Below are 72,089 nucleotides of genomic sequence, written 5' to 3' on the forward strand. Positions count from 1 at the left end.
TCACACATACATATCTAATAAACAGCCCTAAACTCGAAAAAAATATAATTTAAACAGTTGGCATTTTACCCATACTGAAACATATACACATACATATAACACAGTTTATTTTTTCATTAAATTCATAAAAATTTTGATTTAATATATATTTTTCCCCTTACCTGGTTTCTTGAACTACGCCAACAGGGACTTCGAAAAATACCTGCGGCGTTCACCCGGACCCTGAAATTAAATTCCTACTTCCGATAAATTATTCTTGAATAAAATATTATTTAAATATTTCATAGGGCCATGATTCCTAAAGATATAATAATATCCTTAAATTTAGCCAAATTCCCAATTCTCACTCTCGCTTTAAAGTAGGGCCTAGAAAATCTCAATTGAAAAATTACCTAAGTCAAAATGACGACAATGATGACTAGGACCCCGTGGTGGTGTCCGTTCATCAATTTAACCACATATTACCTGTAAAATTGAGAAAATGGGAAAAAATTACCTTTCCCCAGGAGCAATGCCTAAGCCGTTCTCATGAAAAATCTGCTCCAGTAGAAATGTCGGCAGCGGAACCAGGATTCTAACGGCACCTTCCTTTTCCTGATCCGTCGCAAACTCGCCGAGTAATTTTTGAGAAGAAGAGAGACGGAGATGAAGGTGGCTGCGCGCTCGTAGGAAATATTTTCAGAAGGGGGGGGGGGTGCAACTCTGACTCTTCTCTTCCTTCTTTCTTCTTCTTCCTTCTTCTTTCATCTTCTTTTACTTTTCTTCTGTCAGATACTTTATATATATATATATATATATATATATATATATATATATATATATATATTTCCCTTATTTCAATTAGTTTTTTTTTTAATCCAATATAAAAATGTTTAATTTAACAACTAATTATTTAATTTATCTTAATTTAATTTAATTTCTTTAATTTTAATTTAATTTTTTTTCTTTTCCCACGCCATTTCTTTTATTTATTTATCTATTATTTTATTTATATATATTTCAAATTATTTTAATCTTTTTAAATTTTCGGGTCTTTACATTAACTATAAGCGACAACCTATCAGATGAAAGACTAAAATTCATTTTTTCTACATTGCAAGCTTATCGCATTTCAAATCAATTTTGAAAAGAAATTCTGGGTAAACTAGATAAAGAATTGTTGATGCAGCCACCACCATCCACAGCCTTGTCGTCCTTCTCTGTCATACGAGACCTCATTGTCCTTCATCACCCTACATGACCTCGTCGTCTGCTCCATCACCATCAAGGTCGAGGATTATGAAGTTGGGCCCTAAATTACAGATTGAGCCTTATTGTTCGAGAACTTCGCCCTCGAGGATGACGCTGCAGCAAGCCATAGCTACCCACGCTGCCATGGTCTCTCACTGTCAAAGCTCGCATCACCATCACTACTAATTGTCCAATTTAAATTTGAATTTATATAATACATTTGTATTTGAATTTGAATTTTGAATTTGTATAATGTATTTGTATTTAAATTTGAATTTGTATAATATATTTGTATTTAAATTTGAATTTGTATAATATATTTGTATTTTTATTTGAATTTGTATAATATGTTTGTATTTTTATTTAAATTTGAATTTGAATTTGGAATAATTTATGAATTTTTTAGTAATTATGGTTTAATGTTACGTATACCAAAACGTAATTACAAATTTTTACAGAAATTAATAATTGAAAAAAAATTAATTTAAAATTATTAGTGACAATTTTAAAACCATCACTACTAATTGTCCAATTTAAGTATTAGTGAAGGTTTTAAAACTGTTACTAGTAATTGTCTTTTTTTTTTAAAGAGTTTTAGTGAAGGTTTTCAAACTGTCACTAATAATATAGTATTAATAACGGTTTAGAGTATTAGTGACGGTTTTAGAGTATTAGTAACGGTTTGAAAACCGTCAATAATAGTTGCCTGTAAGCAATAGTGACGGTTTTCAAACCATCCGTAATAATAGAGCATTAGTGACGAATTTAAAACCGTCACTAATACTATGGCTTTAGTGACGATTTTTTATCGAACCGGTGTAGAATTTATAGTGACGGACTTACGTTCTTTAGTGACGGTTTTAATCCGTCACCAATACTCTATTATTAGTGACAATTTCAAAAATTCGTCACCAATAAGTATTAATAACGGCAAATATAGCGACTAGTTCAAAACCGTCACTAATAACCTTATTTTTTGTAGTGTCTATTGATTCACAAATAACATAAGGATTACAAGGGTATATATACATAAGAGAATTGAAAAAAAAAATTAGAAAGTATATATTACTCTAAATGGAAAGTGTATAGTTCTCTAATACTCCCCCTCAAGTTGGAGCATGGAGATCCATAATGCCCAACTTATGTGATAAGTCTTGAAAATGTTCACGACCCGAAACTTTGGGGAAGATATCGGCAAGCTAACTGTGGGTAGGAATATGCTTAGTGAAGAAGAAGTCAACTCGTAACTTTTCACGAACAATATAACAATCGATTTCTATATGTTTGGTGCATTCGTGGAAAATAAGATTATGGGCAATGTGAAGAGCCGCTTGGTTGTCATAATATAAGAGCATAGACTGGGAATGTGGTACGCCAAGATAATTTAAAAGAGTTTTGAGCCATGTAAGTTCACGAGTAGTGGAAGCAAGTGCCCAGTACTCAGCTTCGGCAAAGGAGTGAGAGACTATAGTTTGTTTCTTAGTGCACTAAGAAATTAGACTAGTGCCCAACTGAATGAAAAACCTAGTGGTGGAGCGACGAGTGAGTGGAAAACTAGCCCAATCCGAATTGAAATAAGCTGAGACTTGAAGAGTGTTGGTAGTAGGAAAAAATAAGTCTTGTCTTGGAGATGCCTTAATGTATCGAAAAACACGCACAACAGCATCATAATACGGTTGTCTGGGTTGGTGCATAAATTGACTGAGAATATTAACTAGAAATACAATGTTGGGACGAGTAATGGTGAGTTATATCAAAAGTCCAACAAGTCGTCGAAATGAGCTTGGATCAGAGAGAATATCACCATCAATATTATTGAGTTTCAGATTTTGTTCCATGGAAAAGTGGGCAGGACGAGCACCGACATAACCGCTATTAGTGAGGATGTCAAGAGCATATTTGCGTTGGTTAAGAAAGATGCCAATGGGAGAGCGAGCCACTTCAAGGCCAAGGAAATATTTCAATTTTCCAAGATCCTTAAGTTTGAATTTCTGAGCGAGCATGACTTTGAAAATGCTAATATTGGAAAGATCATTGTCAGCCATGAGAATGTCATCAATATAAATAAGTATGAGAGTAAAAGACCGATCCCAAGAGCTGGTGAAAAGAGAGTGATCGACCTGAGATTGGGTGAAGCCCGCAATAATTAAAATAGAAGATAATTTAGAGAACCAATTGCAAGAAGTTTACTTGAGGCCATAAAGGGATTTTTGAAGACGACAAACACAAGTTTCCCTCTGTTTGCAATAACTCGGTGGAGGGATCATATAAGCTTCCTCATCGAGGTCACCATGAAGAAAAACGTTGTTGACGTCCAATTGAAGGAGATGTCGATTCCGAGCTGTAGCCACTGCAAGAACACACCTGATAGTAATGAGTTTAGCAACGAGAGCAAAAGTAGCATGATAATCCAAACCTTCTACCTGAGTCTAGCCCTTGGCCACCAAGCGAGCTTTGTGTCGCTCTATGGATCCATCAGCCCAAAGTTTTGCTTTGAACACCCATTTACAACCAATTGGTTTTTTTGCAAATGGAATGTGTTGAAGAACCCATGTAATATTGGTTTCTAAAGTTTGTATTTCAGAATCCATGGCATCACGCCAATAGGAGTGTAGCACAGTCTGAGAATATGAGGTGAGTTCGGGATATTGGGACATAATAGAAAGAAAGCCAAATGTTGATTAGAGAAATAATAAAAAGATAAAAAAAATAAGAGAGACAATGAACCGTACCTGAGGGACATCTTGAAACCTATGAAGTCATGGAGGATTGTGGTAAAGTAAGGCGTATATAATCAACAAAGTAAGAAGGATGTGTGACAGCTCGTTTGGGTTGTGAAGAGGTGGGTGGAGGGGATGGTGGAGAAGCGGGTGGGGGTGAGGGTGAGGGAGGTGGTGAGGATACCAAGTGAGAAGGAGGGAGAGGTGGGGGGCTAGGGTTTGGTGTGGCTGGTGAAGTAGGTAAAGTGTAGGAAGGATGTAGATCAGGAATGGGAAGGGAAAGGACTGGAGTAGATGTAAGAGTTGGAGATATGAGATGATAGGGAAAAACATTCTCTTCAAAAGTGACATCACTGGAGATAAAAAGTTTTTTGTTTTCAAGATCGTAGACACGATAAGCCTTATGATGAGCAGGATAACCTAAGAAAACACGTTGAAGAGCTTGGGGAGGTAATTTATCATGGTGTTGGCGAGCAGTTTGGACATAGCACAAGCACCCAAACACCCACAAGTGTGTATATGATGGTGGTTTCTGAAAAAGAAGTTCATAGAGGGACTTATGATTGAGGTTGGGTGAAGGGGTGCGGTTAATTAAATAAGTGGCTGTGAGAATGCATTTGCCCCAAAAAGAAATGGGAAGATTAGCTTAAAAATGTAAGCACTGAGCCACATTAAGAAGATGACAATGTTTATGCTCGGTAACACCATTCTGTTGAGGTGTATCCACACATGTGCGCTCATGAAAAATGCCTTGATCATGGAAAAAATTTTGGAGTGAAGTAGATAGAAATTGTCTACCATTATCAGTGTGCATATGCTTTATAGTGCAATTAAATTGATTTTTAACCATGACACAAAAATTCGTAAGGCAAAAGAAAGTATCAAATTTTATGTGCATAAGATAGACTCATGTAGCACGCGAGTAGTCATCCACGATTGTTAAAAAATAATGTACACCAAAAAGTGAAGCCGTAGGATAACCACCCCATATATCATAATAAATTCGATTAAAACAAAATATGCTCTTATTTGTATTTAAAGAAAAAAGTAAATGAGTGTACTTTACTCTAACACAAACATCACAAGGCAAATGAGAAGAAAAAATATTAAGACTTTCGGAATACATGAGATAGAAGGGTGACCAAAACATTGATGTCAAAGAGTAGTGTCAAAAACATGTTGAGAGTGGAAAATTGAGACGGAGGGAGATTTATAGTGGTAAAGCTTATCTCGTACTTCACACGTTCCAATCAGCCTCCTCGTTGATAGGCCCTGAAAGACACAAAAGGTGAGAAAAAATATAGCAACACAATTGAGATCCTTGGTAAGTTTGCTAATGGATAATAGATTAAATTTAAATAAAGGCACATAAAGAACATTAGAAAGAGAAAAAGTAGGAGAAAACCACATAGTACCGGTATGAGTTACAGAAATAATGTCACCATTTAGAAGCTTAATGAGGCATGGTTGATTGAGAAGTTGAATATTATCAAAAGAAGATAAATTGGAATTCATGTGATTGGAGATACTTGAATCAACAATCCATTCAGTGTTAGAAAGAGAAGTAGAATGACAAGAGGTGAGATTACCAGAAAAATTGGCAGAATTGGTGTTCAAGGGCGATAAAAGATCTAAGAGTTGATGGTATTGTTCGCTGATGAGACTAGGGATAGTAATCTCAAAAGTGGTTGAAGAACCTGTGACATTATTTTCAGCCATTGAAGAATCAGATGCTTCCATAACGTCATATAGTTCAAATAAATAAAATCGTCAAATCAGGTCAAAGTCGATCTTTGCGACAACCAAAAAGAAAAAAACCTTCAATTTAATAATCTCGTCGTAAAAACTTGTAACTAAGGGGTGAGAGAAAGCCAGAGTCCGAAGAGATAGAGTGAACGACGACGAGTGCTAGTGAAAAGGATTGCGATGGAGAACACGTGAGCACTAGAGACGGTGAGAGAACTAAGAGAAACGAGTGTACTGCCGCTGCTGCTTGCACCGACGATGAAGACGATGACTGCTGAACTGAGAAGCGAAGACCTGAGAGACAAGAGATACTACCTAGAACTGAGATTGCAGCTCTAAAAGAAGCACTTCTTGCTCAACAATAGCATCGACATAAACTATACGTCGAACTTGATGAGGAAAGAGAGGCCTCGGCTACTGCAACCAGTTAAGCGTCATCCATGATCTTGCGTCTACAAGAAGAAAAAACTGCAGTGAAGATGGAAGATTTGAGAAACTGAGAGAACGCCGAACACACGCAGGAGAGATGCAAAACTGCGAGACGATCAAAGAAGATGAGAGACCGCCGAAGATGAGCGGTACACTAAGACGAACAACTATGGGAGACTGAGATAATGCCGGAGATGATGACGCCGGAAAATTGAACTGATATGGGATCGTTGGAGAAGACGGCCGGAGAAGCTGGTTGCTGAGGACTGAATGAAATAATTCATTGGAGAAAATCAAAGAGCTGAGAGATACAAGCTAAAATATAGCCGAAGAAAAGGAGAGACGAGATGCCAGAGGAGCATTTGCCGAAGAGGACGCCGGGAATTGAGAGCAGCTGAAAGACTAAGAGACGATGAACCAACGAACACCGGAGATGACGCCGGAGAGAGAAAACAGGGGCTGAGAAAAGAGATATGGCCAGAGAAGATAAGGGAGTGCCGGAAACTGAGAATCTGTGAGGGAAACGGAGCGAACGTTGAGAGATAGTTTGGAAAAAAAAACGGCGAGCGAAACTGCTGCTCCCAGCAATGGAGTTCGGGTGAGCGATGGCCGTCGCTGCAGTTTGCTGTTGCCGGAAGTATATAGACGGATGGCGAGAGTTGCAGCAGAGAGGCGCCGGAAAGAGAGAGAGCCGAGACGATGCCGGAACAAGAATGCTGGAGGACTGAGAGGAAGAAGAAGAACTCCAAACGGAGAGCTGCCGGAGTGTTGCGTGCGTTCAGAATAGTGGGCGGCAGCAAAGCAAGAAAGGTTAGAAAAAAAATTAGGTTTTGAACCTTTCTCTGATACCATGTTAAAATTAGAGAAAAATAATTTTCTCTATTGATTCACACATAACACAAGGATGACAAGGTGTATATATATATATATATATATATATAAGAGAATTGAAAAAAATGAAAAGCACATATTGCTCTAAATGGAAACTGTATATTTCTCTGTTTAACCAGAAATTTTCTAACCACTCGCTTCGCTTTTCTAGTTCCCACCAACACGTAGGGAGATCCATAAATGAGGCTGTATTGTTGCTTTGTCTTCTCTGATAAGATCTTCTCTCACTCACACTCCCTCTGTCTCTGCTGAATTTCCACTGCCCAATGTCGTCTTCTTCCGATCTGCAGTGTACATACAATGTGTCCTTGAGCTTTAGGGGCGAAGATACTCGCAACAGCTTCATTAGCCATCACTACGCGACTTTGCATCGGAAAGGGATTCACACCTACAAGGACGATGAAAAGCTCGAAAGGGGGAGAGAAATTTCTTCGGAGCTCCTGAAAGCCATCGAGGCTTCGAGGCTTTCGATCATCGTTTTCTCAGAAAACTACGCTTCTTCGACTTGGTGCTTGGATGAACTTGCGAAGATCATGGAATGCAAGAACCTGAGGCGGCAAACAATTGTCCCCATTTTCTACGATGTGACTCCCTCGGAAGTACGGAAGCGAACTGGGAAATTCGCAGAAGCTTTTGCCAAACACGAAGAAGAGAGAAAGGAGAAGGTGCAGAACTGGAGGGAAGCTCTGATCGTAGCTGCCAGTGTGTCTGGGTGGGATACATTTTAATAACCTTTCGTGTAAATTTGGATTTAAGTTTATGCAGATTCAAATTCAAATCTTAAAATTCAATAGGAACCATAAATACATTTTTTTTTTTTGTTTTTTTATGTATTTAAATTTATGCAGTTTTTAAAAGAAAAGAAAATCCCCTAAAAAGTTTTTAAAAATTAAGAAATTTTGAGTTTGGAACATAACACAGACTTATTTAGTTGGAAGGAAAAAAATAAATTGCATTTTTAAATTTGAGAGTAAATATGATTCTTTTTGTACTAGAACATAAATAGATTATAACAGTTTGTTCTTAATTTTTAAAAATGTGCCACATCACAATAATATTAGTATATTAATAATAAAAAATTATGTATTTTCTTAATAATAGTGAAAAGAAGATAATATATATATATATATATAAAATAAATTTTAAATATCGCCTTCTAATAATTCCTGATTAGGAAATGTATGAAAACATACTTTTTAGTCATTCATAATAATTAAAATATTTATTTATTTATTTATTTTATGACTATAACTCCTACTTGAGTCTTTCGATCGGTTCAGATGGCACCAAATCAGAGGAATGAATGCATTACACTCCATTCATGCATTAACACATCTCTAATTATTCACATATCAAAACTTCTATAATCACTTGTTACATTCCAAATTTATATATTTTTTAAATTTTTAGTATTATTTTCTTTTAAAAATATATAAAATTAAATACGTAAAAGGAAAAAAATAAATTTATTTCCTAAATAAGAAAAGATAAGGATTTTTTATGAGAAACAATAATATTGAGGATTTGCTTACTTGGCCTATTTAAGAGTTGTCGCATTTTAATTAATCTATAGGTCACGTTGTACTATCAATCTATCTAATAATTTCTCTATGAGAATTCCTTTTTCTTATTTTAATTAATCTATAGCTTGTTGGGAAAACTTGCAAATTTAAAACTAAAATTTTAACTTTTCCTCCCCGATGAGGTTTTACATTTTGATGTCGGCTAAATTTTAAGGGTACAAAATTATAGAACTACTCCTTACACACCCGTTCTACGAAAAGATTGAACCTGAACATACAATTCTTTTAGATTTTTATTTTTAAATAGAAAAAAAATCATCAACCCCATTTTTGGAATCTTTAAATTTGAATTTTGCACACATTTTAATAACATTTCATTTAAAATTGGATTAAGTTTATATGTACGTAGATTCATATTCAAATCTTTTTTTCAATCTTACAAATGCAGTTTAGGAAGTAACCATAAATACATTTCTTTATCTTTTTTATCTATTTAAATTTATGCAATTTTTTTAAAAAAAGAATTACGCTGAAAAGTTGAAAAATTAATAAATTTTGAGTTCGGAATGTAACAAAAACTTATTTACTTGGAAGAAATAAAATAAATTACATTTTTAATTTTGAGAGTAAATATGATTCTTTGATATATATATATATATATATATATATATATATATAAAGTTATTTTAAAACATAAATAGATTATAAGAGTTCTTAATTTTTTAAAATGTGGCACATCATAATAATATTAGTGTATTAATAATTAAGATATGTATTTTCTTAATAATAGTGAAAAGAAGATAATATAAATATATATATATATAGATATATATATATAATAAATAAATTTTAAAAACCACCTTATAATGATTCCTAATTAGAAAATATATGAAAACATACTTTTTATTATTATTATTATTATTATGATTCATAACTCCTATCTGGCTAAGCCTTTCGAACCCGTCCATATGACATCAAACAAGAGGAATGAAAACATTACAGTCCATTCATTGACACATCTCTGATTATTCATCAGGCAAATCGTAAGACATTAAAACTTTTATAATCACTTGTTATATTTTAACTTTAGATATTTTTTAAATTTTTAGTATTAATGTCTTTTGAAAATATATAAATTTAAATACATAAAAGGCAAAAAATACATTTATTTCTTAAATAAGAAAAGATAAGGATTTATTATGGGAAGCAATAATAATAAGGATTCACTTATTTAGCCTATTTAAGAGTTGTCACCATTTAATTAGTCTATAAGGTCATGTTGTACCACAAATTTACCAAATAATTTCTCTATGGGAAATCCTTTTTCTTATTTTAGTTCTCTTGCATTTGTCATTCACAATTCCTATTGTTTGTGCTCAAAATCTAATTTAAAAAATACAGTCTCTAAAATGGTAGGGTTACTTCCTTACACAAAAAGCATTAAGAGTTTTGTAATTGAATGAATTTTAGGTTAACATTGTTGATTTATGGTTAACTAAAGGCAGAAGAAATAAATAGAATAAATATGTTTGCATTTAACTATTGTGGGTTATGTAAGCTTGCTAAGCCTTCTTTTATGTCTTCATTAGGTCTGAATCCATGCTGATTGATGACATTGCCCACTTTATACTGGAGAATTTGCCCACAAGTAATGGTAAGGAACTATTTGGTATTGATTCTCGCATAGGAGAATTGAATCCATTGTTATGCACCAAGGTCAATGATGTTTGCTTTGTAGGAATATGGGGCAGGGGTGGCATAGGTAAAACCACCATGATTTGTTTATGATCAAATCTCTTATCAATTTGAAGCATGTTGCTTTCTTGAAAATGTAAGGGAACATGATTTAGTTTCTTTGCAACAAGAACTTCTTTCCAAAATCTTGAAGGAACAAAATGTAAATATAGATACTCATAGTATGGGAGAAAATTTCATAAGGAGCAGGCTTCATTCTAGAAAGGTTCTTATTGTCCTTGACGATGTGGATAAGTTAGATCAATTAGAAGCCCTTGCTGGGAAATTCAAAAGATTCTTAGAATAAGTTATAATGCACTGGATGATCGGAAGAAGAATTTATTTCTTGATATTGCATGTTTCTTTAGGATATGACAAGGAGTACATAATTAAAATACTAGAGGGTCGTGATTTCTTCATTGTCGATATTAATGTTCTTATTGAAAAGTCACTTATAACAATCAAAGCAAACAAGGTGTTGATGCATGACTTATTACAAGAGATGGGTAGGGATATTGTTCGTTTGGAGTCCCCTGAAGAGCCTGGAAGATGCAGTTTTTCTTTTAAAAGCTACATCAAGTGTCAACATCACGTGATTCATTAGAGGGATCACTGGTCTAAATCCTGGTTGTCCAGACTATCGCTCATCAGATGAACGTGCTCGCTCCACGTTAGTGATCCGTGTAGGATCCCCCCCTCCCCCCCCCCCCCCCACCATCAAATCCATGTACTGCATCAACGACCCAGATCATTCTACATCAGCATGTCAGCATCAAGTGTCCACGTCCCCTCCTCAACCGTCTGATCCCTTCACGCATCAATGGCCAGGATCTCCCCCATGTTAGAGGCGCTAATGAAGGGCAGCTCCACCATTCGCCAGGAAACACGTGCCCGCTTTGTCCCCCATGCGCAAACGGCTCCCTGATAGTCGTTGGATCCTCGCTCTCTATGGACACTTGGGATCAAGCCACGTGTTTGATCCAAGCCACATGCTCCCATTCACTTCGGGCATGACATGTGTATGGCCCTGACCCAACCTTAAACTCGCTCCCCCCCCCCCCCCCCCCCCCAAAAAAAAAAACCGGTCAAAGTTTGACAGGTCTCCCCCTTTGAACTAGTTTCAACCACTTCTTCTCCATTTTATTATTTAAATGCTTTAATAATTCACTTAAAAATCCACAAAGATCATAAAAATTTCAAAAAAACCATAAAAACTTCAAAAAATATAGAAGAAAATTCTAAAAATATTTTTGACTTGATTTTGGTTATTTTTGCTTAATTTCCATTTTTTTATTTTGATTAAAAAATGAAAAATTACAAAAAAAAAATTCACAAAAAATTCTTTTGAGAATCAAAGTGTTTTTATACTTAAAAAAATCATATAAAAGTTCAGAAAAAATCATGGAAATTTTTAAAAATGTTTTGAGGTTAGAAAATTATTTTTGCTCACTTTTTCATCCCTAATAATTCCAAAACCTCCCGAAATAGTATTTTCCTACTTAGAAAAATCTTACAAATTTCAAAAATCTCGAGGGGTGTATTTTTGTAAATTATTTTCTCAATTTTTCAATCCCAATGATTTTAAAAGAGAGGCATGAGCTCTTCGGAGTACGGTATGCCCTGATTATGAGGGAATACTTATATAGTATTTATTTTGTGCGTTTATTTACCATTTTTGGAAAGGGAGTAATTTTTAAAGGTTTATTAAATTTAATTTGTGGAATAATTTTCAATTAATTAGGTACCGTTTGTAAGAACGAGCGTATAGGGGGTACTAACACTTTCCCCTTACATAACCGAACTCCCGAACTTGACTCTGGTAACGCAGACCGATTTTACCCTTAATTAGGTAGTAATCAAGTTTCTAACCACACACCAAAAGGTCAGTGGCAACTCCATTACACTATGTTTTTCACGAAAATATTTTTTAAAATCACCTTTTCCAATTCGTGCACCCCAGGGCAACACTTATGCGTTCGCCCTGCACAGGAGATGTCACGACACTCAGTAAGATATACTATTACTATAATGACCCGACCCTTTACACGGACCCAGGTGGCTACCGAACATATGGAATACTTGTATCTGATAAACATGCACGAACAACCCGCCCTAACCAGGGACATACGGGTATAAATCATACATAATTTCGATGTAAATGTCACCGAAAAACATAAACATCCATTGGGATTTCTATTAGTCTTATACTATAGTTTACTATTACATCCACAATTACATAAAACCATACATAGAATAAATCCTGTTATTACAACCCTCCAAAAAGGACTTTCATCTAGGTTTAATACAAGATTCAAATGCTTACGTAAGCTAACCAAAAATAATCTCCCCAGTCCCTTTAGCTACTAGGACCGACGTACTGATAGACCTGAAAATAAAGGTTGTATAATAGGGTGAGACACCTCTCAGTAAGGGAGAAAGAGTTACAATAGTGTGTGACTGCATATATGCACATTTTCATACGAACTCATACATTTGAAACATTTGTTTATAATACTGTATCGTATAACATTTATCTGCACATCAAATATTTAAATCATGCATATGATTATTAGAACAACTACCAGCTTGTCATACATGTTTTGCCTATTTACCTCGTGGCACGGGTTGTGCACTGATATCTCCGACAATGCCCTGTTCATGCAGGCATATGTCAAGTATCTATATATAGTCCGACTGCCCCCATCTGGTTTATTATTTCACCAGTGGTTTCATTACACCTGCTAGCCAACCATCTATGTACCCACACTGATTTTAAACATGAGTGGTTGCACTGTACTCTTCCAGCTGAGGAATATTCTTTGCCATTGGGGGTTATCTTTCAACCCCATAACTGAAGCTTTTTCAACTTCTAACTAGAGTATCTTTCAATTTCTATTACTGGGGTATCTTTCAACTCCTTTAGTAGCAAGCTGTGGTTCCATTTATCATATATACAATTTATAACAAAATATAGTAACCTGTGCAATTCTAGTATTTTAAAAAATTCAAATAATCACATCGGGTTCAAACCGGCACCTATCCACTCGGTTTACCCCTTTTCACAAATGCAGCTCGGTGTATCACTAGCCTCTGTTTTTCATATACTCAGTATAACAAATTGGAACTCCGTTCCCATAATCTATATCAATAGTATAGAAAATTCATATATTTCCATTTCAACATATATCACACGAGTTTAGTCCAAAAATCTGCTAAATGATATAAATCCAATAAACATCATTTGAAAGGAAAAATAAAGGACTCAAGCATCTCCTATTACAATATAAATGCAAATAAGTGTTTTTCGTAAGATTTGGAGATCATACGCCAAAATCCTTGTTTTTACCAAAAATCAAAAAATCGTAAAACTGACATTTCTATTCGGTAGAATTTAGCAACTAAGTAGTTAAATCATACATATAAGTATAAACTCACTTTTTAGCGGTTTAGTTTTCCAAAAATGATTGTTGTAATCAAATTCTCCTTACCTTAAACTCGAAACGAAACTACGTTCGGAAACGATCCAAACCAACAACCTGGAATCCCGAAAACCTAAAACCATAAAACATAATCTTACTATATTTTCTACTACTATCCAAATATCCAATCAAAACTAAGATCAGATCCCTACCTCGATTTTTGGGAAAGACACGAAAATCTCCGAAACGATGATCCGATCCGCTAAAATTGTAGAGTTTCCTTTTCTGATCCACACAGTACTCTCCGTTTTTGGAAATGGACGATGAACGGCGAAGGATCTTAGAGAGAGAGAGAGAGAGAGAGAGAGAGAGAGAGAGAATTTATAGAATAAAACTTAACTTAGCCTTTAAGTAATCTAAATAAATATCTCCTCCAAGATATTTATATACAAATATCTCAAAATATCTCCTTGCAAAATATCTTCTCCAAAATATCTCCTCCAAAATATCTCTTTATTTATTATTTATTATTTTTTTTATTATTATTTTTTTTTTTTGGGTCGGGTTACTACAATTACAATATTAACGTAGTCCTCCTCTATGTCAATCCTTGAGCACTTAAAGTAGTGTTCCAGATCGAATACGAGGTTGTCTAACTCCTTTGCATCTCGAGCACCCCCAAAACATTTAGGTTCTGGCACCTTAATTTGAGTTCCCGCACAAGTATCAACTATGGGCCTTCGAGACATCTAGGCCACTGCATTTGGCTTAGTACTCACCTTTTGTAAGTCATTTTGAAATTGATCCATTATGTTTCGAAGATTACCCACCTCCTTCAAATCCTCTTTCATGGTGCTAATAGATTCTTTGACATTATCTGCAAGCACATAGAAATCATCTGTTAATTACCGTGGGGAGGCCTCAAGCTCTATTGGCTCTCCCCCTTGGGATGTAAGAAACGGCACAATGTCCTCAGTTTGTTTCAGCCTATTCTCGAAGGCTTCCAATTGCTCAATGTTCCTCTGGAAGACCTCAAGCTCTATTGGTCTTTTCTCCAGGGATTTTATAAATGGAATGAATTTCTCAAGTTCCACAATTCTCATCTCAAGCTCAGATACACTATAGAGGGTTCCCCTAGTGTTCTCTTGGGCAGCCTCAAGCTCTATTGGCACGCCTCTCTCTTTTGACAATTTTGTCACAAATGCTTAGAGTTTAAAGAACTTCATCTCCAACGTTTCAAGGTTTGTCACTCTTGCTTCCAAAGCCTCGATGCACTCTATCTTTATCGACTTCGGAGTTTTTATTCTATCGTTTATGGTGCTCATGCACACCGTGCTCTAATAGAAACTATCACAAACTCCTAGATTAGACTCAACTAAGGGATGGCGCGGCACTTGTCGAGGTTCTCCCCAGTAGAGTCAGCCAATAATCACCTATTCAAACATGAAAACGTGAGCATCACATAAGTCTCAGCCACTGCTCATAATCATGAAATATCAATATAGACACTGATGGATCAAGAAGACAAGACACATTCATGCTCAATGATAAAATATAGACTACTTATTTTGTTCAAGTAAGCGAACATCATACAAACCATAACACAAGTAATTTGATATTCATTTACAAATCCCTGAAGAATACATGTAAAGCCATCTCTCTCCCCTATTAAATCCGCATTACATTGTCACCCCCTAACACTACGCTTCCCTCTTCCATGAATCCGCTCGCCATGGTCTCATCAACCAAGGCCAAGCCCTCCACCGCCACCTGCTTGCCCACAACCCCACCACCCCTCCTCCCCTCTACATTACCAACCATCTCATCAATATGTGCGTTGAATGCGGTTACTTAAAGTATGCCCGCCAGCTGTTCAATCAAATGCCGCACAGAAACATTGTTTCTTGGACTGCTCTCGTTTCGGGTTATGCGCAACATGACCGACAAAATGATTGTTTTTGTGTTTTTTCGGACATGCTGATTTACTGCTGACCGACTAAATTTGCATTCGCAAGTGTTCTTAGTTCGTGCGACAAGCATGATGGCAACCGTGGATGGCAAGCAGCTACCTTTGAAGTTTCACAACAGCTTTGAACTCTCTCAAACATTTCGTCAAACATGTTGCGGGCATAAAAAACACATCTATACTAAAAACAAACAGTTGAAAGATGACATCTTAGACTCACAAATGTTGAAATTAGAGGTGTGGAGTCGTCAACTGCCGCACCAGCCCAGCTGTTAACTTTGACATTGGAGACCGGCGGCCACCAACCTCTACAGACTATGCTGAAAATGCAACCACCGCCCTTTGAATTTTACTCCCCCTTGTATATATATTGTAACGACCCAAATTTTAAATGAAATTTAAATAATAAAGAAAGGGAAATTGGGAAAAAGAATAGAAAGAAGTTGCCAAGCTTCGTCGACGAACACAGGATTTCGTCGACGAAGACTTTAAGAATTTCATCGACGAACACAGGGCTTCGTCGACAATAAAATACTGAGAGAGGGAAATGAACCGATTGAATTTCATCGACGAAGGACTGAATTTCGTCGACGAAATTAACGAGAATTCGTCTACGAAGGTCGGGCTCGTTGACGAATTTCGTTGTTCTATAAATATGGAAATCCGGAAGTTTAAAGCTTCTTTAAGAAGCTAACACTCTCTCTCTCTCTCTCTCTCTCTCTCTCCCCTTTGGTTCTCTCTCTCTCTCTCTCTTCGTTTTTGGGCTATTTTTACGCCGGATCGACGATCCGAAGTCACCACGACACTCCTGACAGAGTTGTCTCTGAATCTACTGGAGCAGATCATCGGTGAAAGCAAGGAGGAAACATCCCAAATCCAAGGTAAGACTTTATACTCAACTTTTGGATTTGTGATAGTTGAGAGAAGTGTTGTACGCGTTAAAATATTAAAGTTTAATACTGAAAGTTTCCGTTTCCACGGGTGTTGATTGGGAACGTTGGGAATCATCCCTAAGTTGAGGTAAGGCTTTTTAAGCCAAATTTGACTTTATGGCTGTTATAGAAAACGTTGTACATACGAAAATATTGAAGTTTAATACTGGGAATTTTTGGTTTCAGGGTATTGGTTAGGAAATCATACGGGGGTTAGACTAGATTGTTTTGATGGCTTTCTCAGTAGTCAGGTAAGGGGATAAACTAAGTTAGTTCTTTTTAAGAAAATGCATGTATAAATGTATATGTAGCATCTGGTTTCAGGAAAAATAAATATATTTATATTTATGATTTATATTTGGAAAATACTGTTTAAATGATGATATGTTGAATACGTGGAAAATTTGTTCAATGTGGCATGAGTATAAAAATGTACTGAAATACTGTTTTTTGGTAATGTGGATGATATGGATTTTTATGATGGAAAACCGGCGTACGGGCCGATAATTTTTATATGATTTGCCGGCGTATGGGCCGTGCTATATGGCTGTGATTTGCCAGTGTACGGGCTGTGCTATGATTTTCCGGCGTACAGGTCGTGCTATGTGGATGTGTTTTGCCAGCGTACAGGCTATGCTATGTTTGTCAGCGTACAGGCCGAGCTATGATAAAATGTGTAATACTAGCATACGGGCCGATGATTTTCATGATACATGTATATATGCAAAATGATATGATTGATGTGAAAATAAATGATATGAGATATCTATGTATCACGATTTTAGTATATGTTATATGATATCAGAACCTGGTTGGCTTAGTCTAGGCTAGCACTTGCACGGTACCGTTGCTATGTGTCCATGGTCTTCGTGATCATGATATCTGTGTTAACGCCGCTGTACGGAGTGGTGTGAGATTGGATGGTTGATGTGGTTATTTTCAAGAAGTGTGCTATTATCGCCCCTGGTGTACAGACCAAGTCTGGCAGACCCATCGGACCTACAGACTACTGTTTGACTTCGCAGTGGTCGGCCAACCATTGTCAGGTCTCGCTTTCGGGCCACACAACCCAATCATGTAGGGGTAATACATGACAACAGTTAGCTAACCTACCAGGGATGTTTTTATGTTATTATTATTATTATATGAAATGAGAAATGTTTATGAAAATGCAGTCTGTTCTGTCATGTTTGATGATATATGTATGTTTTCCTAGATTTGATAAACAGTTACTGAACATGTTTTGTATGATATATGTAGAACACGGAATACTCATGTTGCCACACACTGGTATTAGTTTATTTCCCTTACTAAGAGGTGTCTTACCCCTAAATCTTATTAACTTTTCAGGAACCCAGATAGGAAAGCGGGAAAAGCCTCGCTGATCTAGAGTTGTCAGTTTGCCCTTTTTGAAGGGTAAGTTTTGTAGGGACAGTTAGATTTTGTGGGGAAATGTCCCTAGATGATTTTTGTGATGTGTATATGGAAATACTTTGGATTATAACAACTCTGGTATATTGTAAAATATGGTATTGAGATGTACATTATTGCATGTGTTCTGCTACTAGGGCTTCTGCTGTATGTTTAGATATATCCCTGGTACTCACGGGTCTTGGTGGATTGTGACCTACTGAACTGGAATGTGAGATGTGTGGTATTGATTTTATGATGATATTATTAAAAAAAATTGTGGAAAAATGAACAGGTCGTGACAGCTTGGTATCAGAGCCTAAGTTGTTAGGTTCTATAGACTCTAGAATGCAATGGAAATAATACCAGAGTTTAGGAAATGATTTGAGGTTGTTCTACAGTCTAGAGGCAGGACTTCCGTGATAGTTTCTGTGTTTTTCCTGGGGTGACGATTTTAGGAAAATCATAGTAAGCTGTTGTCGGGTTGTGTTCCTAAAATGTAGGACTGGGGATTAGAAATGAGGTGGAAATGTTGAGATAAGTGGTGAGGATAGGTGGGTAAAATATAAGGATAGGATTTCTGAGTTGCGTCTATTGTTTCAGGATGGATCTAGAAGGAAATAGTGCCCATGCCAGTGGCAGTGATGGAGTAGGACCATTAGGTGCAGCTGGGACCGACTCGGACGCCGTATTACGTAGCATGGCTCAGCAGGTTATGGCTGAGATCGCTAGGAGTTTGAGGGAGCAGAGTGGTCCATCTACAGGCCATGGGTGCACCATAGAGAAGTTCATGAAGATGAATCCTCCAGCATTCTCAGGCGGAGTTGATCTTGTAGCCGCTGAGAACTGAATGTAGGAGATTGAGAAGATCATGGTTGTACTGCAGTGTACTGAAGAACAGAGGGTCCTTTTTTCCACCTATAGATTGACAGGAGAGGCTGAGAGGTGGTGGACTACGGTGAGACTATTGGAGCAGCAGAGGGTGACTCCGATAGCCATGACATGGGACCGGTTTAAAGAGTTGTTCTTCGATAGATATTTTCCAGCTACCGTCAGGGAGGCTAAGGTAGAAGAGTTCCTGAGTTTGAAATAGGGACAACTATTAGTCCAGCGGTATGCAGCACATTTCATTGAGCCCTCTCGTTTCGCTTCGTACATTGTTCCTGAAGAGGTGAAGAAGGCGAGGCAGTTTGAAAGAGGCTAAAGGCGGAATATATTTAAGCAGGTAGTGGTGCTGCAGATCCAGGACTTTGCTGAGTTAGTCGATAGGGCGACCTTGGCCGAGGTTGGTGAGCGTCTTGATGCAGAGGAGCAGGGACAAAAGAAGAGATCTACATCTACCGGCTACTAGCAGGGTCATAGACCGGGTCAGTGGAGGAGAGGAAACCATGGCAGAGGATGGAGACAGAAGATAGGAGGACGCGAGGTGCAGACAGGGCAGGGTCCTCCAATTTGTCAGACTTGTAGTAGGAGGCACTGGGGAGAGTATCGAGCTGGTGGAGTAGTGTGTTATCGCTGCGGTAGATCGGGACATGTGGTGCGAGATTGTCCTACCCCACCAGATACAGTTCCAGTATGCTATCGCTGCGGTAAATCGGGGCATATGGTACGAGACTGCCCTATCCCACCAGAAGCAGTTCCAGCTCGTAGACCATATCGGGGAGGTTATTAGGCGCCACATGGGGGCCAGTAGAGGAATACGACTCCAGCTGGGGTCTTTACTCTAACGCCGACCGAGACTGAGACGTCAGGTGATGTAGTAATAGATATGGTCGTTATGCTTTCTTTTAAAGTTATTGCATTATTTGATTCAGGAGCTACACACTCATTCGTGTCTTCAGGGTGTGTTAAATTATGTGGGGCTGAAACACAATCGTTAGATGTTGAATTGTTGGTATCTACACCGAATGGATCAGTAGTGAGGTGTAGTAGGGTACTCCGTGACTGTCTAGTAGATATTCAGGGGAAAATATTATCTACAGACCTGATAGTGCTAGACATGCACGGGTTTGATGTTATATTTGGCATGGATTAGCTAGCATCTAATTTTGCTAGCATTGATTGTCAAGCACGAGAAGTGATATTCAGACCTTCGGGGGAAGCAGAATTCAAGTTTGTAGGGTCGCATGTACAATCCCTACCTCAGCTAGTTTCAGCTATTCAGGCTAGGAGACTACTGCTAAGTGGTTGTCTAGGGTTTGTGACTGTTATGAAAGAAATGTCAGAGGGTGAATTGAAACTTGCTAGCATGCCAGTGGTAAAAGAGTTTGCAGATGTTTTCCCAGATGAGTTACTAGGCTTGCCACCCGATCATGAGGTAGATTTTCCTATAGATTTACTTCCAGTAGAATTGGTGGAATTGAAGAATCAGTTGCAAGATCTGCTTAATAAGGGCTTCATACGACCTAGTGTATCTTCGTGGGGAGCTCCAGTTTTATTTTTGAAGAAGAAAGACGGGACTATGAGGATGTGTATAGACTACAGGGAAATTAATAAAGTAACAATCAAGAACAAGTATCCTCTACCCCGTATTAACGATTTGTTTGACCAGCTCCAAGGTACACGGGTGTATTCGAAGATTGACCTTAGATCCGGATACCATCAGGTGAAAGTGAAAGTAGAAGACGTCTCGAAGACGGCCTTCAGGACCTGGTGCAGGCATTACAAGTTTCTCGTTATGCCGTTTGGATTGACGAATGCTCCTGCGGTATTTATGGACTTGATGAACAGAGTCTTTCATCGATACCTAGACCAGTTTGTTGTTGTTTTTATTGATGATGTACTGGTCTATTCGAGGAGCTATGAGGAGCATGAGACGCACCTGAGGCAGGTTTTGTAGACACTTCGGGAAAAGAAGTTGTATGCCAAGTTCAGTAAATGTGAATTTTGGCTTGAGAAGGTCGTGTTCTTGGGGCATGTTATATCTGGAGACGGTATTTCTATGGATCCTAGCAAGATTGAGGCAGTAGTGAATTGGGTTAAATGTCTAGGAGATCAGGATTTTCTTGGGGCTAACTGGATATTACCGTCGTTTTGTTGAGAGTTTCTCAACTTTGTTAGGACCCTTGACACGATTGACGAGGAAGAATGTCAGATTTGAGTGGGACGACTGCTGTGGGTAGAGTTTTCAAGAGCTGAAGCAGAGGTTAGTCACAGCACCAGTTTTGGTTATCCCATCTAGGGGTGAGGGGTGTGCCATTTATAGTGTTGCGTCCTTGAAAGGACTTGGCTATGTATTGATGCAGCATGGCAGGGTAGTTGCGTATGTGTCCAGGCAGTTGAAAGAATATGAGAAGAACTACCCTACACATGATCTTGAATTGGCTGCAACAGTACACGCATTGAAAATTTGGAGGCATTACCTGTATGGCGAGCAGTGTGAGATTTTCTCTGACCACAAGAGCTTAAAATATTTCTTCACGCAAAAGGAACTGAATATGAGGCAGAGAAGGTGGTTAGAGTTGATTAAGGATTTTAATTGTACCATCAGTTATCACCTAGGAAAAGCGAACGTGGTAGCTAATACGTTGAGCAGGAAATCCAGGGAGCCAGTGTTGGCGGCTATGGGGATCCAGCATCCGATCATGATGGATCTGGAGAGACTTAGCATAGAGTTAATAGAGAGTGATCTCCTAGTACGTATTTCCAGGCTAGTGGTACAACCTACTCTGCAGGAAAGAATTAAAGCCGCTCAGAAGGAGGATCCAAAATTAGTAGAGGTGATAGACAGAGTACAGAGTGGGCAGGTGGAGGAGTTCAGTATTGCAGATGACAAAGCTTTGTGGTTTCGTTCCAGATTATGCATTCCTGCCGATACTGAGATCAGGAAGACCATTATAGATGAGGCTCACAGATCCTTGTATACAGTTCATCCTGGCAGTACGAAGATGTACAGGGATCTGCGAGAGTTTTACTGGTGGAGTGGAATAAATAGTGAGATTGCCAAGTATATAGCTCAATCTTTGACGTGCCAGCAGGTAAAAGTTGAACACCAGAGGCCAGCAGGCCAATTGCAGCTGTTGTTTATCCTAGAGTGGAAGTGGGATCATATTTCCATGAATTTCGTTTCAGGACTGTCGTCGACATCGTATGGTCAGAATGCGATTTGGGTAATAGTAGATCGATTGACTAAGTCTGCCCATTTTCTACCAATCAAGATCAGCTATTCCCTCAGCCGATTGGCAGAGATTCACGTCTAGGAGATAGTTCGTTCTCATGGGGTGCCTGTATCTATTGTGTCAGATCAAGACCCACGATTCACGTCACAATTTTGGAGGAGCTTGTAGGAGGCTCTAGGGTCTCAGTTATCATTTAGTACGGCATTCCATCCTCAGTCAGACGATCAGACTGAGAGGATGATACAGACATTAGAGGATATGCTCTGTGCGTGCGTATTAGATTTTGGGGGTAGTTGGACTCAGTTTATGCCATTGGTAGAATTCGCATATAATAACAGTTATCAGTCCAGTATTGGCATGGCACCTTTTGAAGCTTTGTACGGTAGGAGATGTTGATCTCCTTTGTTTTGGGATGAAGTGCGTGAGCGGCGAGTTGTGGGGCCAGAGCTTGTGCAGCAAGCGTGTGACAAGGTTTGGCTTATCAGGGACAGGATCAATGCAGTTCAGAGCCGACAGAAGAGTTATGCCGACCATTACCACAGGAAATTAGAATTTGACGTGGGGGACCACGTGTTTCTAAAGATACCTCCAATGAAAGGGGTTACGCGATTTAGGAAGAAGGGTAAACTTAGTCCTTGATTTATCGGTCCTTTTGAGATTCTAGATAAAGTGGGACCGGTAGCCTACAGGCTAGCTTTGCCACCTATGTTATCCAGGATCCATGACGTATTCCATGTTGCGATGTTGAGGAAATACATCCTAGATCCTTCTCATGTCATCAGTTATGATGAATTAGAGTTTAGTGATTCACTGGTGTATGAGGAGGTACTAGTACAGATTCTAGATAGGAAAGTACAGGAGTTACGTAACAAGAAAATTCCTCAGGTAAAGGTTTTGTGGAGGAATCATGTAGTAGAAGAAGCTTCTTGGGAGTTCGAGGAGCAGATGAGATAGAAGTATCCGCATCTTTTCCCAGAAGTTTGATTCGGTAAAATGTAAGTAGTGAAGTAGTATTTTCTTTTGCAGCTACATGTAAAGGTTTAATTAGTGTAGTATTTTAGTTTTAAGAGAAATTTTCTTTTGTATATATGTAATCTCCCAAGACTTGAAATGTAACCACGGTATTCCTCTACCATAAGCGAGGGTAGGTAATAAAATGAGTAGACTTTTTTTTTTCTGGTTAAGGGATGACAAGTTGAAAGAATAGTAAATTTCGAGGACGAAATTTTTATAAGGAGGGGAGGATGTAACGACCCAAATTTTAAATAAAATTTAAATAATAAAGAAAGGGAAATTGGGAAAAAGAACAGAAAGAAGCTTCCAAGCTTCGTCGATGAACACAGGATTTCATCGACGAAGGCTTTAAGAATTTCGTTGACGAACACAGGGCTTCATCGACGAGAAAATACCGAGAGGGGGAAATGAATCGACTGAATTTCGTCGATGAAATTAACAAGAATTCGTCGACGAAGGTCGCGCTCGTCGACGAATTTCGCTGTTCTATAAATATGGAAATCTAAAAGTTTAAAGCTTCTTTAAGAAGCTAACACACTCTCTCTCTCTCTCTCTCTCTCTCTCTCTCTCTCTCTCTCTCTCTCTCTCTCTCTCTCTCTCTCTCTCTCCATTTTTGGGTTATTTTTACGCCAGATCGACTATCCGAAGTCACCATGACACTCCTGGCAGAGTTCTCTCTGAATCTACTGGAGCAGATCATCGGTGAAAGCAAGGAGGAAACCATCCCAAATCCAAGGTAATGCTTTATACTCAACTTTTGGATTTGTGACAGTTGAGAGAAGTGTTGTGTGCGTTAAAATATTAAAGTTTAATACTGGAAGTTTCCGTTTCCAGGGGTGTTGATTGGGAACGTTGGGAATCATCCCTAAGTTGAAATAAGGCTTTTTAAGTCAAATTTGACTTTGTAGCTGTTATAGAAAATGTTGTACGTACGAAAATACTGAAGTTTAATACTGGAAAATTTTTGGTTTTAGGGTATTGGTTAGGAAATCTTACGGGGTTAGACTAGATTGTTTTGGGGGCTTTCTCAGTAGTCAGGTAAGAGGATAAACTAAGCTAGTTCTTTTTGAGAAAATGCATGTATAAATATATATGTAGCATCTGGTTTCAGGAAAAATAAATATATTTATATATATGATTTATATTTGGAAAATACTGTTTAAATGATGATATGTTGAATACGTGGAAAATATGTTCAGTGTGGCATGAGTATAAAAATGTTGTGAAATACTGTTTTTTGGGAATGTGGATGATATGGATTTTTATGATGGAAAACCGACGTACGGTTCATGCTATATGACTGTGATTTGCCAACGTACGGCTGTGCTATGATTTTCCGGTGTACGGGCTGTGCTATGTGGATATGATTTGCCAGCCTATGGGTTGCGCTATGTTTGCCGGTGTACGGGCCGAACTATGATAAAATGTGTATTACCAGCGTACGGGCCGATGATTTTCATGATACATGTATATATGTAAAATGATATGATTGATGTGAAAATAAATGAATAAGATATCTATGTATCACGATTTTAGTATATGTTATATGATATCAGAACCTGGTTGGCTTGGTCTAGGCTAGCACTTGGATGGTACCGTTGCTATGTGTTCATGGTCTTCATGATCATGATATCTGTGTTAACGCCGCTGTACGGAGTGGTGTGAGATTGGACGGTCGATGTGGTTATTTTCAAGAAGTGTGTTGTTATCACCCCTGGTGTGTGGACCAGGTCTGACAGACCCATCGGACCTACAGACTACTGTTTGACTTGGCAGTGGTCGGCCAACCATTGTCAGGTCCTGCCTTCGGGCCACACAACCCAGTCACGTGGGGTAATACATGACAACAGCCAGCTAACCTACCAGGGATGTTTTTATGTTATTATTATTATGATATGAAATGAGAAATGTTTATGAAAATGCAGTATGTTCTGCCATGTTTAATGATATATATATGTTTTCCCATATTTGATAAATAGTTACTGAACATGTTTTGTATGATATATGTAGAATACAAAATACTCATGTTGCCACACACTAGTATTAGTTTATTTCCCTTACTGAGAGGTGTCTCACCCCTAAATCTTATTAATTTTTTAGGAACCCCAGATAGGAGAGCGAGAAAAGCCCCACTGATCTAGAGTTATCAGTTTGCCTTTTTTGAAGGGTAAGTTTTGTAGGGACAGTTAGATTTTGTGGGGAAATGTTTCTAGATGATTTTTGGGATGTATATATGGAAATACTGTGGACTATAGCAACTCTGGTATATTGTAAAATATGGTATTGAGACGTACATTATTGTATGTGTTTTGCTGCTTGGGCTTCTGCTGTATGTTCTGATATATCCCTAGTACCCACAGGTCCAGGTGGATTGTGACCTGCTGAGCTGGAATGTGAGATGTGTGGTATTGATTTTATGATGATATTATTAAAAAAAAATTGTGGAAAAATGAGCAGGTCGTGACATATATATATATATATATATATATTTGTGTGTGTGTGTGTGTGTGTGTGTGTGTGTATGTGTGTGTGTCTGTGGAGATTGTGTAGATGTGCAGTGTATGAGCTGTGCGAAGTGTTGTGTTGTGCGTAGAGAGTGTGTGTGTGTAAAGCAGAGAGTTGCAAGAAAAGAAGAGAGAGACAAAGACAGAGAGAGTTAAGCAATGAGATTCCTTGTATTTTTTCTCCCAGTATAGTGTAGTGGTGTCTGCTCCGTGGACATAGGTCGATTCGACCGAACCACGTAATTTCCAATGTTTCCATTGTGGATGTTTATTTTTCTTCATGTGTGATTATTGCTCTAGGATCCCTCAATCCTAAAAACTGGTATCAGAGCTTGGAGAGGGTGAGGAGCGTGATTAAATTTTGTGCTTACCTTTAAGTTTGGCGACGTCGTGATGAAGCTTGGAAAGTTGTCGCAAAGGCATGAACGGCGACCTCATGCACCGCCATTTCAGCTCTTCGTTGCTTCCCCGCAAAAATTGTTCGCTGTTGATTGCAATCGAATCTCTCAGTCGCGAGTGTTTGTAACGTCTGGTGAAGAGGAAGAATTTTTTTTTTCTACACAAAGGCAGAGATGGAAAAAGGATAAAGAGGAAGTTTGATTCTTCCCTAGCAAGTCACTAAGGAATTTTAAAATAATAAAAAGAAAAAGGTGTTCACTTCACCTTTTCCTTCACAAAAGTAAGGTGGGAGTTGTTTTTTTTTCCTGCACCAATTTATTTGAAGCTGCAAAGTGTGTTTACTAACACACCCTAGAATTTGCAATTTTTTGTCACGTCACCAAGGGGCCCACCTGCCTGCCACGTCATTTGTGGGACCCACACATAAATCGGGTCAGACCTATTCCTAGATATTCTAACCGTTCCGGACACATTGGTGTAGTCAATTTTTGCCAAAATCTGCCTCTAAGTTACTATTTTATAATGGATGACAATTTATCCAAGTTCGGCGTGGAGAAGTTTGACGGTCAAAATAATTTCAGTTTATGGCAGAGTATAGTCAAGGATATCTTGATTTAACGTGACTTGATCAAGCCACTAATCAGGAAGAAGTCAGAAAATATCAATGATAATGATTGGGCAGAGATAGAAATGAAACGATTAGTACTATTCATTTATGCTTGTCAAATAAAGTTAAATATTTTGTTTTAGATGAATCATCACCTGTTGAGCTATGGAATAAATTAGAACAGAGATACATGTCAAAATCTGTAACAAACAAGCTATTTTTGAAGAAGAAACTCTATCAGCTAAAAATGGAAGAAGGGGTAAATATTATTGACCACATAAATGATTACAACAAGATCATGACCCAACTAATGATTCTTGGTCTAAAAGTTAAAGAAGAAGATAAAGCACTTCTTCTCCTGACATCTCTACCACCTTCTTATGATAGTCTCGTCATAGCATTGCTTGTTGGTAAAGAAACCTTGAATTTGGAAGAAGTGATGACTTCACTACACGATACTGACACCCTTAAAAAGCCAGCTATTATCCTCTAAGGGCGTGCCTTGGTCACACAAGGTGAGAAACAGACTAGGGGCAGAAATCAAAATAGAAATCAAAACCGTGGAAGATCAAGAAGTAGACGGTCCAAATCAAGAGCTCCAGGAAGTTCCAACAACACTCAGAACAAAAAGCAAATCGAGTGTTGGAATTGTGGCAAAATTGGCCACTACAAAAATCAATGTCGATCCCAGAAGGAGTCAGAAAATAAGACTGAAGCAAATGTCGCCTCTTCTTTAGGAGAAGGAGATGCACTGTTATGCTCTTTGGAAAGGAAGGGAGAGTCTTAGGTATTAGACTCTGGAGCCTCATTTCATGCAACAGGCAATAAAGAAATGCTTAACAGGTATGTACCCAGTAATCTTGGCAATGTTTATCTTGGTGATGACAAACCTTGTGAAATTGCAAGAAAAGGAGAAGCAAAAATAAATTTGACAGGTACCACTTGGAGTTTGACTGATGTCAGATATATCCCTGATCTTAAGAAAAATTTAATATCTGTTGGATAGCTTGCAAGTGAAGGTTACACTACAACCTTCTGTGGCGATAGTTGGAAAATTTCCAAAGGCGCAATGACATGCTTGTGTAGTAAGAAAACTGGTACTATTTATATGGCCTCAAATGCTTGCATGTCAATTTCAATTGCTGCAGGGAATGAAGATTCAAACCTATGGCACCAGAGACTCGATCACATGAGTGAGAAAGGTTTGAAAATCATGAACTTAAAGGGAAAGATACCAGGTCTCTAGTGAGCTAATATTGACCAATGTGAAAGTTGCATTCTTGGTAAATAGAAAAGAATTAGTTTTCAGACATTCGGCAGAACTCCAAAGAAAGAAAAATTAAAGCTAGTGCACACTGATGTTTGGGGACCGAGCCCAGTTTCATCCATTGGCGGGAAATCCTATTTCGTCACCTTTATTGACGACCATTCCAGGAAGGTACGGGTTTATTTCTTAAGACATAAATCTAAAGTGTATGAAGTTTTCAAGAAATGGAAGGCCATGGTGGAAAATGAAACAGGCTTGAAAATCAAAAAGCTGATATCAGACAATGGTGGTGAATATGAAGATAGAGAATTCAAAAGGTTTTGCTATGAGCATGGGATCAAACTTGAAAGAACCGTGCCAAGTACACCCCAACACAATGGCGTAGCATAACGAATGAACAGAACTTTGAATAAGAGAGCCAGAGGTATGCGATTACAAGCAGGTTTACCAAAGCAGTTTTGGGCAGAAGCTATCAACACAGCTGCTTATCTTATCAACTGAAGTCCATCAGTACCATTGCAGTTCCAATTACCAGAGGAGGTATGGAGCAAAATGGAGGTAAAACTTTCACATTTAAAAGTTTTCGATTGTGTTGCTTATGCACATATAAGTGATCAGGCTAGGAGCAAGCTTGATCCAAAATCTCAAAAATGCACATTTTTTGGATATGGTGAAGATGAGTTTGGTTACCGCATCTGGGATGATCAAAATAAGAAAATAATTAGAAGTCGAGATGTTGTTTTCAATGAAAAGGTTATGTACAAAGACGCGACATCATCAAGTAATCTCGAACTATATAACCCTGATATTGTATAGTTGGATGACTTCACTAAAAGCAGCGTGGCACAACAGACTATTGATAATTCCCATACAAAGGAATTTATCATAGAGGAGTGCCCTGAAGCACCACAAACTCCAACTCCGACTCTGAGGATGTTTTCCCGACCGCATGTACCAAATAGGAGATATTTGGATTACTTGTTACTAACTGATGCCGGTGAACCAGAGTGCTATGATGAAGCATGTCAGGTGAATGAGGCTAGCAAGTAAGAACTTGCCATGAAAGATGAGATGAAATCACTCACCGACAATAGGACTTGGGAGCTAACTAGGTTGCCTAAGCGAAAAGAAGCTCTTCGAAACAAATGGGTGTACCGCATAAAAGAAGAGCATGATGGTTCAAGAAGATACAAAGCAAGACTCGTGGTCAAAGGTTTTCAACAAAAAGAAAGTATTGACTACTCAGAAATCTTCTCACCAGTTATGAAACACACAACCATTCGGACAATTTTAAGCATTGTTGCAGCAGAGAATTTACACCTCGAGTAGTTAGATGTAAAAACTGCTTTCCTCCATGGTGATCTAGATGAGGAGATATACATGCACCAACCTGAAGGTTTTGCAGAGAAAGGCAAAGAAAAACTTGTTTGCAAGTTGAATAAGAGTTTGTATGGTTTGAAACAAGCTCCAAGGCAGTGGTATAAGAAATTTGACGGCTTCATGAAAAAGAATGACTATCGCAAATACAACGTTGATCATCATTGCTATTTCAAGAGGTATAAATCAGGTTACATAATTCTTTTACTTTATGTTGATGATATGCTAATTGCAGGATCAGACATGGACGAGATAAGAAAATTGAAAAGGCAGTTGTCCACTAAATTTGAAATAAAAGACTTGGGTCTAGCAAAGCAGATGCTTGGGATGAGAATCACTAGAGACAGTAAGAAGGGAACCTTGCAGTTGTCTCAGACTGAGTACATTAGGTGGATTCTCAGAAGGTTCAACATGAGTGATGCTAAGGCAGTTAGCACACAATTAGCTAGTCATTTCAAGTTATCGAAGACTTAGTCTCCAGAGTCAAAGGAACAGAAAAAGGAAATGAACAAAATACCATATGCTACAGCTGTAGGAAGTTTAATGTACGCCATGGTTTGCACGAGACCAGATCTCAGTCATGTAGTGGAAACCGTCAATAGATTCATATCAAATCCAGGAAAAATTCATTAGGAAGCGATAAAATGGATTTTACGGTACCTCCGAGGTACAAGTAACAAATGTTTATTCTTTGGCAAAAGTGATCTGACATTGCAGGGATACATAGATGCAGACTTTGCTGGCGAAATAGATCACAGAAGAAGCACTACTGAATTTGTTTTCACAGTAGGTGCTACTATCGTTAGTTGGGTATCACAGATTCAGAAAATCGTTGCTCTATCCACTACAGAGGCAGAGTATGTGACCATGATAAAAGGAAGCAAAGAGATGATTTGGCTTCAGGGTTTGTTGACAGAGATTGGATTATAGCAGGAAAGGAATGTCTTGTACAGTGACAGTCAGAGTGCGATACATCTGACAAAGAACTCTGCATTTCATTCCAGAACCAAGTATTTTGGATTGCACTATCACTTCATTAGATATCTATTAAAGGTTGGACTGACACTTGAAAAGATTCAAGGTAGCAGAAATCCAGCTGACATGTTGACGAAGGTGGTGACTACAGAGAAGCTGAATTTGTGTTCAACTTTAGTTGATCTTCATGCTTGAAGACAAACATGAGCACATCATTTGCCTATACACTGGTTGAGATGTTGTCTCCGCCTCCAAGTGGGAGATTGTTGAAATTAGAGGTGTGGAGTTGTCGATAGCCACACCAGCCCAGCCATTAACTTTGACATTGGAGACTGGCGGCCACCAACCTCTGCAGACTATGCTGAAAATGTAGCCACTGCCCTTTGAATTTTACTCTCCCTTGTATATATATATTTATGTGTAGTGACTCGAAGAATAATAGTATTTTAATAATAAAGATGGAGGAAAATGGAAACAGGAACAGAAGGAGGCAGTAGACTTCATCGACAACATCGCACTTTGGAGGTAATAATAATTTCAAGAAATTTCCAGGCCTCGTCGACAAATATAGGGGTTTGTCGATGAGGGTTCTTCAGGACCTCGTCGACAAGGGCCCGTCTCGTTGACGAGAAGATACTGAGAGAAGAATTTTGGCTACTCTAAATTTCGTCGACGAAGGGTAAGATTCGTCGACGAAATTACTTAAGGACTCGTCAACGAGATGATGTGGCTCGTCGACAAATCCGCAATATAAATAGCCCTAAACTGATTTTAATCGCAGAAATTTGGCCGCAAACCCTCTTCACTCTCTCTCCTACGGCCCTTCCCCCTTCTCTCTTCGATTTCGGCCCCGTCAATCATCAGATCGACGATCTGAGGCCGCCACGACACTCCTGGCGGAGTTCTCTACAAGTCTGCCGGAGCGGATCGTCGATGGGACGAAGTTGGAATTCATCCCAAATCCAGGGTAAGGTCTTTTATTCAGTTTTTAGCCTTCTGGCAGTTGTAGGAAATGATGTAGGTCAAGAAATATTGAAATTCTATTCTGGAAAATATGGTTTTCAAGGTGTTGAATGGAGAACCCTGTGGGTGTAGGACCCGTTACAGTAGGGGGATTTTAGCAAAAATTAGGTAAGGGAAATATGCTATGCTAGGTAGTTCTAAAGTGATTTCCAGTATGAAATGTTTATTTTTACCAGTTTATTATTTACAGTAGGACATTTTACAGATTATGAATTATGAATATTATGAAATAAATTACTGTGTGGTTTGAGAATATAAATATAGTACAGAAGCAAGTTTTACAGTATTTTCAGGGTATGTTTTTATAGAATATACAGCCAGTAGATATGTTTTATAGTAATTACAGTACCATGATTATACAGTTTACAGTACCATGATTATACAGTTTTTAAAACCATGATTATACAGTTTCCAGTACCATGACTTACAGATTACAGTTCAGTTCAGAAATACAGTTGACACAGTTACAGTTTATTTCGGTATCATGGTTATTACAGTTATTTCAGAATTATGGTAAACCAGATAGTGATATATAGAGATGTATTATATAGTATCAGATCCTGTTAGACCATATAGTTGCAGAGCACGGTATCGTAGCTACATACAGTTTATAGAGTGCAAGCACCTATTCAGATAATACGTGGTAGTAGGTCGATCGTATAGTGCCCTGACGTGGACAGACTCCCCATCAGATATGGGTTGAGGAGGGCAGATCAAACCGAGGGAGTATAGTGGTTTACCTTAGTCGGCCAGCCAGGGTAGATCCCGCCTACGAGCCGCACAACCCTGTCATGAGGTGTAACGACCTCAAAATTCTATCAATTTTTTATATATATATATATACAGTAAACATTCCTACGCAGCGGAAACATATATCATGAAACTATTTATACATAAACTATACAATACCAGATTCTAGAATATACAAACCATACAAAAATGCCACTCCAGTATCATCTATCCCAAAAACATACACAATTTTGCCAAAAACTCACCCTATAACCAGGGTGACCAAACACTCTCTCTATCCGCGAGCCTGATCTGCTCGCCTATCTGGCTCACCTGAAAAATGTTAGAATAAAGGGGTGAGTCGACGCTCAGTAAGTGGAAATATGCTATTACTAGTGTGTAGCAACTAAGTTAAGTATGCTTTTAAAATAATAACTGTTTTGTAATGCAATAAACAATCTGTAGATCATATCTTTCAAACATATCTTTCCTTCTCAATTTAAAGTACACTGTATCATCTGTATTTTTCTACTTTTCATACTGATAATATCATACTACACTGTAAAACTGTAAATATATAAATATTTGTACTTTATCCCTAGGACTCTGTACGTCATGATTTGACCCCTCATGACAGGGTTGTGCGGCTCGTAGGCGGGACTCTATCTGGTCGGCTCTCCAGATAGGTCATCATACTCTACACTACCTCAGCCCGGCCAAACTGCATCCTCTCCTAAGCTCGGGACTGGCTACTACCTCGTCAAACCGGCCCCCTCAACCCAGTGTACTGGGGAGCTGCATACTCTCCGAGCACAGTTGACGGTACCCACATACTATCTGAGTTATGTGGTTGCACTCTATCTGTATCTAGCAACGGTACCGTGCCCTGTAATCTGTATCTATCTGTGTAACTTTCCTCAGGGATCTGATACTATATACATATATACATATATATACTCTTTTACTGTTTTCATCGTGTTTCCAAAATTACCATAACTTTGTCTTTCTGTACTGTAAACACTGTATCTGTAGCATCTTGATGCTACCTCTGTATATCTATCTGTGTATTCTGTATATATACTCTGTCTGTGTTCTGTATGTTATGGTAATAGGAAAAACGTGGCATGTTATAACTCTGTATATATGTATATACCGTTCTGTAATAAACTGTAATATAAAATACTGATCTGAGCATCTGTATACATGTATTTGGATATATGTATATAACCATTTCATGAACTATTCATATAAAACTGTATATGCATGTACATTTCTCTGTGAATATAAATCTATCTCTGTATAATCTCATATGCTGGAAAATCATATCAAATGTATATACTATCTATAACTTTGTATTTAGTATAGTTTGATGTTTCATAACAACTGTATAAGTTCATTCTTCACATGAAAAGTCTACTTAGGCCACACAAACATTTATACTCATTTTCTTTAAAAACAGTATAATAAACTGACATAAAAATATGTTTATGAAATATCATTTAAGTCTATTAAAACTCCTAGCATAGCATATTTCCCTTACCTCAATTTTGAAAAGCCCCTATAAAAATCTGGCTCTATACCCGCAGGATTCCTAGATCAACCTCCTGAAAACACAATATCCCAAAACAAAATATTATTATTTTTTCGCCTACGTCATTTCTTATAACTACCATAAAACCAAAAACTCAATAAAAGACCTTACCCAGAATTTGGGATGAAACCCAACTTCGTTTTCTCAACAATCCGCTCTGGCAGATTTGTGGAGAACTCTGCCAGGAGCATCGTGGTAGCTTTGGATCATCGATCCGGCGACCGGTGGGGCCAGAAATGAAGAGAGAAGGGAGAGAAAGTCGTAGGGAGAGAGAGAGACCTTTTCAAAATGAAATGAATCCCGGATTCTGTTTATATATATAACAGGGGATTTCGTCGACGAGACCCTGTATTTGTCAACAAGTCCTACACAAATTTCGTCGACGAAATCCTGTATTCGTCGATGAAATTCAGGCTGCCTCAGAACCCCTCTCGGTATTTTCCCGTCGACGAAGCCCTGTGTTCGTCGACGAAATTCTGAAGGCCTTCGTCGACGAAGCTTGGCAATTTCCTTCTATTTTTGCTTTCATCTCTCTCTCTCTCTCTCTTAATATTTAAATATTATTATTTTCTGGATCTTACATGAGGGGTTAAATCATGACACACAATTATCCGCAGGGAAGTTTTTCAGTTATTATTATGTATATACAGATTTACAGGGACAGAGAATAAACTTATGTACATTAGAAGTATTTTAAATAGTAATCTAAAATACTGATATGTTAAGCAACAGGAAAATTGTGGTGGTTTCTATTACTTATACTATATTTATAGATCTAGTTATATAAGATTATATAACAACAGATTTTCATAATATTGTAACTCATTTGCCACACTAACGATAGCATATTTCATCTTATTGAGCATTGGCTCATTCCAATTGCTTTAACATTTTTCAGGTGATTCAGGTAGGCGAGCATATCAGGCTCATAGATAGAGGGGCCTCAGTATTGTCCTGATATTAGAGTGAGTATTTTTGGGAGTATTTTTGCATAACCTAAGCCAGTTGAGGATATTTCTGGGGAATAGTTATACATGTATATTTTGGGAAATAATTTAGTACTTTGATATTGTGTATAATTATATATGGTTATGTTCATTTGATTTCCATTTCTCGCTGCTTAGGTTGATAGTTGAGTTTAATTCAATTTGGTATCAGAGCATTGTAAATGTTATAGTATAGAGAAAAAAAAAAAAAAAAACCCCCCATTTAAATAGCAAGTCGTTACATTATGTGTGTGTGGAGATTGTGTAGATGTGTAGTGTGTGAGCTGTGTGAAGTGTTGTGTTGTGCGCAGAGAGTGTGTGTGCAAAGTAGAGAATTGCAAGAAAAGAAGAGAGAGACAGAGAGAGTTGAGCAGTGAGGCTCTTTGTATTTTTTTTCCTCCCAGTATAGTGCAGTGGTGTGTGCTCCGTAGATGTAGGTCGATTCGATCGAACCACATAATTTTTAGTATTTTCATTGTAAATGTTTATTTTTCTTCGTATATAATTATTGCTCCAGGATCCCTCAATCCTAACAACAAATTCATTCGAAACTCATTTCATTTGTTACGAGTGCAAGAACTTCGATCAACTGATCGTCTTCCCCACTACGCCAACAGCTTCTCTCATCATCATCATCATCTTCGCTTTCTCTCTATCCCATAGTGCTGCCCACGAACAAACTCGGCAAATGATCCATTCTTCTTTTTACTTTTTCCCTTTTTAATTTTTTCTAATCAATCTTCCTTGTTTCGGGTTCGTATGGCGTATTGCGTAGAATCCACTCTCCGCATCAGGGAGGACTCGTAATACGTATGGGTTTGCTCGTCTTCCATTAACTTTTGGGTCAACGGATGTGGAAAATTCATCTCGCTTGCTCGTCTCCAGGAAGCTTCAGTTTTCAAACTCTGCGCTATTTTTTCTATGAGGCGGAAAGAGAGAGAAATCAGGAATGGCGAAGATTACCGCAGCACTCAGCAAACAACAAAACATAGGCCAAAAAGTATGGAACAAACAAATAAAATAGAGTAGATGCAACTTGAAAATTCAAAGCAAATACATCAACATTTTAGACCACTTGTCGAAGAAAGGTTGAAATAATATTAAATTTATACCAAGTAATTTTTAAAAATCTTCGTAGTAAGGAAAAATTTTATTTATTTATATATATTTTTACTTCTCTCTATTTTGATTTAAGGCCCAAATTGACACTTAGAAAACATTAAGACGTAATTTGAAATATCAAAAAATCTTACGGTCCTTTTGAAATTTTGAAAATATTAGGGAAAGAAAAGGAAAGGAAAATAGGAAAGATCCCATTTTATCATATTTGGTTATCGAAGAAAGTGAGAATAGAGATAAAAATCTATCAATAAAATTTTGATTTTACACATTTTAATATTTAGTTTTTCTTAATTTTTAATTATATGATAAGAATTTGCTATTTTAAATGGTATTTAATATGGAGAGAAAATATAATGAAAAATGAACTTTCTTCTTATATTTTTTTTTTATCATTAATCCAAACTTGCCCTTAAAAAAAGGCAAAAAAGAAGAAGAAGAAATCTACTTAAGATATTTTTGCTTATGTTTGGTTATCAAGAAAGAAAGAAAAAAACAAAAAAAAATCCAAATCAATGAACAAAAAGTATAATTTTAAACACCATATATATTTGATATTTCTTAATTTTTATTTGCATTTAAATAAAATTTTGTTTGGTACATATAGTTAACATTTAGTTTTCCTAATTTTTCATCATATTAGGACAAAATTTTACTTTTATAGTAATTGGTGTGGAGAGAAAATACAATTGAAAATTATTATTTTTATTGTTTTCTTGTCATTCCTTTTCTTTTTTCAATTAAAATCCTTGATTTAGATGGAATTTAAATAAAAATAAGCCTTTACATTGTGTTTGGTACAGGGAAAAGTGTTGAAAAATATAAAGAAAACAATCATTTATTTCCTAAATAAAAAATTAAGAAGATAATGATTTATTATGGAAAGCAATCACACTGCTTCTACACCAACCTCTCTCTCTGTTTTTTTGTTTTTTTTTTCGCCTAACATTAAAGTCGGTCGAGTCTTGCTCTCTGCTATTTTTTATACGAGGCTGAAGGAATGGCGAAGATTCTCGCTGGTTACCCAGAAATTTTCTAATCACTCGCTTCACTTTTCTACTTTCCACCGACGCGTAGGAAGGCCCATAAATGAGCAACCGAAGAGGCTCATTTACATTGTGTTCTCTGGTAACATCTTCACTCACTCACACTCCCTCTGTCGCTGCTGAATTTTCATTGTCCAATGGCTTCCACCAGCAACCAAAGAGCCTCTTCTTCTCCTTCTTCTTCCGATCTGCAGTTTTTATTCGATGTGTTCTTGAGCTTTAGGGGCGAAGATACCCGCAACAGCTTCGTTAGCCATCTCTACGCGACTTTGCATCGGAAAGGGATTAAGACCTACAAGGACGATGAAAAGCTCGAAAGGGGGAGAGAAATTTCGCCGGAGCTCCTGAAAGCAATTGAGGGTTCGAGGTTTTCGATCATCGTTTTCTCAGAAAACTACGCTTCTTCGACTTGGTGCTTGGATGAACTTGCGAAGATCATGGAATGCAAGAACCTGAGGCGGCAAAAAGTTCTCCCCATTTTCTACAATGTAACTCCCTCCGAAGTACGGAAGCAAACAGGGAAATTCGCAGAAGCCTTTGCGAAACACGAAGAAGAGAGAAAGGAGAAGGTGCAGAGCTGGAGGGAAGCTCTGATCGAAGCTGCCAATTTGTCTGGGTGGAGTTCACATGAGCAGGGCAGGTATGTTTTAGTTAAACTGCTCTTCTGCTCAGCCCAAAAAGGTTGAGCCTGAAGGTAGAATTCTTTTAGATTTTTTTTTTTTTTTAATGGAAATAAGAATTCATCAACCCCATCTTTAAATTTAAATTTTGCATACCTTTTAATAACATTTCACATAAAATTGGATTAAGTTTATGTACATTCAAATTTAAATCTTAAAATTCAATCCCACAAATACAATTTAGGAATGAACTACGAATATATATATAGTTTTTATATGTTCAAATTTATGCAGTTTTTAAAAGAAAAAAAAATCACACTGAAAAGTTTAAAAATTAATAAATTTTGAATTCTGAACAAAGTCTTAATAAGAAAAAAATAAGTTACATTCCCTAATACCATGGGTCTAAATTTGAGAGTAAATATGATTGTTTGAAATATATATATATATATATATATATATATATATATAAAATTGCCCTAGAATTCTTAAATATTTATTTTATTAATAATAGTGACAAGAAGATAATATATATATATATATTTATAATAAATTTTAAAAATCACCCTTCTAATGATTCCTCATTAGGAAAATATATGAAAACATACTTTTTATTATTTATAATAATAATAATAATAATAATTATTATTATTATTATTATTATTATATGACTCATAACCCCTACCCGGCAAGTCTTTGGGACTCGTACACATGACACCAAATTAGAGAAATGAAAATATTATAGCTCATTCATTGACGCATCTCCAATTATTCACCACGTAAATTATAAGACATATTAAAACTTTTATACTTTACTTATATGTTAACTTTATATATATATATATATATATATATATATATATATATCTTTTAAAACACTATATCTACCTGTCTAATAACCTACTGTCTTTTTACTTGTCAGTTTATTAACGCTACCACTATTTAAAAAATAACTACTTCAATTGGTAGTTAACTCTTTAATGATTTCATGCTGATGTGTGATGAAGGGTGCGGATCAGGCGATGGCTCTGAGGGTCGCGCCCAGGAGTGAACCGACACTATGGCTTAATTAAAGTTGGTGGCCAGAACCAAGTTGATCATTATTAATATTATTTTAATAATAATGAAAGAGTAACGATTATAAATGTAACATGCAATTGGACAGGATTGATCTAACGTGTTGTCTCGTGCTTAATTATTTATTTAATTATATTATCTCATCATAATCGATAAAATTATAATTAAATTTGATTCATCCAAACATCAAGTTACAACAATTTGTATGCAGCTGTTTGAATGAAGAACTTAGTTTAAGGAGGTTATGTAGGTAAAGTCAAAATTTTTAATATATAGGAGCCTTTTGGTTTTGCTTATTTAAAGCATTATGGGAAGCCATAGTAATGAGGTTTTGCTTATTTGCTTATTTGATCTATTTAAGAGTTGTCGGTACGCCAATCTACCTAATAATTTCTTCATGCCATTCACAATTCTAATTATTTGTACCCAAAATCAAATTTCAAAAGTACAAAACCTCTAAGATTGTGCAGTTACTTTCTTACACAACACGCAATAAGAGTTTTGTAATTGAATGAATTTCATATTAACATTATTGATTTATGTTTAATTAAAGGCTAAAGGAATAAATAAAACATTTTTTTTTTGTATTTAACTATTTGTGGGTTTTGTAAGCTTGTCAAACCTTCTGTTCTATGTCTTCAGGTCTGAATCCATGCTTATTGATGAAGTTGCCCACTTTATGCTAAAGAAACTGAAGTATTTTTCCATAAGTATTTGTAAGGATCTATTTGGTATTAGTTCTCGCATAGAAGAATTGAATTCATTGTTATGCACCGAAGTCAATGACGTTCGCTTTGTAGGAATATGGGGCATGGGTGGCATAGGTAAGACCACCATTGCAGAAGTTGTTTATGATCAAATCTCTTATCAATTTGAAGCATGTTGCTTTCTTGCAAATATAAGGGAACATGATTTAGTTTTTTTGCAAGAAAAACTTCTTTCCCTAATCTTGATGGAAAGAAATGTACATATAGATTCTCTCAGTTTGGGAGCAAATGCAATAAGGGGCAGACTTTATTGCAGAAAGGTTCTTATTGTCCTTGACAATGTGGATAAGTTGGATCAGTTAGAAGCACTTGCTAGGAAGCATGATTGGTTTGGCCCTGGAAGTCGAATCATCATCACAACTAGAGATGAACATTTGTTAATTGCGCATAATGTAGCAAAAATATGCAAGGCTAAACATTTCGACTATGTGGAAGCTAGTGAACTCTTTTGCTGGAAGGCTTTTGGGCAGATATACCCCAAGGAAGAATATGTTGAAGTCATAAACTCACTAATAACTCATGCAAATGGCCTTCCATTAGCGCTTAAAATTTTGGGTTCTTTTCTTTGTGGCAGAGGTGTTGATGAATGGAAAAGTGTGTTGAATAAACTGAAAAAATATCCTAATGAAGAAATTCAAAAGATTCTTAAAATAAGTTATGATGCACTAGATGAACGGCAGAAGGATTTATTTCTTGATATTGCATGTTTCTTTCAAGGCGATTACAAGAAGTATATAATTAAAATACTAGAGGGACCTGATTTCTTCCCTATTGATATTAGTGTTCTTGTTGAGAAGTCGCTTACAACAATCCAAGATATGGGAAGGGGTAACATGGTGTTGATGCATGACTTATTACAAGACATGGGAAGGGATATTGTTCGTCAAGAGTCCCCTAAAGAGCCTGGCAAACGCAGTAGGTTATGGTCCTGTGAAGAAGTTTGTCATGTACTATCAAAAAAATCAGTAAGAGCCTTATACATGACCTTTATCTTGACATTTGGGAATTGATATTTTAGAAGTTTAGGCACTGTTTATCATATGACATGGAACACATTTAAAGGAATCCATTTAAGGTTTTAAATACTTATGTTTCTCACTTATATCTTTGTTATAGGGGACTGAAAAAGTTGAAGCCATTGTCCTAGACCTTCATGAACTAAAGGAGGTAAATTTTAGCGCTAAAGCCTTTGCAACCATGACCAATCTAAGATTGCTCAAAATCTATTATAAGGACCGACCTGAAGGATTTGAATATCTTCCCAGATTCAAAACTAATTGTAAATTGCACATTTCTGGAAGCCTTGAATTTCTTTCTAACAAATTAAGGTGTCTCTACTGGTGTGGATTTCCTTTTAAATCTATTCCTACAAAATTTTATCCGGAGAACATTGTTGAGCTTAATATGTCTTATGGCTGTATCAAACAACTGTGGAAAGGGGCCATGGTATGTCTTTTAACTGTTATGCTTCTTTACTTGAATACATCATAACGTCCAAAAGAAATTCTCTCTCTCTCTCTCTCTCTCTCTCTCTCTCTCTCTCTCATTTTTTAATAAGTTAAAACTTCATGAAGCTTAGTAACTCATTCTCTGCTCTTTTCTTTTTTTTTTTCTTTAAAACAGGTATTAAAGAATTTGAAATTCGTGAATCTCAGTCACTGCCAAAATTTGAGGAAGACCCCAAACTTTAGTGGCGTCCCAAACCTTGAGTGTATAATTCTTAAAGGTTGTATAAGTTTGGTTAAGATTCATCCATCCATTGGAACCCTTAAGAGGCTTATTATTTTGAATTTAAAGGATTGCAAAAATCTTAGATATCTTGTGAGCGCAATTGACTTGGAATCTCTTGAAAGTCTCATTCTCTCGGGTTGTTCGAAACTCCAGATATTTCCTAAGGTTTCAAGTAATATACCGCATTTACGGCAGCTTTCTTTGCAGAGGACTTCCATCAAAGAGCTACCATCTTCCATTAAATATCTCAGTGGCCTCGTTTTACTAGATCTTGAAGAGTGCAAAAACCTTGAGCTTCTCCCAAGCAGCATATGTGCACTACGATCTCTTGAAATACTCACTCTTTCGCATTGTTCAAAACTTGCGGAATTGCCAGAGGACTTGGGGAGTTTAGAATGTTTACGGGAACTACGTGCTAATTCGACAGCCATAAACCAGCTTCCGCCCTCTATCATACAATTGAAGAACTTAGACCTTGTAAATTTTTTCGGAGCTGGTCTTGGTCCACAGATGTTGAAAGCACGGCCTGGTCAACGTTTCTTTACATTATTGCGAAGTAGAGATCATATGATCACCCGTCTAGATTTGTCTTTATTGGCAAGGCTATGCTCTTTAGTATCTCTAAATGTTGGTGCTTGCAATCTCTTGACAATCCCGAATGATATAGGCTGCTTGTCATCTTTATGGGAGTTAAACCTCAGCTATAATAATTTCGTAAGCATTCCTTCAAGCATCAGTCAGCTTTCTAATTTACATTCCCTAGATTTGACGGGTTGTGAAAGGCTCCAAGCATTGCCAGAGCCCCCATCAAGTTTCACAACTTTAGTTGCAGACGGTTGCACATCACTGGAAAATTTAGCAAATGCACACGCATGGAATTTTTGGCGTGCTGGATTCTCAAATTGTCCAAAATTACTGGAGAATCACTACATTGATGATTTGGTTGAGATGTGGGTAAAGAATCATTTGCAGGTCTCTCTCTCTCTCTCTCTCTATCTCTCTCTCTCTCTCTCTCTCTCTCTTCATACGGCTTTAATCTTGGTGCAGGATCACTATTCAAAATTCCACACTATTCTTCCTGGAAAAGAGATTCCAAAGTGGTTGAGCCATCATGACATGGGGGATTCAGTGTCCATTCAAGTGCCTCCAAATTGGTATGATGGTACTGTGGGAGTTGCTATGTGTGTTGTTTTTAAATCCCAAGAACGAAGCGTCCCTACACGTCCAGCAATGTGGTGGGGGATAAGGGGTAGAAATCGCTATAAGATGCTCTTTGAGTACCGCATTGACTACTTTGACCATCGAGCATTCAAAACCAATGAAGAGCACTTGTGGTTTGGTTTTTTAAATTTAGATACTCTAATGAATGATTTGCCATGGACACAGACTTTCTTGCCACGGAGAGAAGATAGCAAGAAGATGACTGCTTCCATTTATCTCGCCCTAGAGTCTGGGCATGTAATAGAGAAGTGTGCAGCCCGTCTAGTGTTCAAAGAAGGCGTGGAAGAAAAGGACAAAGACGTGTGTACCTCTGACGAGGCTCAGAGTGAAGCTTCTCAGTTTTCAGACGTCGGTGTTTGTATGTCCTTCATTGCTAGGATTTCTGAATTCAGAAATTGGTAAATGGTACAATAATATAAACTTTTGTTACTATTTGCTTGTAAAAATAGTTTTATTTTTATTTTTTAACTTTTCAAATAATTACAACAAATACTACCCTTTCTCTAATTTTTTAAAATGTGCCACATCACAATAATAATAGTATATTGAGAATAAAAATATGCATTTTCTTAATAATAGTGAAAAGAAGATAATATAAAAAATAAATTTTGAATATCACCTTTCTAATGATTCTTGATAAGGAAATATATGAAAAAAATATTTTTATTATTTATAATACTAATAATATTTATTTATTTATTTTATGACTCATAACTCCTGCCTAAATCAAAGGAACAAAAACATTGTAACCCATTCATTTACACATCTCTGATTATTCACCATGCAAACCATAATACATATTAAAAATTTTATAATCTACATATATGCCAACTTTATATATATATTTTTTTGGATAAAGATATACTCTCAATTTTATATCTAATTTACAAGTTAATTTTTTTTTTGTAACTTGCTTTAAATTTTTCTTTTTTTTCAAGTAAATAAGATCACGTTGTCTTGAACTCAATTTGTTTTTTTTTTTTTTTTGGTTTTTACACATCTTTAATATTTTATTTTTCTTAATTTTTAATTATATGAGAAAATTTAGTTATTTTAAATGGTATTTGATATGGAGAGAAAATACAGTGGAAAATGACTTTCTTTCTTAATTATTTTCTTTTCTTTTTCTTTCCTCGAGTAAAATCATTGATCGAAACTAGCCCTTAGGCAAAGGGGAAAAAAAATGAATCTACTTTTACATGTTTGGTTATCAAGGAAAGTAAGAAAGAAATTAAAAAAAAAAATTCCAAATGAATGAACAAAAATATAATTTTGAACACTATGTTGTATTTGTGTGTGACTCTTATACTTGGTGGGGCTCATAAACAAAGGAAGAAAAACATATGGGTGAAGAACTTGTGCCGTTGACTATGGTGTATTCCCAAGAGGGGGGTGAATTGGAAATTTAAAAATTTATTTCCTAAGTTAAACTATCCAGCAGCAGTATATACACAACCTAAACTCTGTCTATACAATTCTAAATGCGTAGATAAATATAATGTGCGGAAATTAAATCATATGCAACATTCATGTGAAGTGCAGTAAATATAAAGTGCCGAAATGTGAAGTGCACGCACGATATGTTGTTAAGATTGGAAAAGAATGATTTTCTCTATTGATATTTTAATACAAAAATTACAAGGGTATATATACATAAGACAAACTAATTTTATTGACCAAACCAAACATATATTTGTTTTCAGATGTAAACACATCTTAATTTCTTTGAACTCTCTCAAACATTTCATCAAACATGTTGCGGGCGTTAAAAACACGTCAATACGAAAATTAAACAGTTGAAAGATGACATCTTAGACTCACAAATTCATTCCAACTCATTCATTTGTTACGAGTGCATGAACTTCGATCAACTGATCTTGTTCCCCACTACGCCAACAGCTTCTCTCAACATCATCATCATCTTCGCTTTCTCTCTATCTCATAGTGCTGCCCACGAACAAACTCGGCAAATGATCCATTCTTCTTTTTACTTTTTGCCTTTTTAATTTTTTCTAATCAATCTTCTTTGTTTCGGGTTCGAATGGCGTATTGCGTAGAATCCACTCTCCGCGTCCGGGAGGTCGTAATACGTATGGGTTTGCTCGTCTTCCATTAACCTTTGGGTCAACGGATGTGGAAATTCTTCTCGCTTGCTCCTCTCCAGGAAGCTCCAGTTTTCAAACTCTGCGCTATTTTTTCTATGAGGCTGAAAGAGAGAGAAATCAGGAATGGCGAAGGTTCCCGCGGGTACTTACCAAACAACAAAACATAGTCCAAAAAGTAAGGAACAAACAAATAAAATAGAGTAGATGCAACTTCAAAATTCAAAGGAAATACTTGTCGAAGTAAGGTTGAAATAATATTAAATTTATAGCAAGTAATTTTTAAGGAAAATTTGTATTTATTTATTTATATTTTTGCTTCTCTCTATTTTGATTTAAGACCCAAATTGACACTTTGACAACATTAAGGGTTATTTCAAACTTCTAAAATCTTACGTCCTTTTGAAATTTTGAAAATATTGAAAAAAGAAAGAAAAATAGGAAAAATTCTATTTCATCATATTTGGTTATCAAGGAAAGTGAGAATAAAAATAAAAATCTATCAACAAAATTTTAAATTTACACATCTTTATTATTTAGTTTTTTTTAATTTTTAATTATATAATAAAAATTTAATATTTTAAATGGTATTTAACATGGAGAGAAAATATAATGAAAAATATATTTTCATTTTTTTTTTCTATTCTTTCTTCGGTTAAAACCATTAATCCATACTGGCCCTTAGGAAAGGGGAAAAAAAAAGAAGAAATCTAATTTTTCAGGTTTGGTTATCAAGAAAGAAACAAACAAACAAAAAAAAATCCAAATCAATGAACAAAAAGTATAATTTTAAACATCATTTATATTTGATATTTCTTAATTTTATTTGCATTTAAATAAAATTTTGTTTGGTACATATGGTTAACATTTAGTTTTCCTAATTTTTCATCATATTAGGACAACATTTTACTTTTATAGTAATTGGTGTGGAGAGAAAATACAAGAGAAAATTTTTTTTTTTTTATATGAGGCTGAAGGAATGGCGAAGATTCTCGCTGGTTAACCCAGAAATTTTCTAATCACTCGCTTCACTTTTCTACTTTCCACCGACGCGTAGGAAGGCCCATAAATGAGCAACCGAAGAGGCTCATTTACATTGTGCTCTCTGATAACATCTTCACTCACTCACTCACACTCCCTCCGTCGCTGCTGAATTTCCATTGTCCAATGGCTTCCGCCAGCAACCAAAGAGCCTCTCCTTCTCCTTCTTCTTCCGATCTGCAGTTTTTATTCGATGTGTTCTTGAGCTATAGGGGCGCAGATACCCGCAACAGCTTCGTTAGCCATCTCTACGCGACTTTGCATCGGAAAGGGATTAAGACCTACAAGGACGATGAAAAGCTCGAAAGGGGGAGAGAAATTTCGCCGGAGCTCCTGAAAGCCATTGAGGGTTCGAGGTTTTCGATCATCGTTTTCTCAGAAAACTACGCTTCTTCGACTTGGTGCTTGTATGAACTTGCGAAGATCGTGGAATGCAAGAACCTGAGGCGGCAAAAAGTTCTCCCCATTTTCTACAATGTAACTCCCTCGGAAGTACGGAAGCAAACAGGGAAATTCGCAGAGGCCTTTGCCAAACACGAAGAAGAGAGAAAGGAGAAGGTGCAGAGCTGGAGGGAAGCTCTGATCGAAGCTGCCAATTTGTCTGGGTGGAGTTCACATGAGCAGGGCAGGTATGTTTTAGTTAAACTGCTCTTCTGCTCAGCCCAAAAAGGTTGAGCCTGAAGGTACAATTCTTTTAGATTTTTATTTTTTTTTAATGGAAATAAGAATTCATCAAATACTTGGAATCTTTAAATTTAAATTTTGCATACATTTTAAAAACATTTCACATAAAATTGGATTAAGTTTATGTACATTCAAATTCAAATCTTAAAATTCAATCCCACAAATACAATTTAGGAATGAACCATAAATATATATATATATATATAAATTTTTTTTGTCTTTTTTTATGTTCAAATTTATGCAGTTTTTAAAAGAAAAACAATCAGGCTGAAAAGTTAAAAAATTAAAAAATTTTGAGTTCGGAACATAACAAAGTCTTAATAAGAAAAAAATAAGTTACATTTCCTAATACCATGGGTCTAAATTTGAGAGTAAATATGATTGTTTGAAATATATATATATATATATATATATATATATATATTTTAATATATAAATTTATATAAATAAAAGGCAAAAAATGCATTTATTTCCTAAATAAGAAAAGACAAGGACGCATTATGGGAAGCAATAGTAATGAGGTTTTGCTTATTTGCTTATTTGATCTATTTAAGAGTGGTCGTACGCCAATCTACCTAATAATTTCTCCATGCCATTCACAATTCCAATTATTTGTGCTCAAAATCTAATTTCAAAAGTACAAAACCTCTAAGATTGTGCAGATACTTTCTTACACAACACGCAATAAGAGTTTTGTAATTGAATGAATTTCATGTTAACATTATTGATTTATGTCTAATTAAAGGTTGAAGGAATAAATAAAACATTTTTTTTGTATTTAACTATTTGTGGGTTTTGTAAGCTTGTCAAGCCTTCTGTTCTATGTCTTCAGGTCTGAATCCATGCTTATTGATGAAGTTGTCCACTTTATACTAAAGAAACTGAAGTATTTTTCCATAAGTATTTGTAAGGATCTATTTGGTATTGGTTCTCGCATAGAAGAATTGAATTCATTGTTATGCACCGAAGTCAATGACGTTCGCTTTGTAGGAATATGGGGCATGGGTGGCATAGGTAAGACCACCATTGCAGAAGTTGTTTATGATCAAATCTCTTATCAATTTGAAGCATGTTGCTTTCTTGCAAATATAAGGGAACATGATTTAGTTTCTTTGCAAGAAAAACTTCTTTCCATAATCTTGATGGAAAGAAATGTACATATAGATTCTCTCAGTTTGGGAGCAAATGCCATAAGGGACAGACTTCATTGCAGAAAGGTTCTTATTGTCCTTGACAATGTGGATAAGTTGGATCAGTTAGAAGCACTTGCTAGGAAGCATGATTGGTTTGGCCCAGGAAGTCGAATCATCATCACAACTAGAGATGAACATTTGTTAATTGCGCATAATGTGGCAAAAATATGCAAGGCTAAACATTTCGACTATGTGGAAGCTAGTGAACTCTTTTGCTGGAAGGCTTTTGGGCAGATATACCCCAAGGAAGAATATGTTGAAGTCATAAACTCACTAATAAGTCATGTAAATGGCCTTCCATTAGCGCTTAAAATTTTGGGTTCTTTTCTTTGTGGCAGAGGTGTTGATGAATGGAAAAGTGTGTTGAATAAACTGAAAAAATATCCCAATGAAGAAATTCAAAAGATTCTTAAAATAAGTTATGATGCACTGGATGAACGGCAGAAGGATTTATTTCTTGATATTGCATGTTTCTTTAAAGGCGATTACAAGGAGTATATAATTAAAATACTAGAGGGTCCTGATTTCTTCCCTATTGATATTAGTGTTCTTGTTGAGAAGTCGCTTACAACAATCCAAGACATGGGAAGGGGTAACAAGGTGTTGATGCATGACTTATTACAAGACATGGGAAGGGATATTGTTCGTCAAGAGTCCCCTAAAGAGCCTGGCAAACGCAGTAGGTTATGGTCCTGTGAAGAAGTTTGTCACGTACTATCAAAAAAATCAGTAAGAGCCTTATACATGACCTTTATCTTGACATTTGGGAATTGATATATTAGAAGTTCAGGCACTGTTTATCATATGACATGGAACACATTTAAAGGAATCCATTTAAGGTTTTAAATACTTATGTTTCTCACTTATATCTTTGTTATAGGGGACTGAAAAAGTTGAAGCCATTGTCCTAGACCTTCATGAACTAAAGGAGGTAAATTTTAGCGCTAAAGCCTTTGCAACCATGACCAATCTAAGATTGCTCAAAATCTATTATAATGACCGACCTGAAGGATTTAAATATCTTCCCAGATTCAAAAATAATTGTAAATTGCACATTTCTGGAAGCCTTGAATTTCTTTCTAACAAATTAAGGTGTCTCTACTGGTGTGGATTTCCTTTTAAATCTATTCCTGCAAAATTTTATCCGGAGAACATTGTTGAGCTTAATATGTCTTATGGCCGTATCAAACAACTGTGGAAAGGGGTCATGGTATGTCTTTTAACTATTATGCTTCTTTACTTGAATACATCATAACGTCCAAAAGAAATTCTCTCTCTCTCTCTCTCTCTCTTTCTCTCTCTCTAATTTTTTAATAAGTTAAAACTTCATGAAACTTAGTAACTCATTCTCTGCTTTCTTTTTTTTTTTTTTTAACAGGTATTAAAGAATTTGAAATTTGTGAATCTCAGTCACTGCCAAAATCTGAGGAAGACCCCAAACTTTAGTGGCGTCCCAAACCTTGAGTGTATAATTCTTAAAGGTTGTATAAATTTGGTTAAGATTCATCCATCCATTGGAACCCTTAAGAGGCTTATTATTTTGAATTTAAAGGACTGCAAAAATCTTAGATATCTTGTGAGCGCAATTGACTTGGAATCTCTTGAAAGTCTCATTCTCTCGGATTGTTCGAAACTCGAGGCATTTCCTAAGATTTCAAGTAATATGCCGTATTTACGGAAGCTTTCTTTGCAGAGGACTTCCATCAAAGAGCTACCATCTTCCATTAAATATCTCAGCAGCCTCGTTTCACTAGATCTTGAAGAGTGCAAAAACCTTGAGCTTCTCCCAAGCAGCATATGTGCACTAGGATCTCTTGAAATACTCACTCTTTCGCATTGTTCAAAACTTGCGGAATTGCCAGAGGACTTGGGGAGTTTAGAATGTTTACGGGAACTATGTGCTAATTCGACAGCCATAAACCAGCTTCCGCCCTCTATCATACAATTGAAGAACCTAGACCGTGTAAATTTTTTCGGAGCTGGTCTTGGTTCACAGATGTTGAAAGCACGGCCTGGTCAACGTTTCTTTACGTTATTGCGAAGTAGAGATCATATGATCACCCATCTAGATTTGTCTTTATTGGCAAGGCTATGCTCTTTAGTATCTCTAAATGTCGGTGCTTGCAATCTCTTGACAATCCCGAATGATATAGGCTGCTTGTCATCTTTGCGGGAGTTAAACCTCAGCTATAATAATTTCAGATGCATTCCTTCAAGCATCAGTCAGCTTTCTAATTTACATTCCCTGGATTTGACGGGTTGTGAAAGGCTCCAAGCATTGCCAGAGCCCCCATCAAGTTTCACAACTTTAGTTGCAGACGGTTGCACATCACTGGAAAATTTAGCAAATGCACACGCATGGAATTTTTGGCGTGCTGGATTCTCAAATTGTCCAAAATTACTGGAGAATCACTACATTGATGATTTGGTTGAGATATGGGTGAAGAATCATTTTCAGGTCTCTCTCTCTCTCTCTCTCTCTCTCTCTCTCTCTCTCTCTCTCTCTCTCTCTCTTCATATGGCTTTAACCTTGGTGCAGGATCATTATTCAAAATTCCACACTATTCTTCCTGGAAAAGAGATTCCAAAGTGGTTGAGCCATCATGACATGGGGGATTCAGTGTCCATTCAAGTGCCTCCAAATTGGTATGATGGTACTGTGGGAGTTGCTATGTGTGTTGTTTTTAAATGCCAAGAACGAAGCTTCCCTACACGTCCAGCAAAGTGGTGGGGGATAAGCGGTAGAAATCGCTATAATATGCCCTTTGAGTACCGCTTTGAATACTTTGACCATCCAGCATTAAAAACCAATGAAGAGCACTTGTGGTTTGGGTTTTTAAATTTAGATACTCTAATGGGTGATTTGCCATGGACACAGACTTTCTTGCCGCGAAGAGAAGATAGCAAGAAGATGACTGCTTCCATTTATCTCGCCCTAGAGTCTGGGCATGTAATAGAGAAGTGTGCAGCCCGTCTAGTGTTCAAAGAAGACGTGGAAGAAAAGGATAAAGACGTGTGTGCCTCTGGTGAGGCTCAGAGTGAAGCTTCTCATTTTTCAGACGTCGGTGTTTGTATGTCCTTCATTGCTAGGATTTCTGAATTCAACAATTGGTAAATGGTACAATAACACAAACTTTTGTTACTATTTGCTTGTAAAAATAGTTTTATTTTTATTTTTTAATTTTTCAAATAATTACAACAAATACTACCCTTTTTCTAATTTTTTAAAAATGTGCCACATCACAATAATATTAGTATATTAAGAATAAAAATATGCATTTTCTTAATAATAGTGAAAAGAAGATAATATATATATAAAAAATAAATTTTAAAAATCACCTTTCTAATGATTCCTGATTAGGAAATACATGAAAAAAAATATTTTTATTATTTATAATAATAATAATATTTATTTATTTATTTTATGATTCATAACTCCTGCCTGGGCAAGCCTTTCACCCCGTCTAGATGGCACTAAATCTAAGGAACGAAAACAATGTAGTCCATTCATTTACACATATCTGATTAGTCACCATGCAAACCATAATGCATATTAAAAATTTTATAATCTACATGTATGTCAACTTTATATATATATTTTTTGGATAAAGATATACTCTCAATTTTATCTATTTTACTAGTTAATTTTTTTTTTTTTTTTTGTAACTTGCTTTATTTTTTTCTTTTTTTTTTCAAGTAAATAAGATCACGTTGTCTTGAACTCATGTTTTTTTGTTTTTTTTGTTTTTACACATCTCTAATATATTTTTTTCTTAATTTTTAATTAAGAAAAATTAAAAATTAGAATGAGTGAATTTATAAAATAAAACTTAACGTAACTTTTAAGTAATCTAAATAAATATCTCCTCCAAAATATTTATATACAAATATCTCAAAATATCTCCTTTCAAAATATCTTCTCCAAAATATATATTTATTTATTTATTTATTTATTATTCATTATTTGTTTATTTATTATTTTTTTATTTTTATTTTTTTTTTGGCCGAGTTACTACATGACCAATCTAAGATTGCTCAAAATCTGTTATGGGAAAGATTCTATAATATCTAAATATGGTTCTAGAAGCACAAGTTATTTTGAAAATTTGAAGAAATTTATTGAGTTATGCAGAGATTGTAAATTGCACGATTTCAGAAACCTTAAGTTTTTTTCTAACAAATTAAGGTGTTTCTACTTGTTGAGCTTAATATATCTTTTAGCCGCATCAAAAAACTGTGGAAAGGGACCCTGGTATGTCTTTTAACTGTTATGTTTCTTTACTTGAATGCATCATAATGTCCAAACGAAATTCTATTTCTCTCTCTCTCCTCTATAAGTTTTTAATAAGTTAAAACTTCATGAAACTTAGTAACTCATTCTCCCCCCCCCCCCCCCCCTTTTTATTTTTTTCTATAAAACAGGTATTGAAGAATTTGAAAATCTTGAACCTCAGTCACTGCCAGAATTTGGAAATCTCAAGAAGCTTATTCTTTTGTATTTAAAGGACTGCAAAAAGCTTAGATATCTTGTGAGTGCAATTGCCTTGGAATCACTTGAAAGTCTCGAATTTGAAGGCTGTTCGAAACTCCGGAAATTTCCAATGGTTTTTACGGGAGCTTTCTTCTATCAAAAAGCTATCACCTACCATTAAATATCTTAGCGGCCTCGTTTTACTAAATCTTGAAGAGTGCAAAAACCTTATGTTTCTCCCAAGAAGCATGTCTATGCTAGAATCTCTTGAAACACTCAAGCTCTCAGGCCGCTCAAAACTTGGGAATTGTTCCCATTGTCAGGGCTATCCTCTTTAAAATTTCTAGATGTCAGTGATTGCAATTTCTTGACAATAATCCCGAATGATATAGGCTGCTTGTCATTTAAGGGAGTTAAAGATCAGGCATAATAATTTCATAAGCATTATTCAAACATCAGTCAGCTTTCTGAGTTGGGAGTGCCTAAATTTGGATGGTTGTGGAAGGCTCCAAGCATTGCCAGAGCTCCCATCACGTATCCAAAATTTAGTTGCAGACGGCTGCACATCACTGGAAAAATTACCAAAAACATTGAATTATAAGTGTGCTACATTCGCAAATTGATCAAAATTACTTGAGAATCAATGCATTGATGATTTGTTTGAGATATTGCTGCAGGTTTTTACTTCAGGATCAGCTTTCAAGACTGTTCTTCTTGGAAAAGACATTCCAAAGTGGTTCAGCCATCAAAACATGGGGAATTCAGTGTCTATTCAATTTCCGATATAGTGGGAACTGTTTTGTGTGTTGTTTTCAAATCCCATAAAGGATGCTATCCTCGCAGTTGCAGAATTACATATGAAACGAGATATGGTGATGTCTACGACCCTCACTGGGCCTATTTTTGTCCTCCTCGCTGGTATAATTTCCATCGCAAGGACCATCCAAGAATCAATTTCAATGAAGAGCACCTATTTATTGTTTCTATAAATTCACTTCCAAGGTTTTCCGAAGCTCGGGAGGTATGATTTTACCAAAATGAATCTAATTATGCATTCCAATCAAGATTATGAGCTTATGATAGAGAAGTGCGCAGCCCGTCCACTGTACAAGGAAGATGCAGAAGAAGGATGAAGACATGTCTACCTCTAATGAGACTCAAAAGAGTGAAGCTTCCCAATTTTCGTGCCACCTCCACTTCGGGAAAAGGTAAGAAGGAAAGGACGAGGTGGCATTTCACTTGCTTTCCTTAGAGATGGTGGGGAATGGAACCAAACCAATTATTTGACTGGTAAATGCAAACCCAAAATTTTCAAAAATATAAATATTTACCAAAAAAAAATTATAATTTAATATGATAGTAATATGTTACAAATATACATTAGTAATAATTATTATTGTTAATTAAAATAATAATCTTATATTATTTTTAGTAAAACAATTTCTACTTTAATTATAAATAATTAAAATGGCTTTTATTTAAGTTTTTAATAAAAGTATTAATATTTATAATCTAAAATATATTAAAAAACCATCTTATGGTACTTTATAATAAAAATAAGTTTCCAAATACTATTTATTTTAAATACAACCAAACACCATTTATAACTTTCAACACTTTTCCAATTTATCAATAACCTTTATTTTCTCCCCATGTAAAGATAGTCCAATGGATTTTGACGACCAAACCAAAACTGCATACATGTTTTTAGATGCCAACACACAACTCACTAATTTGAAGCCTTGAATTGGATTTCTGTGGATTTAATCAATACACAATATAATAATTACACTATGTTTTGCACCATACAAATTGAGAAAATGAATAAACTCCCAAACGCAGACTTAAACATTCAAATGGACCCTAAAATGAGGAAGAAAAATGTGAAGGAATCCATTATTTCATTTTTTTAGTTAGCATAGAACGTGAAAAAATAAAATAAAATATCCAATAAATCAACAACTAAAAATTAATTTTACACATAGTTAACATTTAATTTTTTTTAAATGTTTCATCAAATTAGGACAAATTTTTACTTTTATAGTAATTGGTGTGGAGGGAAAATACAAGAGAATCATTTTTCTTTGTTGTTTTCTTTTCATTCCTTTCCTTTTCTCAATTAAAATCCTTGATTTGGATGGAGCTTAAATGAAAAATAACCCTTAACATTGTGTTTGGCTAAGGGAAAAGTGTTGGAAAATATGAAGAAAACAATCTTTTTCGCGTGTGTATTTTCTCTCTCCAACCATGAGTTTGAATACTTTGTGATCAGTCGCTCATGGGTTCAAGTGCAAGGAAGCAGCCTCACTACATAAAAGTAGGGGTAACGTCTGCTACCCTCGCAAAACAGAGAGCCTTACAACTCGAGGACGCCCTTTTTTTGAACTATGGGTTGCAGCCTGCAGCAAGCTGAGACTGTGGAGAGTGAGGTTTTGGCTTGAGAATCTATTCAAGTGCATCCATTTTCTTGGTCATGCAATCCTCAAAGATATCATGGAGCTTTAAAAGGCTGGATTAATGATTTGTATATTTTAGATGCACAAATAGTCTTAGATTTTGCTATTCTTTTCTTGTTTGTGCTTGGTTGGCAGCCCATTGGTGTCGTTCGATAGATTCAATCTTTGAGTTGATTTAAATATAAAGTAAAATAAAATAAAAAGTTCATGATTTCATTGGTAGGTGGGTCATCTTCTTTTCTGCTCTCTATCTAACTGAATGTTAGCTTCCACTACCTAGTAAGAGGAAAAAAGACTTCTAGCTTTCACTATGCATATTACGTAATGAAGTACAAAAATTTTGAATTTCGCAATTGACCCTTGGGCGCACATATTTCGTCGTAACTTGGTTTAGTTAAAGTTAATTATATGCAGGTACACTATGTTGATCATAAATCGAAAGCAATTTTTGAGATTAAAGGTACTTTCAATCATGAGTTTTACCTTTAAATTTAAATGCAACTCTTAGTAAAAATTAATCTCTCTCTCTCTCTTATAAGAGTGGAGACTGATCCATGGGTGGAATATTTTATAGTTAATTTATTTTTTTCATAATTTAATTTATTTTTCTCTCTTTTTAGGCAAATAAGATCATGTTATATATATCTTTAACTCAAATTTTTTTTATTTGTAGTATTATTTTCTTTATGGATATTAAAACTTCTAACAATAAGTTGCTAAAATAATTGAAAATTATAAAACCTAATTTTTCATTTTTTAAAAAAATGGTTAAACCCGATTCGGAAGCATATTTTTAAAAAATATTTATAACACTTACCACTTAAAATAAACACTTTTATAAAAAATTAAAAAAAAAATGACATTTGGTGTAACGCCCCAGTCCTTTATACAAACCCAAAGTGTTACTACAGATACTCTGTTATACCTGTATCTGATAAGCATACATAAACAACCCGCCCTAAACAGGGACAAACAGGTGTAACTCATACATATATGTATTCATGCACAATGGAAAACATAAACATTCTCATTCGAGGTTCTATTAGACATATACCAGAGCTCTATCTGTATTTTTTCAGTACACAATATCCATGTTTAAAACATAAACATATTACATCCTTTTACATTCCACCAGACTAACAACCCAGTACTGATACAAAACTTACGTCTACTAACAAGACTCTACGCGCCAAAGTCCCTCTAGAAGAATTAGGACCAATGTCTTGTAGGACCTGAAACAAAGGTTGTAAGATTGGGGTGAGACACTTCTCAGTAAGGTGGAAGATATTACATCAGCACGTGACTACATGAGTTTATTCCAATAAAAAAAGTTGCACATTATCACATTCAAAGTACAGTTCTTTGCAAGATATATAAACATAACACAACACCATCACAAGCGAGAGTCCCCGAGGTTAGTGTTGACCTCATTGGTCACGTTCGGTTTTGATTATGACAAATACTCATTGTATCTAATGAGTGTTTGAAGTTTTGTGCAGGAACTAAAATCATTAAAATCGAGATGTGCACAAAGAGGAACTCAAGCTGAAGACCCTTTTGTTAATTATATTGTATTTAATTCATATGCAAAGGGTCTGTAATAGTAAATAGATTTTGGTTTGTAATAAGCTCACACACATCACATGCATGATAATACGTAAGTTCAAACAAACCGTAAGTGAGAAATGACCTTGGAATGACCTTAGGGTTTACCCATCGGTCGACCGACATCGGACTTTTTCAGTGTCTTGATTTTGGACATAAATGACCCTAGGACACTCACATTTGCACATATGTTTGTTAGGCACTTGAATAGGGTTCATATGTTTTGAAATGGGACCGAAATGCACACTTGGTACACTTTCGGTCGACCGGCCAACATAGTTCATTTTGGCTTGGTCGGCCGAACTGGACCTGGGTCAACAGTTGACCAAGGTCCTGGTCGACCGAACTAGGTAGTTCAAAAGGCCCCGGTCGACCGAAACCTCCCTGGGTCAACATTTTGACCATCTAGTCGACCGAGCCAGTTTTGTACTCCAACTACCTGGTCGACCGAGAGTCCTCAAGAGAAATCCCAACGGTCTGGTTGACCAAACCAATCAGTTCAAAATGGCCTGGTCGACCGAACCTCAGAAAATTAAGAAATCGCCTTCTCTTGGCCGACCAACCAATTAGTTCAAAATCCTCCTAGTTGACCGAACAACATGAGACCTGGTTGACCGGACCTCTCGAGTTGCCCTGATTTTTGCCGTGGTTAAATATTTTTTAAACAGGGTTAAAATGTTTTAAAAGTCATTAAACCTTCTTAATAATACCTAATAGGTCCTCAACAGTCATATTTTCTCCCATGTCTATATATATGAGTTCATTTGTGAAAATTAGCATGGATTAACTACTTTGATTATAGAAGAATTCTCTGAAAACCCAAAATCCTATACTATTCATCTTTGAGCCTCATTCACTCATACTTATCGATTATTAGTGCCTACATTATTTGTAAGTGGATTGAGTGGTTGTTTTCATAGTTTTGCTCTTCTTGCCTTGTTTGATTGATCTGATTTTATTGAGAGCTAAACCTAAGTATTCTTAGGAGACTTTGTTAATAAGTCTCTCTTAAGAAGACTTTTATAAACCTTCTGAGTATTGCACACTTATTGCAATATCTCGAGAAGTTTGTATTTGTTTTGGATTGCAAAAACTTCTCAAACATTTTCAAATATCTATTGTGCCTTTATCTTGAAAAACATTTGAAGAGATATTTGTTTGTGTGAAAAATCTTTGTTGCAATGTTCATCAACTCACATATCCTTTGTTGAATACAAAGATGACACATCTTTTGCAAACCAAGCATATACTTCATTTGACACTTACATGCTTGAGACATATTACTGATTGAAATACTTGAGACTTGACATCTTTGTGTGAACTTATTGGCTGAATATCTTGTGATACAAAGATTGCTTGTTTGACACTCACACGTACGCATAACACTGATAGAAAATACCTTTGAGAGTTGAATTATCTAGACCACACTGAGCTTACATGTTAAATCATATTGTGGTGTATGTTATTGCGCGTATTTGAGTACATATCTGCTTTACACGAAAGCACAATCATTGTACCATATGATTGTAATACACATTTGTTGTATTTCCAGGCACGGGCCTGAAGAGGGAGACTAGCGCTGGAATAGTCCCAGATTGGCTTAGACCCGGTTAGGAAAGCTAGGTGCGTCATCTTATTAAGGTGTGTAGGTTAAGGTCAGCCCTGCTAATTGACCTGGTTAAGGTTGAGGTCAGCCCTATGTTAATTTGACCTGGTTGTAACCGGTGCCGCTCCACCCTTAAGTGAGCTATTAGTGAATCCTCTGACTTGCGAGCTAGAGGCGGGGACATAGGCACAGTTGGCTGAACCCCGATAACATATCGTGAGTCTATTTACATTTTAGCACTTTATATTTACCGCACGTATATGTTATAGTATGAATGATGTACTTGATTTAAATTCCACGTATTTTATTTATCAGCACATTTGGAATTGTGTAAAAAGACCCTAGGTTACCAAATCATATTGACTTATGACTTAACCTAGGAGAAAAGTTTAAAATTTCCAATTCACCCCCCCCCCCCCTCTTGGGAATACACCTTTTCTCACAGTTAGGGTAGGGTACAGGCTCATACACTATACGAGCCCTGTTCGTGTAGGCACTGTCAAGCATCACAGATATAGTCCGGCTATCCCACATGGTCTATTATTTCATCAGTGGCCCCACACACTCTTGCAAGCTGACTATCTTGATTCCCACACTGATTCACATGTGTGGTTGCACTGTACCTCAGTCAGCAATGGAATCGCGCCTGGCTATTTAAATCCTTAGATAATCTGGAGTGTCTTTCAACTCCTTCGGAGTGTCTTTTAACTCCTTTAGTAACAAGCTATGGTCCTAATCAATTATATATATAATTTACAATAAAACATAACAACTTGTGCAATTCCAGTATTTTCACAATCGTAATCATGCAATCTTTCATGCATTCATTATATCTGTCAGATAGTGGTGTTACCAGCACAAACGCTCTCGGTTTAACCCTTTTTACATAATAAAGCTCAGTGATTAACCGGCACCTGCTTTCCACATTTTCAGATAACAGAATGGAATTTCAGTTTTCACAGTTCATTTACCAATATACAGTTCAGTATGTTTCATTTCATATCATATGTCACGTTTATTTCATCAAAATCTGCTATAAACAGTGTATAACTCGAAAAATACCATTTGGACCGCAAACATGGGTGGCAAGCAGTTCCTACTTTAGTTTTAAAACAGTTAAAGTAGTTTTGGAAAGTTTGGAGTTCATATGCCAAAACCCCTATTTTTGTCAAAAATCGTAAAATCGTAAGAAACAACATTTATACTTGGTAAAATTTTGCAAATGAGTAGTCAAAATGTATATAAAGGCATAGGCCATTTTTCTAGCAGTCCAGTTTTCTAAAAATACTGATGTAAACAAATCCCCTTACCTTAATCCTAAAAAACAGAAATAAGAACGGATCGATCCAAAACAACAACCCGAGATCCCCGTAACCTAAAAATCGAAGAACAATACTTCACTATAATCTCGACCACTACATAACTACCAAATCAGAAACGAAATCAGATCCTTACCTCGATTTTAGGGAAAATTTGGAAAATCCTCAAATAGAAAATCTAATCCGCTATAACTATAGAGATTCTCCTCCTAATCCACGTAGTGATGTCGGATTGTTGATTCTGGCAACAGACGACATGAAATCCTAGAAAGAGAGAGAGAGAGAGAGGCGAGTTCTAGAGAGAGAGAGAGAGAGAGAGAAAGAGAGAGAGAGAGAATGGGATAACTTAGCATGGAAGTAATGAATATTCCATTTATAATATGGTTGACCCAGCCAGCCTCGTTAACGAGTTAAAGTTCTCGTCGACGAGCCGAAGAAGGTCACTCGTGGCCGAGTAAGTGACCTCGTCGACGAGCCTAAGATTTCAGAATCTCTAAAAATCGCTCGGTATCTCCTCATCAACGGGTCTTTGCATCTCATCGCCGAGCAACAAAAGAGAATTCGTCGACGAGAAATGGAGCCTCGTCGACGAGTTCTGCTATTTTATCCTTTTTAATTTCCCTTCTCTTTTCTTTATTTATTTTCCTGATTCAGGTCCCTACAATCTCCCCTCCTTATAAGAATTTTGTCCCCAAAATTCACCAACCAATACCAAACTCACTTTACCTTACGCCAGAGATCTACAGAAGAGTCGACAGCTACCTATAAAGCAACTCCGACCCGAATTTATTTCCTACCCTCACTTATGGCAGAGGAATACCGTGGTTACCATGTTAAGCTTCGGGAGCTTACAATATACATGCAAAACTCTCCTGAAGGTCATATCTACTTACCAAACGCACTAACATACATACATTCACTTACCTGACTAACTCATCCGTCTTTGAACAACTGAGGATACTTCTGGCGTATCTTAGTTTCTAACTCCTATGAAACTTCTTCCACTACATGGTTCCACCACAATACCTTCACTAGCGGTATTTCCTTAGTTCATAACTGTTGAACTTTCCGATCTAACACTTACACCGATACCTCCTCATATGATAAAGCATTACTGATCTCTAGAGGTTCGTAACTTAGCATGTGTGATGGATCTGACACTTACTTCCTCAGCACTGACACGTGGAACATGTTATGGACTCTAGATAGTGCTGGGGGTAAGGTCACCCGATAAGCTACCGAACCTATCCTTTTCAGGATCTTGAAAGGCCCGATATTCAAAATTTAAAATTTCTAGATAGGCATTCACCAGCAGAGCACACTATCAATGGGTCAAGGTTGGTTTGTTCGATTCTATCTTTTTCTCTCTCGACTCTCGACTCTCAAGACACACACACATTTATGTACGTTATGTATTAATTCCATATGCATAAATTGGCAGAAAAGGATTCATATAGCCGATCCCACTTAGTGGGACTAAGGCTTGGTTTTGTTGTTGTTGTTGTTTATGTATTATATCCATATAGGTTCTAGAAATATAATTTCTTCCTTATAGGAAACAAGTATTAAACTACTAATTTCAATACTAACATTTAAAATAGCTTCTATATTAATTCACTTTCAAATTTTATTGCAGATACAAAATGGAGTTGCACCTTGTTCATGAGAGTTTTGATGGGAAATTAGTTGCTGTTGGAATTATTTACAAAAATGGCCGACCCAATCAAAGATGAACAAGGTATACCAGTAGACATCAAGCTATATCGTGGAATGATAGGTAGCTTGTTATACCTAACTGCCAATAGACCAGATATAATGTTTAGCGTATGTTTGTGAGCAAGATTTCAGTCTGCATCAAAAGAATCTCACTTGCTAGCTGTTAAACGAATACTTAGATATTTGATAAGAACCGTGGACATTGGGTTATGGTATCCTAAGTACACATCCTTTGAGATTCTTAGTTATTCATGTAATGACCTAGAAAATAATGATATTTAAATATTAAGAGAGAGGGAAATGAAAAAAAAAAACAGAAGGAGGCAGTAGGTTTCGTCGACGAACGCTTCACGTTCGTCGACGACATCGCATTTTGGAGATAATAATAATAATTTCAGGGAATTGCCAGAACTCGTCGACGAATACAGGGCTTTGTCGATGAGTACATAAGGAAACTCGTCGACGAATAGAGGGCTTTGTCGACGAGTACATAAGGAAATTCGTTGACGAATACAGGGCCTCGTCGACGAGAAAATACCGAGAGATGGATATGGGCTGCTCTGAATTTCGTCGACGAATACAGGGTTTCATTGACGAATTTAATGAAGGACTTGTCGATGAGGTGACATGTCTCATCGACGAATCTGGTAGTATAAATAGTGGAAAATAGGGATTTTTACCCATTTTCAACGCCCCTCTCTCTCTCCTCTCTCTCTCTCTCTTTACGACTCTCTTTCACTTATCTCTTCGTTTTCGGGCCTGTTTCTTGCCGGATCGAAGATCTGAGGCTACCACAATGCTCCTGGAGAGATTCTTTGCAAGTTTGCCGGAGCTGATCGTTGGAAAAGTTGGGTTGGATTTCGTCCTAATCTATGGGTAAGACATTTTATTCAATATTTACCTTTTCCCCAGTTATAAGAAATGTTGCAGGTAAGAAAATACTGATGTTTTGTTTTGGGGGATTGTGTTTTCAAGATATTGAGTTAGGAATCCTGCGGGTATAGAGTCAGAATTTTATAGGGGCTTTTCAAAGTTAAGGTAAGTGAAATATGCTATGCTAGAAGTTTTCATAATGCTATCAAAGACTTCATAGACATATATTTATATCAATTTATTATACAGTATTTACAGAATATGAGTTTAAATGATTGTGTGGCCTGAGTAGATTTTCATGAGATGAAGGAATTTGTATAACTTTTATAATATATATCATACTATACTGAATGCATGGATATAAACAGTATGTACAGTTTATATAGTTTTTCTAGTATATGAAGTTATACAGAATATACAGATATAAATATATATATATATATATACACACATATACATGTATACAGTTTTATTTATATCAGTATTTATATCACAGTTTTATACAGAACAGTATATACAGAGTTATAGTATGTCATGTTTCCTATTACCATAACATACAGAGTATATAGACAGATTATATAGACAAATATACACAGGTAGCATCAAGATGCTACAGATATAGTATACAAAGATTACAGTATTTACAGTACAGAAAGATAGCATTATGGTAATTTTGGAAACATGGCGAAAATAGTAAAAGAGTATATATGTATATATGTATATATTATCAAATCCTTGCGAAAAGATTACAAACATATACAGTACAGATATAGATTACAGAGCACGGCACCGTTGCTATATACAGATAAAGTGCAACCACATATCTCAGATAGTATGTGGGTACCGTCAACCGTGCTCGGAGAGATTGCAGCACCCCAGTTCACTAGGTTGAAGGGGCCGGTTTGACAAGGTAGTAGCCAGTACCGAGCCTAGGAGAGGATGCAGTTAGGCCGGGCTAAGGTAGAGTAGAGTATATTGACTTATCTAGAGGGCAGACCAGATGAAGTCCCGCCTACGGACCGTACAACCTTATCATGAGGGGTCAAATCATGACGTACAGAGTCCCAGGGAATAAGTACAGTTATGTATATGTATATGGTTTTACAGTATATGATGAGTATAGTATGATATTATCAGTATGAAAGTGGAAAATACAAATGATACAATATGTTTTAAATTGAGAAAGAAAGATATGATTTACAGATTATTTGTTGCATTACAATTCAGTTGTTATTTTAAAAGTATCTTTAACTTAGTTGTCACACACTAGTAATAGTATATTTCCACTTACTGAGCATCGACTCATCCCATTACTCTAACATTTTTCAGGTGAACCAGTTAGGCGAGCAGATCAGGCTCGCGGATAGAGAGTGTTTGATTACCCTGGTTATAGGGTGAGTTTTTGATAGAGTTAGGTATATTTTTGAGTAGATGATGCTGGAGGGGTATTTTTGTATAGCTATAGTCTGTATATACTTGATTCTAGTATTGTATAGTATATATGTGAATGGTTGTGTGATATGTGTTCTCGCTGTTTAGGTATGGATGTGAATACACAGATATGTATTTATAAATATAAAAAAAAAAATGGTATGAATTTTGAGGGTGTTACAATTCAGATGCTGATTTTGCGGGTAGCAAAGTAGATAGGAAGAGCACTAGTGGTACTTGTCATTTCTTAGGACACTCCTTGGTCTCTTGGTTTTCCAAGAAACAAAATTTAGTTGCTCTTTCCACAGCTGAGGCTGAATACATAGCGGTAGGTAGTTGTTGTGCTCAAACACTTTATATGAAGCAACAACTGAAGGATTTTGGATTAAGTTATGAAACAATCCCTATAAGATGTGATAATACGAGTGCAATAAATATCTTAAAGAATCCCATATTACATTCACGAACTAAGCACATAGAAATACGACATCACTTTCTTCGTGACCATGTGCAAAAAGGGGATGTAACACTAGAGTTTGTATGCACGGATGAACAATGAGCAGATATATTCACGAAACCACTTGCAGAGGATATGTTTATTCAAATTAGGCGTGAACTAGGTCTCATGCATAGTCGAGAAGTTGCTTAGAATCATGCTAGATGATATAATTCAGGGGGAGCAACATTATTTATGATATAATGACTTGGTATTGCATTGATCAACCATTGGACACATTAAAAACCTTAAGATATCTAAAGGGAGAAGAACATAAGGGTACGTCTACTCATGCTTTATTAGTTTACACCTTTTTGTTGATGTCAAAAGGGGGAGAAAATTTGGAAGCAAATAATAAAATGGAACCAAAGGGGGAAAAACAGTTGGTTGATGTTATAGTTGAAACATCATGAGTTTGTGTATGAACATGAGCATATTGTCATTCACTGATTATTTGATGCATTAATTGAGGGGGAGGCTTGTTAGGTGTAACCCATTATATATTTTTGCTCGTGCATTTTTCATCATAAAAAAGGGGGAGATTGTTGACTCTACGAGTCCAATCCGTTTTTGATAATGATAAATCACTTGGTATTTGATCTGCGCATGGAGTTTGTGAACAGGAACTACAGGAACTATATTAAGCATGCATGAAAAGATGACGAGTCATGGAAGCCTTCAAGTAAAGCTTACAAATCTTGGCAAGATCCATGGAACTCAAAGAGTATGAGAATCAAGATGCAAGCGGCAAAGTTCAAGAACAATTTGAGAATGGGTATTTAGAACTTATGTATTTACATTCTCGTATGATTTAATTTGAGGTTCAACATAACTTAGGATGATTTTAGGATTCATGCATTTCATGTACATCATTAGGGAACTTCCATGGACTTAGAAATGTTTTTAAAATCATGGAAAAGTTGTTTTATAAAAGATCCAAGAAAAGGAGTAAAGCAGAATTTTAAACTAGAAAATAAAATTTGAGAAAAGGGGACTTCAGTAGCCTGAACTCAAACTCAGTTGCCTGAAGAATTTCTTCAGGAGCCTAAAGATTAAGTTCGGTAGCCTGAAGAATTAATGGAAACACAGAACCTGGCCAAGGCACTTCGGTCGCCTGAACTGAGGACCTCAGGTGCCTGAACTTGCCACTTCAGGAGCCTAAACCCCACTTCGGTTGCCTGAAGTCGCGGGAAAGTTTAAAAATCAGATTTTTATTAAAAGGACTCGCGAGCTTTTTCTTTGATCCAATGGTTGAGATCAATTCTAGGGGTAAGACACTATATATACTGAATATCTAAACCCTAGAATAGAGGTTAGACACACAAGAAAGAGAAGAACACACCTTGTTGAAAGAACATTGAAAAATTGCTCCTATTGCTATACGATTGTCTACACTTCAATCTCTAATCTTCGAGCTTAGGCAAATCAACTCAGATTCTCAAAGGGAACTTGTTTACTCAACTGTTCTTCAATCTAATATTGAGGTTTGATCTTTCAAGTTATTATTCTTAAGAACTTTTCATCTCATTACGTATTCTTGATTATCATTAGAAAAGTTTTGATCTTGAGTGTGCATATACGTATAAAAATTGATTTTTGAAAAAATCATTACTTGAGAAAGCTTGTTTAGCTTGGTTGATTGGTTTTTGATTCAAGAGTATAAATATACATATATATATATATATATATATATATATATATATATGTTTTTTGCTTAGAGGTTATTATTGAAAAACCTATTTTGATTATAAGATTGATCTTGAAAGTGCCTATACATATACATAGTTATTCTAAACAAGATCATTACTTGATTTAGGATGTGTGATTGATTGAAAGGTTTGATTCAAGTGTGTTTTTGCTAAAGGATCTATATTTTAGATATATTGACGCTTGATTAAATATCCTTGGTACTTATACATACATATATATATATATATATATATATATATTTTATTGAGGGATATTTTCTGAAAAAATATATACTCAGTTTGTGATTGAATACTTGGAAGAAAAACTTTGTGTTTTCGATTGATTTAATATTCAAGACAAGTTTTTGTTAACAAGTTCACATCAAATAAATTTTGTGCATTTTTGCAAAGTGAACTAAGAACCCTAGTATACTCCAAAACATTTTAAATATATCATCATGTGGGAGTTTTTGATTAAATAGGGATTTGTGTATTGAAGCATATCATACATAAACGATTGTATCATTTCCATACATTCTTCAAGTTACATCATATCTCAATGTACTAGGATTTTGAATTGTGCTCACCAACTTTTGTTAAAAGCAACATTGAGTGTTTGCAGATTTGAGCCTAAATTGTAAACACGATTCGGGTTGTGAACCGTACGTGTGGAGGAAGTTTGTACCTCTTGTAAGTAGCGAATTGGGAGGGAGTTGTACCTCTTGTAAGCAGCGGATTAGGAGGAAACTGTACCTTTTGTAAGTAACGGATTAGGAAGGAGTTGTACCTTTTGTAAGCAGCGGATTGTAAGGGAAGCTCCGTCCCAATTTAAGGAGCAGTGATTATAGTGTAATCCTTGAGTGGGTTGCTCAAGGAGAGGATGTAGGCCGGGTTGGCTGAATCTCGTAAAATCGTGGTTGCATTCTCTCTTCCCTTATCCTTTTTATTTTTCGCATCATATTTTAATTTCCTGCTTGCTTGTGTATGTTGAATAACTTTACACGCACTTAATTGGGGAAAAAGGAATTCATTGATAAAATAACTTTAATTCAGACATAAGTCCTTACCATTAATTAGTTAAACATAGAAATAGGGATTGATTGGTAAATAGGTTTCAAATTTTTTTTAAAATACCCAATTCACCCCCCTCTTAGGATTATACCTTAATCAACAACTTAGAATATCAATTTGTTTTTCTTTGAAAAATATGTTCCAAGACTTTAAAACTTAAGGTCTCTAAGTATGTCTTTGCCTAATGAGCTTCAAAATGAAAAATCATACTTGAATCATATTTTAAGTACGTACAAAGTTTGTTCTAAAAACCGAAATAAAACTTCTTTGCTTTGAGTTCTTTTTGTCGCTGATCTTTGATCGTTCAACCTTCTTTGAGCTTTCATTATGGATCACTTGCACTTATGTAAGGTCTTCCATGTTCCTTGATCCTTGTGAGCTTTTAAGATATAACATTTGAAGTTTGAGCTTTCGAAATTTTCCTTTTTATTACTAAAATCAACTTCGCCTGAAATAGTATCACTTGGAAACAAATTAGATAACCTTACTTTATTATCATCAAAATCAAGAGTTGTAACCCTAGTTAGGCCAATAACGACTGATAAGGGGGTGCATAGGACTGGGAAGGTTGATTCCAAAGTTGTTCTGTACTATTCTCCTTTTCCATCTCTATAGCCTCTACTTTTCTGGTGAGTTCAACCATACGTGCCTCAACATAAAAATCATCTTTCAGTTCATTTCACCCTCCACCATGTACTGCTCTCAATGGTTTAAAATTTCACCCTAAATAATATTTAAAATTTAAAATTTTCAATAAACTTCTATAAAACTTTAACAATATCCAACTAATTAACAATAATAAAAAAAGAGCAAAGATGAGAGAGAGAGAGAGAGAGAGAGAGAGAGAGAGAGAGAGAGAGAGAGAGAGAGAGAGAGAGAGAGAGAGAGCGCTTGGGGATGGTTGGTGTTCGAGTGTGCAGCAACTGAAACAGCCGAGAGGTGTTGCTAGTGGTTGGACTGAGTAGATGGTCCTCGACTTGGGTTCATTCAGCAGTAGGAGTGGGGCGGCTGTGGCTGGAGGTTTGGAGGTCTCGACTGGAGAGTTGCAATAGAGGTGGTGGTTGCAGTGATTGGTCTCGACTGAAGCAGCAACTGGGGCTTGGAGCTATTGCAGCAGCAGCGACAGTGCATAGCAGTAGTAAAGGAGAGGGTGGAGGAGCCTTCGGGATGGCTAAGATAACCACAGCAACTAGGGCTCGAGGATGGTGACTCACGAACAGCAGCAGGGGCAGCCGAAAGGAGAGGGAGAGCTGGAGGAATAGGAAGAACAGAGGAAGAAGGGAAGAGAAGAAAGAGAAGAAGAAAGGGAAGAAGAAGGAAGGAGAGGGAGAGAAACCGAGAGAGAGTTGGGAGAGAGAGCAGGGGTGCGGGAGAGAAGAAGAGGGAGCAAGAGAGAATGAGAGAAAGAGAGAGGGCAGGGGAGGAGGATGAGGGAGAGTTAAGGATAAAAGGGAAGGGTGCGCTGAAAGAGAGCCTCGGGGGCTTGTAGAAAAAGAGAAAAAGGGGAAAATAAATAGGGAGGGGGAGGGGCTGCCTTACCAGCCACGAAGCCTGGCAAAGAGACCCAACCCAGCCTGCATGGCCAGGTCACATCAAGTTTCAATTTTTATTTTATTTTTTTTTCTTTTTTTCTCATTTTTCTCTCTGCAAACGAGGCCTATTTTGACTCTCCTGGAGCTCATTTCTCTCAAAACTCGAAACACGGAAGTCATAGTTAATCTTATCATCTTTCTTTAGAATTTCGAATCGTCTCGATCGAAGATTAAACGGAGAAGTTATGCGTGAATTACAAATTGATGTCGGTTTTAGCTTCCGATAATTTTCCTACAATAAAAAAATGCCAAAATTCATAAATTGCTCAATAAAACCCAGAGATTATAAATAGGACACATTGTTAAAATATTGAGAGTAATTAGACATTTAATTAAAAATATAAGCCCTAATGCTTAGATTAAAACACCTAATTACGTAGTTTAAGCGCGTAATCAGTCCCCTCTTGCCAGCTTTCCTCAAACTTCTCGATTTACGAACATGAACATAAATCATGATGAAACACTTTTTGATTCTTCACATTCTGCTTCAACCATTCCCTCCAATACTAATCCTCTTATTGTGCCTTCTTTGTCATAGGATCCAGCCTCAACCACTATTTTTGGTCCTTCTCACCCCGAGTCCTTCGCATCTCAACATAGTGCATCACAAACTTTGCCCGAGCCATCTTTGCCAAAGAACCATCGAATGGTGACTCGATCTTAACTTGGAATTCACAAATCCAATCCCAAGAATGCTCTGATAGTCTTGAGTCAAGATACTTCTAGGGAACCTCATTCTATTCAATCTGCTCTCAAACATGATGGATGGAGGGCTGCTATGCAAGAAGAGATGGATGCACTTCACCATAATCACACATGACAGCTTGTTCCGCGTGATCCCACTATGCATGTCATTGGCTCCAAGTGGGTCTTTAAGCCGTAACTTAAACCCAATGCTACTCTTGATTGGGTTAAAGCTCGTGTTGTTACAAAGGGGTATCATCAACTAGATGGCATAGACTACACGAAAACTTTCTCCCCGGTTATCAAGCCCGGCACAATTCGTCTCGTCCTCAGTCTTGATCTAGTTCAACACTAGGATATCCGACAACTAGATGTTAAGAATGTCTTCCTTCATGGTCTCATTTCCAAAGATATCTATATGGAGCAACCACCAGGCATGGCTGATCCAGCATTTCCTAATCACGTTTGCAAGCTACAACGAGCACTCTATGGCTTAAAACAAGCCCCACGTGCTTGGTTTGATCGCTTTAGTGCTTTTCTCCTTCAACATGGTTTCTTTTGTTGCTTAGCTGACCCGTCTCTCTTTGTCTTGCATTCATCTTAAGGAACTTTAATTCTTCTAATAGTATTAGTGACGGTTTTGAACCGTCACTAATAACCTTATTTTTTGTAGTGTTTAATGAAGCGAGTTTAATTAGGAAAGAGATGAGTGGCAGTAGAGTGAGAAAAGAGCCTGGACTAAGCTGGATTGAGATTGGGAATAAGGTGCAGAGAAACAAGCCTAACATTGTACGATGTAGATGACATGCAAAACGAGGAGCAAATGTACCATCATAGTGAGAAGTTCACTTTGGTATTCGCTCTGATGAGTGAATGAAGTTTTCATTATACTGGAGGTGTTATAAAGACTATGAAGAACATCCATATTTGTGTGAACTGCTATAACTTCATGAAACTTGCATAAAATCTTTTCCAAAAGGAGATTATTGTGAGAGATTCAAACGGTTTTCACTATTTTAGAGATAATATGTGTTCTTGCAATGCCTATTAGCAGCTGACTAACATTAGTCAGTTGAAGTTTGGTTTGCAGCTGCCTCCACCTCAAATTTCCAAATAATTCTACAATATACATTAGTCAAACTAAATCATCTTATAAATTTCTTAATTAATGCGATTGAAATTATTATACAATTTTGTGGGTACTTTGAATGATTGAGCCCAGTTGAAACTTAAATGAATTTTTGTTTAGATGTCAGACCCATGTATTATTAGAAATCAAAACTTTGGGTTTGTCTTTAGAGGATTGACCCATGAGTTAACAAAATTATAGATTTATGCTAAAGAAGGTTGAAATGATGGAGCTATCAAGAGTAGTTTAGACAAATATGAAGCCTATGATGCTTGGCTTCAACCACACCATGTTGCAAAAGTGGTAGCACAAAGGAAAATTGTTAGCAAGTGCAATCAATTGTGTTGTATGATCAAAATGGTGATGAGCAGTAGTGCAATTTTTTGCATCCTTTTGAGGAAACATAATGAAATCAATGAAACATAATTTTTTTAATAAAAAAATTTGAATATTTTTATCTTAAACATTATTTTAAATTCACATGGTCATTTATTTTAAATTTAATTAAATCGCATGTGTAAATTGAATGATTTTATCCTAGACAAGTTAATTTTGCATGTTAAATTATTATGATAATAAGTTGTTAAAATAATTGAAAATTATAAAAATTAATTTTCAATATTTTTGAAAACAACTGAATGATAATAATAAATGCAAAACTAGCTGAATAAACATATATGTTGTCTTTATAAAAAAGAAAATAAAAACATCATACATTCTCTAAGTTGCAAGTGAAGCTTCAAGTTAGGAAAATAAATTTACATTTTTTAAAAAATAAAATAAAATTTAGAAGAATGGGGAACATAAAATATAAAGAAAATTAGAAATAATTGTCAAAAAATAGCATGGAAGAGATATTTCATTATTTTTGAGTTTTTTTTTCTAAAATTTAAGTTCGTAGAATCAAATTTAACATGAGTGTTTTGCAATATCAGTGATGGTGGATAACTTTTTAAAAGTTTAATTTACCAATACTAACTATTAATTGAGAAAATTATTAGTATTTTAAATTCAAATGAAAAGGCTATTTTAAAAAAAAGATAAAAAAATATTGAATATTTTCTCGTCTTCTATATAATTTGTGAAGAGAATAAGGTATTTATAGTTAACAATTCATGAATAGGTTAATGTCTATTTTCAAAAGATAGAATGGTCATAAGATATGAGTTCAATAACTTAGAAAAGAAAAAAAAAATTGTTATCATAAAACAAAGAACAAAACAATAATTTTTATTAACCTATAATGCAAATAGACTAACAATGACTATTATGAAATTTTACTATAAAAATGTTCATAAAATAATATAGATTTTTATTCCATTCTCATAATATTTCATTTTGGGAATTAAATTGAATAATATTGAAATATTTTAATAAAATATATGACATAATGCAAAAATTGACATAATGCAAAATGAAAATACTTTTCTAGTCAACATTAAGTCTTTGTTTGGAATTTGAAAATTATTAGACTCTATTTGAAATTTTGAAAAATGTTAGGAAAGGAAAAGGACAATTTGAAAGAATCCATTCTTTTATATTTGGTTATAAGAAAAGTGAAGAAGAGAATAAAAAAAAAAAACTAAATTAATGAGCAAAAATTTAACTTTATATTTCATTAATGTTTAATTTTTTAAAAATTTTAATTATATTATTAAAAATTTAATATTTAATAGTATTTGATATAGATAAAAAATATTGTATAAAATGAGTTTTTTTCTTTTTTTTCTTAAAACTAAATTCAAATAAACTCGTAAAAAATAACAAAAAAATTTATTTTTATATTTGATTATCAATAAAAAAGGGAAAAACAAACTCGTGATCAAAATTTAATTTTATATATCATTATCATTTAATTTTTAAAAAAATTTTGGCTATTTTTTTAAATAAAACAAATAAAACTATATATATATATTTAAAAAAACATTAGGTTTGGTTGTGTGTTTAATAAAGAAAGGAGAGAAGATATTCCCATGGTGACGTGGCTGAATCTAAATGGCCCAAACATACCAATCAGAAACCGGTTGTATTGATATTGGCATTGATTCAACGTAGAGTATAAAATCTCCCATTACCCAATTAGTCTATCATAGATTCATTAGATTGTCGGCTGTTTATCTTCTGGTTCAAAACTCTCTCTCTCTCTCTCTCTCTCGCTCCGGTGGGGATCGCAGGTAGCAGATCGAGTTTGCTAAAGGATTAGCACCAGATCTGGGCAAATCATGTCTGGAAACACACAGCGCTCCGTTTATGTTGGTCTGTTTTCTCTCCCTCTCTTTCAATTTTTTTCTCGACTTGCCTCTTCGGCCTTGCTTGTTCTTGATGGAAAATATTTTCTGGCGTAATGTTAGTTTTCTGCAAGAAAATTCATACTTTCTGGTGAGGATATGTAATTTTTCCAAAAATATTTAGCGCGCTGTGTGTTTTGAAGGATAGTTGAATGGTTCGTCTCGTTGAAATTGGTGGTTTTCTTGGAAACATCGTCTTTAAATTTCTCCATTCTCGGGAAAAATGAGGTTTTGCACGGTGCGAAATAAGAATACGATATATTTGTATTAAACTACTGGGAGAAAAAAATGATAAACCTTCTTTTTTTTGCCGAATTTTTCCCAGAATAGTTTACCGATTAAGTAGATTATTTCATATTGCTTGTATATGGTATCAGACATGGAAAGTAGAGATTTTGTGTAGTTTATGCGTTTATATTTTTGTTTGAATAAAATCGTTAATGGTTTTTGTTTGATTTTCTCAGATTATCGTT

General features: G+C 36.0%; 5 protein-coding genes and 1 pseudogene across 5 annotated transcripts in view; all 6 read left to right on the top strand.

Moving 5' to 3' along the window:
• The first annotated feature begins 6,824 nt into the window (after positions 1-6,824).
• On the top strand, positions 6,825-10,580 carry LOC131161780 (disease resistance protein RPV1-like; annotated as a pseudogene).
• Positions 10,581-36,639: 26,059 nt separating this feature from the next.
• Positions 36,640-38,795, top strand: LOC131161291 (disease resistance protein RUN1-like). Its single transcript, XM_058116944.1, has 2 exons — positions 36,640-37,395; positions 38,383-38,795. The coding sequence occupies exons 1-2, from the start codon at positions 36,893-36,895 to the stop codon at positions 38,405-38,407; spliced, it is 528 nt and encodes a 175-aa protein (XP_057972927.1). The 5' UTR covers positions 36,640-36,892; the 3' UTR covers positions 38,408-38,795.
• Positions 38,796-39,104: 309 nt separating this feature from the next.
• LOC131161782 (disease resistance protein Roq1-like) lies at positions 39,105-40,051 on the top strand. Its single transcript, XM_058117746.1, has 2 exons — positions 39,105-39,924; positions 40,017-40,051. The coding sequence occupies exons 1-2, from the start codon at positions 39,105-39,107 to the stop codon at positions 40,049-40,051; spliced, it is 855 nt and encodes a 284-aa protein (XP_057973729.1).
• Positions 40,052-40,061: 10 nt separating this feature from the next.
• LOC131161786 (disease resistance-like protein DSC1) lies at positions 40,062-42,573 on the top strand. The gene is made up of 4 exons (XM_058117750.1): positions 40,062-40,157; positions 40,336-40,665; positions 40,843-41,922; positions 41,998-42,573. Exons 1-4 carry the CDS (start codon positions 40,062-40,064, stop codon positions 42,571-42,573), a joined length of 2,082 nt encoding a protein of 693 aa, XP_057973733.1.
• Positions 42,574-43,764: 1,191 nt separating this feature from the next.
• On the top strand, positions 43,765-54,331 carry LOC131161787 (disease resistance protein RUN1-like). The gene is made up of 7 exons (XM_058117751.1): positions 43,765-45,943; positions 46,831-47,920; positions 48,072-48,401; positions 48,570-49,649; positions 49,731-50,309; positions 51,614-52,870; positions 53,935-54,331. Exons 1-5 carry the CDS (start codon positions 45,441-45,443, stop codon positions 50,304-50,306), a joined length of 3,579 nt encoding a protein of 1,192 aa, XP_057973734.1. The 5' UTR covers positions 43,765-45,440; the 3' UTR covers positions 50,307-50,309; positions 51,614-52,870; positions 53,935-54,331.
• Positions 54,332-71,417: 17,086 nt separating this feature from the next.
• Positions 71,418-72,089, top strand: part of LOC131161292 (uncharacterized) — a 9,562-nt gene continuing 8,890 nt past the window's right edge. The window contains exon 1 of the mRNA XM_058116945.1: positions 71,418-71,584. Coding sequence (XP_057972928.1) covers positions 71,551-71,584 — 34 coding nt within the window. The 5' untranslated portion in view covers positions 71,418-71,550. The remainder of the gene's footprint in view (positions 71,585-72,089) is intronic.

This window comes from Malania oleifera, chromosome 8, assembly GCF_029873635.1.
Source record: "Malania oleifera isolate guangnan ecotype guangnan chromosome 8, ASM2987363v1, whole genome shotgun sequence".
Lineage (NCBI taxonomy): Eukaryota > Viridiplantae > Streptophyta > Magnoliopsida > Santalales > Ximeniaceae > Malania > Malania oleifera.

Bases quoted from the DNA above. Each gene is read 5' to 3' on its own strand.
- LOC131161291 (XM_058116944.1), top strand. From the start codon at position 36,893: ATGGCTTCCACCAGCAACCAAAGAGCCTCTTCTTCTCCTTCTTCTTCC. The intron at 37,396-38,382 runs GTATGTTTTAGT...TGTGTGATGAAG, and splicing joins AGTTCACATGAGCAGGGCAG to GGTGCGGATCAGGCGATGGC.
- LOC131161782 (XM_058117746.1), top strand. From the start codon at position 39,105: ATGCTTATTGATGAAGTTGCCCACTTTATGCTAAAGAAACTGAAGTAT. The intron at 39,925-40,016 runs GTTTCTTTCAAG...CTTGTTGAGAAG, and splicing joins TTTATTTCTTGATATTGCAT to TCGCTTACAACAATCCAAGA.
- LOC131161786 (XM_058117750.1), top strand. From the start codon at position 40,062: ATGCATGACTTATTACAAGACATGGGAAGGGATATTGTTCGTCAAGAG. The intron at 40,158-40,335 runs GTTTGTCATGTA...TCTTTGTTATAG, and splicing joins GGTTATGGTCCTGTGAAGAA to GGGACTGAAAAAGTTGAAGC. The intron at 41,923-41,997 runs GTCTCTCTCTCT...ATCTTGGTGCAG, and splicing joins GGGTAAAGAATCATTTGCAG to GATCACTATTCAAAATTCCA.
- LOC131161787 (XM_058117751.1), top strand. From the start codon at position 45,441: ATGGCTTCCGCCAGCAACCAAAGAGCCTCTCCTTCTCCTTCTTCTTCC. The intron at 45,944-46,830 runs GTATGTTTTAGT...CTATGTCTTCAG, and splicing joins AGTTCACATGAGCAGGGCAG to GTCTGAATCCATGCTTATTG. The intron at 49,650-49,730 runs GTCTCTCTCTCT...ACCTTGGTGCAG, and splicing joins GGGTGAAGAATCATTTTCAG to GATCATTATTCAAAATTCCA.